The sequence below is a fragment of the Polyodon spathula genome, chromosome 11 (genome assembly GCF_017654505.1).
Source record: "Polyodon spathula isolate WHYD16114869_AA chromosome 11, ASM1765450v1, whole genome shotgun sequence".
NCBI classification, from domain to species: domain Eukaryota; kingdom Metazoa; phylum Chordata; class Actinopteri; order Acipenseriformes; family Polyodontidae; genus Polyodon; species Polyodon spathula.
The window spans coordinates 3,889,083-3,961,171 of record NC_054544.1 but is presented as its reverse complement, the minus strand read 5'-3'; positions in this window follow the sequence as shown (position 1 = coordinate 3,961,171).

Below are 72,089 nucleotides of genomic sequence, written 5' to 3'. Positions count from 1 at the left end.
CCTTTTCTTTTGGTATAAAGACTCCACCTACTCGGTGCCATGCTCTTGGTACAACCTGGTTGACAATCTCTGAGCAATAATGCTGAAAAAAATCTTGCCTTCTACGTTTAATAGGGAAATAGGATGAAACTGACAATTGCTTGTAGAATCCTTTTCTTTTGGTATAAAGACTCTACCTGCTCAGTGCCATGCTCTTGGTACAACCCGTTTTTCCCATGCCACTTTCATCAATTTTCACAGGATTCGTAGAACTCCAGAAGCACTCTTGCACACTCTGTATGGAACTCCATTAGGCCCTGGAGATGATGATGCCCTTGCTTTTTTCACAGCTTGCTCTACTTCTTTCCACTTAGGTGCACAGTCCTCCATTTGGTATTCGGGTGGATTGATATGTGGGATATCTGAAGGAATTGACATGGGCTCCTGCCTTTTTTAATTTGTATGTGTTTCCTCCAAATATCTCTCCAGCTCAAACTTAGATGATTTTAGTGTGCCATTTTTCTCACTGGTGAATATATTCTTTACAAATTTGAATGGATCTTTATAAAAGTTAGTTCTCGCATGCTCTTTCTTTTTGTAGCGTTTCTGTAGGCGCTCAGCTCTGCTCAATGTTGCAAGCTTATCTTTTATGACCCTTTGTAACAGATTGAGTCCCTCCTTCTGACTTTGTTCTGCTTTTCTCCATTGCTTCCTCAACTGCCTCCTTTCTCTAACTAAACGGTCAATCTCCTGCTGCCGTCTAGACTTTCCAGGAATAGTTTGTACTTTTCCTTCCTTTTTTCAATTGATGTCACCAAATTTATCAAGCTTCTTTTCAACTGTTCCATTTAATCTTTCCAATGCTCTCGCAGACTCTAGGGGTATTTTTCTCTTTAATTTCTTAGAAACCTTGGGTGGGTGTCTCCAGCATCCTGTTTACCTTTGAAAACAAGAGCTGGATACTGCCGACCAGGATAGCTAACTCTTGCCAGCCCCAATGGGATCTCTTTCCTCCTGTCAGCTGTCTCTCCATGCTGTCACAAGGTCTTTCCCCTGTTGCCAGCTGCACTAGTCACAGCAGTTTTTTTAAAGCAAACTGAGCAATCATATCTTCGTTTGAGATGGTTCTTATCACAATGCTTAGTATTCATAGATACGGTGTTGTTTAAAACAGCTTGAAGTAAGACTATTAATCTGGATATCCAACATACAGGATTGTGTACTTGCAAATCTTTCCAGTATTGGGCAACATTTAGTGTTTTTTTTTTTCATCAACATCAATAAAAGTAAAACAAACGATGTATTCATATTATTTAAATGTGTAAGCAATTGCATAGGTACAGTATGCATTTATCAGTAAAACACATGAACTTGTTTTCAAATTAATTTAACCTGCAATCCCTGTTAAGGTCCTCGATATCTTAAAATACAGTACATGCATTTGTTCTCAAAACAACATACCCTTGGGGTCTGAAGTGGGTCCAATTAAATGTTAATGTTTTATTGGTTCATTGCTTCTTGCTTGTTCCTGTACCATACCTCTCTTCACAATGCTTTTGGAGGTATTCTGTGCACTTGGTAAGTTCTCGTTCCTGCGTAAGTAATATCTTATGAGACTGATGTTATTGTGAGTGCTAAGCTACAAATAAATCATTGCTCTATTCCCTGAAGAATTTAAAACTTTTCCAGCTCTGAAAACAAAGTTACCTTTAGCTTTGTGAACCAGACAAACCCAAAGCTTCACCTAAAAAATAAATAAAAGGATGTTGAGTATAGAGCTTTTCCAAAAACTCCTCAACTGAACAAAATTATAGCCATTTTGTAATCCATTAAAACCCTCTATCATGGCTGGATATATGAGAAGCTGGAGAGATTATAATTAAGTGTATATAAATCCTGTGATCCATGTTCCTAGGGTGCTATCAAGGTTGGCAATGAAGCTCAGACTATATATTTCCGGACGGGTTGCACTTTGACAAACACAATTATCTCCAAACCATATAAAGAATAGTCATGACAATGATGACACACCCATAACATTTTGGATAATGTGCATTTATTTTATTCTGGAATTTCAGAAAAACTAAACAAAAACTAAACAAAACAACAGCAACAAAACATTGCTTTGGTGGTGAACAGGTCTGACAATCTGCAGCACAAAGGAGCATTCGTGGGCCAGAAAAGCCTCTTTGTATGAGGAGTGCTGGAAGGTGTAAGATACGGTTTTGACCGAAGGGATGCACACTGAATTCTCATAGGAGCTGGTGATGAATGGAGCTGTAGAAAACCATTGTGAGGTTTATGGACTGCTTGGAAGCAGGAGGGACAAAGTCATGATGATTTCTATACATATTATAGATTATAGTCACATTGTCGAAGTTAGTCCTTTAATTAGAATAGGCTGTATCATTCATTATGTGTTACATATTTATAAAATATATCATAACTAAACAGTGTAAAATAAAACTGACTGACAGTGTCCGTCAGCATCGATGAGCGACAATAGAAAACCAAAAAGTTCACAAAATAATATGCACTTTCCATTGAAGTACTGTACCCTGGGTTCTATTTTCCACTGTAATGATATGACTGGTTTAATTTAGTATGGTCAAAAAACAAAGCTATAAATCACACTTTCTGTAATTTAAATCACAGGAAATATTAAATCCAAGCCACTGTCACTAAGTTATTAATAAAAAAAGTTTTAAATCTTTACAACTGGTGTAGGGAGAACAGCTGCAGTTAAACTCAGTAAAGTTGTTAACTTTGACATTACAATCAGATGTCATTCATTACCCAGAATTACTTTTAAAATCAATGAAAGGTGCAAGGGGACCTTCCCAGAGATACCCTCGTATAGCTCACTCAGCTGTGTGTTTGGACAATGGTGCAGTGCAGAGTGTGCACAGGAGGGGGCAACAGTCAATGATAGGGAGACACATTCTTTAAAGGGACTATCGATATCTTCAGCCATTCAATCAATCAACCAATCAACCAATCAATCAATCTCCTATTAACTTAGATAAGACAGTTTTCAATAATAATGGAATGCAGCTATGGAGGTAAATGCTATCTGCTACACAAATAAGTAAAAACTTAATGGTTTTGAAAGTTTTAGTGTCTACTGGTGAGGACCTTACTAAATGTGTAGTCAGGCTATCCAGAATTGAAAAGCCATGCATTATATCTTAGATCTACATCCCAATGAAGCAGTTCTTAGACGGAATGAATAAGACGTCACTCAGCTCATAAAACGTGGTGACCTTACTGCACCAGCAAAGCTAATTTGCACACATGATTTATCCCAGCTATTAGACATTACTGAGAGGATGTGTCGGGTCAATAACCTTGGATTTTCTGGTTGAAATCAGGTTGAGGGTTACAATGTAAGCGAAGACAATTAATAGCCATGGAACCTGTGATACAATTAACAGAATTAGTTATTTAAGAGGTGAAATCAGACAAGGAGTAAATTCTTCTGACAGCATTGAAATCCAATAAATAAACTGCTTGAATCTCCTGGCATTTTGTTAGTTTGTTGATTGTGCTGATGTCATATTTGTGTGTTCATATAGGGGCTTGGATTAAATCAAATCTGTGACAGCACCACCAACTAGTTCAGACCTATTGGCTGTTTATTAACATGGATACTGACCAGTAAACCAGCAATTAGATATCAATTAAATACTTATGTCACAGAAAATACAGCATTATCTCACAAAGTATTAAAATAGCTTACTGTTGAAGTTTTAACATTCTTCAAGCCTAAACTCTGCTGTGATGTGTTTCTTAGTGATTAAAAGTCTGATACATGTTAGCAACATCAATTAAAACTTACGTACTGCTGGAAAATGTGGGAAATGTAGGATTCTGTTTAGTCTGGTCTAAAAATCAGAAGTCATCTCTTGGCAACCAATGCTAGCTCGCTGAATGGGAGTCATACAGAGCTTAATATGTTAAAATATTCTTTATTTCTTTCCATCAGCTAGTAAGCAATACTGATCCCTGACCCCAGACACTGTTTCAGAAAAAAAAAAAAAAAAGTAATTATGGAGCAAGCATGCTCAGGCATGCAAGCTGACAATCAAGCTGGACAAAACTGTTACTGGGAACAATGCCCTCAGCCACGTGTAACAAGGGCAGCAGGCATCTAAGTGGTTCAGTATGGAGAGGAAGTTGTTTCACTGACACTAGCTACTGTCACAGTGTGAGACAGGCGGTATTACAAACTCAGCTGGGTTTGGTACTAACAGATCTCACTGTCTGTTTGTTTGTCTGCTTGTACTTCATTTAGTTTCACATCCCAGTTTATGAATGAATGTTTGAAGTAGATGTTTGGCCAGATGCTCAAAGCTATTTGCTCCAAAATCATTATTTCTGTAAAGTCAAAAACAAATGAAAACCACTTACAAGCCCGAGCTTAAATATCAGAAATGTTTATGTAACTTTATTACTAGAGTTTGCATCTTTTTAAATAATAATAATGAAATAATAGTGACGAGATGCTTATACACACACATACAGTAAAGCCCCTTGAACAGTTTTTACAGGTTCCGGCTGTTGTAATTTAAACACTACGGCTCTGTAAGAGAAAAGCACCTCAGGTGTGTCACACGAGTATGAAACAATCAGCCTTTTATTATTCACAAACCCTTGACGACTGTTTTAAGGAATGTTTTGTTTAGGACTTTTTTTTTTTTTTTTTAAAGCATATTATGATTAATTAGAAATCTCACATCCACCAACCAGTAAGCTGAATGCAGGGGACTGCCACATAGTAGCTGAACACAGAACTTTCAAATAGAACATGTATCTTTAAAAAGAAAAGAAAAGAAAAGAATTGAAAAGGTACATTTAATATATTGAAAATAACAGTAAAAGCTTGCATCACTGTGGTAGTTGACCTTGTCTCTATTAAAGCCCCCCTCGCTTGGGTTCTCAACTTCCCAGACCAGTCAACTCATTACCGAGGGAAGGGTATTCTCATTCTACCCTCACTACTGAGGGAAGGGTATTCTCATTCTACCCTCACTATCGAGGGAAAGGTATTCTCATTCTACCCTCACTACCGAGGGAAGGGTATTCTCATTCTACCCTCACTACCGAGGGAAGGGTATTCTCATTCTACCCTCACTATCGAGGGAAGGGTATTCTCATTCTACCCTCACTATCGAGGGAAGGGTATTCTCATTCTACCCTCACTACTGAGGGGACGTGTATAGTGTCTGTCCAGGGCAGCTCCTTGATATGGATGTCAGAATCAGATGTGCTCTGCTCTACATCAAAGTCAGTAGCGATCCTGCTGGGGCAGCACTATTTGTTTTGCATAGATTAGCTTTAAAAAAAGTATTCACAAAGGTCCTACAGCTCTCTTCAAAGAGCCCCTGGGGATGGGGAAACGGTCTTATGCAATGCCCTATTGAGTAATCGTAGGATTTATGATTACCATAGTATAATCATAATCAAACTGTAAGGATGGTACTAAGACAATAGCAATTATTTGGAATTTAGTGCAGTCTTTTATTGAAAAAAATAATTTTAAAAAATGCAAATTTATAATCTGGGTGGGTGTTGCCACAATTTGTAGGAATCACCACAGTGTTTGCTAATAATAATAATAATAATAATAATAATAATAATAATAATAATAATAATAATAATAATAATAATATCTATTTTTATATCTCACCTTTCATAGTGAACCACCATTATAAAGCGCTTTACAGAAGTAGGCTGTGAACTGTGCATTATATGCAGAGTCAGTTACAATAGGACATTGATTTAACATCTCATCCGCAGGATGGAGCACAAGGAGGTTAAGTGACTTGCTTAGGGTCACACAGTGAGTCAGTGGTAGGGGTGGGATTTGACCTTCTGGTTACAAGCCCTGGACTTAAACCACTGGACCACACTGCCTCTGCCCATGCATCACATGACCCATGTGGGCTGGTCAAAAGTCACAAATAAAACATTTATAAAACAAAATAACTAGTAACTACATATATACACAAGATAGTCAAATACAATGGCACAGTTTTATATTACCAAACATAAATAAAGAATACTGCATTATAAGCCAAAAATATCATAATGTAACAGGGTCAAAAATTCACATTTATTTTACACTTGTATGATATTTTTTTTATAATTGTATTTATTGATTTGATTAGTGCAAGTTTTATGTTTGACACTTTGTAATTGATTTGTATCATGTTATGTTGGCTTCTCCATTCCATTCCATTTGCCTCCCTTATTGGGCATCGACTAATTGAATTATTGATCAATTTACACACCTGAATATAAATAGCCCATGTTTTTACAAACGGGATGGCCATCCTGGGGTTTGTGTTTGTCTGTGCAGGAGTGGGAAAGCATCATTTGGAGCTTGGAGCTTGGAACGACAAGTAAGAGAGAGAGAAATGGACCAGTAAATGGAGCATCCCATCTAAGTATTGGGCTGATTGTGCCGGTGTTGAATAATGAGTGGCTTGAATATTTTTAGTCTATTGGTAACCGACTGGAATTTAGGAAGTGAAACTGAATAGTCTATATGTTGGTGCTGGTCATTGTCTCGCTCTCGTTGTGTTCCCTCCCCTATATGGACAGTGGGTGTGTGTGTATGTGGGTGTGTGGGTGGGTGTGGGTGTGTGTGTGTGTGTTTAGACCACAGTATTTTGTTTTTATTATTACTGTTTTACTGTGTTGTTACATTTGCACTTTACAAAATAAATGAGTCCCATTAATGTGAACCTTGTTTAACCTTTTGAAATCAAGCTAAATTTAAAAATGTAACATTGGATGTGTGCATGTATCAGTTATAACATTATCTGTGTTAATCAAAACATCATAGGGACCAACTTAATTGGTTAACTTGGCTGGTGCACTTTCTAGATAAAATAAAAAATGAAAACATTAAAATGAGAAAATAAAATAGAAATTTTGCCATGGTCCAGGAAGTGACACAGCATATGAATGATACTGTTATCTGTGCTTACTGTTATAAATACTACTTCCGATTAACTTTCTTATTAAATAATATTTAGCAACTACATTTTTTTAATATATCATTCATCTATTTTGTTTTCATTGGTGTGCCTGAGTAAAACAAGTTCTGGTTGAGGCTGAAACTTATTTTGAATGACTTTGCAAGAAATTCATGAAACACATTAAATAATATATTCTATGTGGCCAAATTCTTAATCAAGCACAGCAAAACAAAAATAACTACAGCTCAAGTTTTGATGAGGTCTTACTCGAGTTTGTAACCATTTTTTATTTTTTTTATTGAAGGAAAACAACAGAAGCACTGTAGTGTCTGTCAGTTCAGGGGAGATGAGGCAGGTCACTGCACAGAAAAGCATGTTTTTTACTTTAGGGGAATGTAGTTATGTATGTCACTGAAATCTTGTTGTGACCCAGCTGCACAAATTAGAATTCTGCTAAACTGCTGTGATTCTTTTATGAAGGCACTATTCCAGAGAGGACCAAGAAACCCAAGTACCCACAAGCAAATTGCTGCGTCACATTCATCCACATAAATCATCATCATATCTCAGTAATGTTGAGTTTACAGAGAGTAAAATGCAGTTCCTGGGGTTGCATGAAATTAAATCGCAGTTATTTCTGACCTTGCAGTTTCTGTTTATCACAGCGCAGGGGGTAACACAAATGTACCTGCAGCTTGCACATTGTACAAAAACTGGTTTTGCAATCTGAAAGTGACTTTAAGGTTAGAAATAAGCTTGCAATTTGCAGTCAAATTGTGATTCAAGGGCAAGATTCAGTTTATATTTAGATGCTCCGGAAAACGTGAATGTTTCTGGAGCATAAGGCTATGAACTAATCGACAACCAACAACTCTTGCAGGATTTTGAACACATTTGCAGCAGTATTTGTAAACCATAAGGCAGTTACATATGTAGGTTCTATAGACATTGTCATCACAAATATATTGCAAATGTCATGGACTTTCTTATGTTATGTTCTTATGATATTATATTATCAGGAATCTACATTGAATGAACTTTAATCTAATTTGTCTAGCTTTGCCTAGAGAACGATCAACTTCACACCTTGAATGCACCAGGCACTCAGGAAACAAAAGACTAATCAAACACATCTCCATGATTTAATTAACCCTTCTAGGGAGAGAGAGGTGGTTTAGCATAGGAGTCTAAAAAGAAAGAAAAATAGCTTAAAACATTTAAGACAAATTTCACATCATATTGATTTAATACCACTATGAGTACAAGATGCAAGCGTTTTCATTCTTAAATTTCCTATCAAGTAGGGAATAACCCAGGTAATAAATCCCTAAGAGAATTATACTGTTTGCAATGTTTAACCAAAATCGCAACCAGGCATGTCTGGTGTCTAAAGAAATGTAATTTCTTATGGTAAAAATAACAGGAATTCAGAATAAAATCTGAATTATTTAGCAGAAGTTATGCACGTTTTAAAAAGTTTCCCCTTTCCAGATTATGATAATAAACTAAATCAGACAGAGGAAGGGGGGAGCAATCAATCAAGATTGGAAACCCATTCACTACTAAATAGCCAATCGGAGCATGCAGCGGGAAATTCAATTTATCTCTTAGTTTGAAAAGTATAAAACCCCCTGCTTTAGCCCCAGCTCCTTGCCGCCCCAGACCTGGGATAGCCCCCTCTGCTATCCGCTCAGACTCTAAGAAACTACAAGACTGCACCTGGAGCCCTCAGCTCTCAGTATTTATCCATTAAGGTTGGGAGCCCTGACACTCGGAGAAACACAAGGTAACGGAACACTGAAAGTGACTGCTTTTCAGGCTTATTAACAATACTCTTAAATATCTATTCAGGTATTATCTGACCCCTTGTTGTGTCATTATGCACTAGTATTTCTTTGGTAAATTGTTGTTTTAAATCTTAGTTCTCACCTTAATGCTTTTAATGTGACATTAATTGTGTAACTGTTTTGTGTGATTTTCAAACTTATTTTGGTTGCATGCTTAATAAATACCATCTTTCTAAGAGGAGATTCCCAGTATTGAATCATTTTCTCATGTTGAACAAACACGATTTATGAACTTTGAACAGTCTGGAATGTGGTCTATTTTCGGCTTGTTGTAACGTGTAAATCCGCCATGGTTTTCAGAGAGCGATATTAAAAACGGGTTTGTACATTATAATAGGACACCGCTTTTATTGGAGGTCCCGCTGAGATCTTGACTATCGAAGGTATCTCTTTATCCCCTACAGTTTTTGGAGGTCCTTTAATTTATTGCTCTTAAGAATATATTAACTGCCTACAATAGTACCCACACATATAATCTCATACTGTAGACAAAAACACATTGTGATAGATCCTCAAAACTATTTTGCTCCACATAATTGTTATTGTTTTTTTTTCTGTCTACATTAATTCAGTCGAATTTAATAATCGTATTAAGTATTTTTAAAGTTGTATTGCTTTAGCCTGTTGGTAACTTTCTGTTATTGTTTGTTACAGTCAACCTGAGCTTTGATTGATCAGTCAGATCCTTTGCAGTGTAAACTACAGTGGTTTGGTGAAGAGGTCTGCTACTTCTACAGAGCTGCTGAGAGAGCCCAGATATAATTACATCTGTGTCCCAGCTGCAGGAAATGGAAGATACTTCAAATTGCCTCAACCTGTGTTAGAGTAGAACCTTTTACTTGATATACATTTGATGTAAGAGGTTAGCATTGTAATCAAAACACATATCTACTTTCAACAGCAAAATCCCACAGACTCACTTACATCTATGAGTGCAAATTTATTTCCATTACAAGAAAAAAATATACCCTGCATAGCATACTCAGTGATGATCTACAGCCAAGTAACAGGTCTGAGTTATTGCTATACTGAACACATTCATCTGTAGTTAAATTAGCTACAGTACAAACTAAAGTAATGAAACTTCTTGTTAGAAATGATTACAAAAGAGGCTGATTACATTAATGGCACATGTCATGCAACTGTAATCAGAAGTGTATCAGCACTGATTGCAGGACGATGGTTTGAATAATAACCTTCAGCGCCTGCAATTTCAGCAATTTGCAGACTCCCGCTGCGCTGCCTGTTTTTCTTTGTTAACACAACACAGTGCTGCTTGATAAAGGGGGCCAGGCCTGGTTGGCTGGCCCATCTGCTGAGTACTATTGATTTATTATGAATGCAGAAGTCACCCTGACAGCTTCCAGTGCATTGACAAAGAGCCTCCACTCTCATATTCACCCAATAAATAGCATCAATGACAACAGAGCGATGCACAAAAAAAGGCAGATGCTGCGTCTGGGTCCTGAACTTCTGAGCTTAAAGGACGAATAAATCAGGTTTAAAAAAAAAAATGTCTTACCTCTGTTGCACGGGGAATTAATCTACAGGCTTTAGGATCCCACTTTACTCCAATAGGCAATGTGCTAATCTTTAGAAAAATTGCAACTTATGGTGACAACTTATGTCACTAAAATGAGTGTCCTGAGCAAAGGATACAAATGACATTACTGATGCCAGCATCATGAAAAAGTATATCCACAGCACAAAGAAACATAAATCATACTAACTGCCCAAGCATACCATAGTTTAATCAAGAACAGATAAGTGTCATCCAAGATATGGGCGACAATAGGTCTGCTAATCAGATGTCAGGAACATTAAACAGTGGTGAATTACAGTGAAATGGGCTATGTGAAGAGGGCAGAAATGTTGCGATCCGCCTCTGTTTAGATCATTAAAAATCCCACTGTTCTAATCAAATGATTATCTGAAAATTCAACCAGAAGAGAGTAACAAAGGTTCACAATTTTAAAATGATTCTACGACCAGGTGTTTTATGTTGGTTAGCAGAGCCAACCTCTATTTTTCAAAGTTAAAGGAAAGGTTTTAAGTTCTATCTCACAACAAATGAGAAAAGAAAATGCTGGAGGAAGGACAGAGATGAAACCTGCCCTGAAGTGGTAAGGAGGCCGGTAAGATGATCAGCTTTTAAAAAATACATCAAGTTCTTCTTCGAAAGTTACATCTGAAGGTGAAGCATTTGATTTACTTGAAATAGCTATTGCTATAAAGGAATGACTGTGTAAATTGTTGTAATCCACCTCCTGACCCTGTCTGGAGCTCCTGCCATTACATCTAAACATCTTCTGTTTGGAAATACAGTCCACTCTACAGAATATGAGACTTTATACACACACCATGTCTTTCTTTCATTGCAAAACCAGTTTTGCAGGTGTTTACAGAATTGCAGCCATGAGTGTGTCAAGTTTAATGTTCATATAGGGCACTGAAAAACACACAGTAGCCATGACGAAAAACCTCATTGTTTTATAGACCCTATTTTCTAATCCATGTGTAGCCATTGTGACTTTCCCTGTTCACTCTACCTCTTTAGTGTTGCTAACCATCTCTAAAGCCCACATTTAAAGGCTGGTTATAAGACCTCTTTGATTCTGTAATAGTATAACTCCCCATGACCTTTAAAAGACTCTTCTCTTGCTTCCACATGGTTAGCTACTGTACAATATGCCATGCTCAGTACATTCTTAAAATAACCCTCAAAAGAATACATGGGAATCTAATCTTTCATTAGGTCCCTTACACTTTAAAGGCAACTTTCATGCAACTTCCCCCACCTGCATAAATGTATGTTGCAAAACTATAGAGATACTCTATTATACAGCTCAACAGTCATGCTTTGAAACTAGAAATACAAAACTCAGAACCTGTATTACATTAAGGCTATTATTCTTACCAGCTTCTTTAAAAAAGTACATATTCCATAGAAAAGTTGTACATTGCTAAAACCGAACCTAATCATTCAACCAAAGGGTAATGAGCAGTACAGAAAGAAAAAGTTACTACTGATGTTCTTCAAGGGAATCTACTGTGAAACCCTCACAGTATCCTCCAAAAGGGCATATTGTCTTAAATCTTTAATTAATAGAGCCTATAGATGGCGTTTATCTCCAGACTGGAGGTGATGGTTCCTGATGTGTCTTCTCTGTAAAGATTTGATTAGTACCAATTGCTTTAGTTTCATGCAATGCATTCACAAGAATGACAGTGTGTTACTTTGACTCTCAGTCACTTAGAATACCTGTGCATTAATCAATGGGTTACACAAGACAAAAAAAAAAAAAAAAAAAAAAACTAAGACTGTTCTTCTAGCCATAGCTGTAAATCATACTTTTTCATTTTCCCCAATGGGCTATTGTGTGTATCAAGCTGACAAGCGACACAGAAGAAATGTACCTAACACAAATGCATGGTAAAAACAAAGCACAGACTGCTTTATCAATACAGTCTACAGAATATATTAAGTCTTGGTGAGCCATTGGTCATCCTTCTATTATTGTTAGATATAATTTGAATAGAATGACTGTTGCAATGGGAATCAGAATTTGCCAGAAACAGAATTGCTGAGCTGTAAATTCATGAAGTATGTTTTTTTTTCCTGATTTATTACCTTTTAATCTGTTAATTAATATCAAGTTAATATACATTTTGAATAACAAACGTTATTTTATGAGGTTTAATGTTGCATTTTTTGAGAAATATCTGGTTAAGACAGGGCTTTGCATTTTGGTTTTAGTATTTTGTAACCTTTAATTTTGAGACGTGTAGCACCTAAAGAACACAGTTTTATAGGAATATATTTGTATTATTAATATACAAATCCAGGTATATTTGTTTTCCACATTATCAAACTTGTATTTAGTCAATTAAACAGAGGGAAAATGTTGATGAAGCAAATACCATTATAATCTTTTGGCAAGATATAACCCCATCCCAATCCCTATCCCTAACCCTAACACTCTAACCCTAACCCTAACCCCTAACCATTTTCTGATACAATTGTGTACTTACATATATCGTGCAAAAAGGTTGACACATTAAGTACATTGTAACAATGTATAATAGCATTCCAATTATTACTATGTAAATAGACAGTAATTAGAGACACAATGTAAAGCGTTTTTCCAGATTTCTTAGTTTACAGCTCCACCATGCACTGCATTCTTTTTGTGACATATTGCACATCAAGAGCTGCGTTTAAATTGAACCTGTTTCTTGAGAAAGCGAATGCGATTGAACAGTGCCTGGTGATTAATTATCTGGGTAACACTTTATATTAAGGTGCTGCTTATTTATGTTTCATAAATGTTTTATAAATATATAATATATGCTTAATAACTATGTTATAGAGTGTTAATAGAGTATTGTAGAGGGTTTATAGCCATGCAAATGCCATAGACAGAATTATGTTTTTATAAAGGGGGCAGTTTTTAGCCACCTATTCTACTTGGGGATGTTTAATCGTAATTCCGTCTCTGGCTATTGCATTGTTATAAACCAAATGTAATACTTTATTAACACTCTGTAATATAATTATTAAGCATCTATTATGTTGTGTTTAAATAAAAGAGTCAGGTTGCTTTCCACATAATCAGCAGCTTTTGTCTGAGTTTAATCTGTGTTGAGTAAAAGGTTGGTTTGTATTCCACTCCTTTCCAGAGTCTTTTCATATTTATGTGGAGGTGTTTTGCCAGCAGGATAACACGGCCTTGATTTTTATTTACATTTATTGGGCCTGCACTTTCCTTTGCAATGTATTTAATCTATCATTGACTGTTGCTATTATTTATATTTTTATCTAGTGTTGGTTTAGGATCCTCAGACTGCAGTGCTGTGCCAATAACATGTGCAGGTTTCTGTTGTTGGAGGTGTTGAATTAATGACTTTTATTCCTGTACAGCTTCTTTCATTCCGCCTGGCTGTGGAGATCCCTTGGGGTAGCCAACATAAACCCACAATCTTCTGGTCACCAAGCAAGAACTTAATCATGCAAACTAAAGGAATCAGTGATGTCACAATCGATCGTGTACCAATGATATTCTCTTCATCAACCTTTTCCCACTGTTGAGCTGACGAAATAAAGGTTGATAATGATGAGAATACAAATGTAGCTGGATTTGTAACTTGTATATTAATAATCAACCTGTATATGTTATGTTACATTTTTATTTAGGAAAGCTATATTGATCTGCGATTATAAATAATTTATATTATTATAAATTTATAGGACTGTGACTGGGTTATATCTACAGTCACATTCCCATAAACAGACCTAGGCTTTCAGCCTCAATCTAGTCACTTTTACTTATGCTGATATTATCCACATTCCCCATCCTTTAACCCAATAGTAATAGCATTCTTGACTGTGAAATGCTCTGTGTTAAATCAAAAAGCATCAGGATCAACTAGTATGCATTTGTGGCATCAGAGCGTCTAACCTATAACCAGTCACCCCCATGTATTAAGCAGTGCATGCAAAAGGAACTGTCAAATCATATTAGGCCTTGCATTTTTATAACCCATCTCATAATTGGTATACATACTTCAATTACTTAAAGAAATTGGTTTTATAATGAGGGCATGTGCTTTAAAAAACCTAATATTGACCTAATTGTGGTAATTGTCAGCACATTAATGCTTATTGCAGATGCAGGTAATTGCTACAGAGGACGATTAGAGAGTGCATGGTAGTGCTGCTCAGTTGAATCTTGCACTTTTCAAACTTTTCAGGGGGATTCCTCCTTCTTGCAATCCACCACCCTCTAAATCTACCGGAATAATGAAGCAAGTTGGTCACATTAAAATGGATTGGAGCGGTAATTGACTGAATATGAAGATGATATGTGGAAGAAGATAACATTTTTGCACAGCAACTGGACACTGCATTTATTCCTGCATTGGAGGAAAGGGAAGATTTTGTTGAACAGATCACAGGCTGCATTACAAAAGCTCCTAGTCTACCTGTTATTTCTTTTTCTAATCTGTAGAGCTGAGAACGTAACTTCAGGTTTAGGAAAAAGCTAAACAAACAAAAAAAAAAACACTTAATATCTTTATTTTTAAATTATTGGTATGAAGGATGCTGCTGATTTGTTCTACTGGGATTCTTCTGGCATTTGGCTGACTTTCAACGAAGCCAATTCCATTATAATATACTGGGATCTTTCGAATTTTGCTATTGCTACACACAAGTGTAGTACGACAAATTTGGCTGCACCAAAGCGCATTAACTACATTGTAATTATGCTGCCCTTCTTTGTAATTATATTGGAATTAGATTTCTCTGTAACATGCTTCTCATATAAGGTCTCCACATTTTAGTGACCAGAGTTTAAACTCAATATCCCAAAATGGCATCAAGAAAACTTACCAATGGAGATATTGATAAAGCGTTTCGATATAGAAACGAACTTTGTTATAGTGAAGAAAATGTTATGTGCAAAGACTTGAAAAAACAGTCACTCACATACAGAGGGTTGCATAAAAATCACCTTAGAGGCTACAACATATATAAAAGGGTTATCAGATTGCTGCACAATTCAGACAGATGGACAAAGAAAAAACATTGAAAAACCTCTTGGGTGGAAATATTGTTTTTGCCACTTCTGCAGGAACATTCCAGGTGGTCGGCATCTCTTCCTTTCTTTTCTAAACGAGTGAAATGTGTTACTATAGGAAACCAACAATGGCAAGGGACTGATAGTGGTGGTGAGGGAAATAAAACTTTTTCTGAGCTGATGAATTGAGCTGGACATAAAGGAAAGACCACTGTGATTACAACCAGGCAGAGCAGTATGACGAGCAGACAATGCAGCGTAATTGATTATTTTCACCTGTCATCTGGCTCAAGTGGAGTTCTTATAACACAAAATGAATTTGTGCAGGGTTGTATTATTTGAGAGAGAGTAGAAGAGAGAAAGATGGAGAGGAGACAAAGACAGTTCAAGGATTCTCTGTTGGGGAAGTGAGAAGCACCAGACGATTTGAGCAGCGACAGCAGAAAAATGTAAAAAGAAACAATTATTTTTTTAATAAGAGAATTTTTACTGTAGGCTTGTTATTGTTTAACTTCAATAACACACTGTCACCACTGTAAATTGATCCTGTGTTGTTGTTTCCAACAGACAACCAGTAATAAAATGTAATATAAAGGGTCAGTAGTTCAGGACATCTCCCCAAACTTAAAATGGAATCAGAAATGAGTGTATTGGACTTACTTACAAATACCTTTTTGGTAACACTTTATAGATGTGATCAGCATAATTTGTAAGTACATTTTTAAGTAACTACTATGTAGACACCTGATGCAAAGTGTTTTTTGCCTGCTTATATATGGTATATTTGAGTTTGAAAATAGTTGAAAATAGCAGTATAGTGAACTTTGCTGTGGCTTTGACTCTGAAAACCAACAGGGCTGGCTGCTGTGTACTGTTCAGATAATTAACAAGAACATCTTTATACATGTTTTCAATGAGGTGATAGCTGCCACTTACACTTAGAAAGTTTCCACTACCTATTGTGTGCCACTGGCAGAACGCTGGGAGTGGAAACAAGAGCTCAGCTTTGTGCAAGAACAAAGACTGCTAAAGGAAAACAGTCAAGGCTCTCCATGAGAGGAGCGCTTTTGTTTTGCCATTTAACTGACTATCCCTTTTGGATATGAAACTGCTTACTGTAACTGCCTTTTATTCAATTTAATAGGAAAAAATTCTGAAGTTTATTAAAGAGAAGCTGCTTGAACACTTTTCACACACTCAGCCATGTGGTGTGTTTGTGTGCTTGTGTAAGGAACAGGTTCAATTAATATCTCCTGCAGGGAAAGAAATCTCCAGAGATGCGGGTGTAGTAGAGGCAGTCATGCTGGTGTATTTTTCCATATATCTGGAAAACTGTTTATCCAATCGTGATGAAGCTTGTTTTTAACGCTATTTATTATTCCTGGCAATTCCCGGCTAGTTTGATTTATTTTTTATTCCCTGCAGATAATTAGCCTTTGCCCTTACTCTTGTTTGTAAATAGGACTGTGTGTGTAAAGTGGAATATTTTACAGCACAGCAATGCTGTTTCTTTGCTTTAAAGTTGCCCTTAGGCTTTTTTTCTGACAATGTAAAAAAGGGAGTTATGTTTGTGAGAAGAAACCTAGATGAATCTCCTAAGGAATGCCATAGCATATTGAACCAGAACTTCATGAGAAATAAAAAAAATTAATAAATGAGTTAGGGCTACAAAGACCTCATCAATTCAAGAGGTGCGTTCGTGATCTCTCGCTATTCTCCAGATCCATCACTTTTCAATGCTCTCCTGGCTTCTCCACTCAGAAACCTGAAAAGGAGATGGATATGTTTGTGATAAGTCTGCATGTAGCCCCTGAAAAAGTCTGGATGAGCACCTGGCAATTGAGAGGAATCTATCTGTTACTGAAGCGAGTCAGGCAGACAGGAAAAGAAAACAGGCAGGCAGTTAATCAAGGGCAGATTTGTCCTGATTATGACACACATTTAAGTTTAAGAAAAAGGTCACACTTTACATTGGGTCTCTGATTACTGTGTATGTACATAGTAATTGCTTAGTAAATATGTGTGTACTTACACATAACTACACTGTTATTATGCATAGTTACAATGTACTAAATGTGTAAATATTTTTGCACAATATATGTAATTATAAAATTGTATCTCAAAATGGTTAGGGTAACAATTAGGAGGGTTAGAGTTAGAGATCTCCAATAACCTGCAAACTGCTACCAGATGCATATTCTGCTTCTGATCACTGGTGTCCTAAACTGAAAACTGACCATCTAACTATAGGTGACAAACTTTATGTCCTTGTCAATACGCATCGGTAGCACCCAGAAAATGTACAGTTGTTTATTTCTAATACTTTTATTTCTGTGTTAGAAAACCACTGACACTCATCTGTACATCTGTTCCCTTGTGTTCGCGGTGCAGTCTTGTTGTTTTTTCGAGAAATGTTAGCCAAATGGTACCCGGATCATTGCCAGATTCAAGACCCTGAAATGTTGTTTCAGGTGCAAGACAAGCCACAAGAGGAAGGGAAGCCAGCTGCTAGAGCGTTCAGGCAAACAGTTTTTTTTTTTTTTTAAGTAAAGTCATGTAATTTATTGCCGTTTAAGTTTTCCTTGACCTTCTTGTGGCATTATTGAAAAACTCCTTGAATTTCCTACTGATAAGATTGAAGAAGATTGTAATGTTTCTTCAGGCCTGGGGAGACGGAACAAACTTTTTTTTTCTGAATTGCAATGTCTGTGATAAAAGACAAAAAAATCTCCTGAACGGTTCAGTCACTCTGCTGTTATATCGTATTCATTTTTTCTTTCTTAAAAGATGTAACAGAAACAGAAGGGATGGTGTTGCTTGGTTCCCTATACCCTACACATACAATATAACCTTTTTTTCTGTGGGTCTTAGATTTGATCACATACTTCCTTAATAAATACACTCTATAAATTAATTGGTAAATCCTTCATAAAACAAATAAATAATGCATGTACTATTTCATAATGTATATACCTTAAAGTGTATAATTTAATTAGCTTACCGTATACCTTTGAAATTAAGACGCCCTCGAATTTAAGACGCAATCCAAATTTATCACCTTCAATTTGAGGAAAAAAAAACATCAAATAAATATGCATTTACAAAGATACAACCTCAATTACGCTATTGCATTGTTCAAAACTAACAGGAAACAGTGTTGTAGATTAACCCCAGAAATGGTTTATTGTGCTGCACACTGTATAGTACTTAAGATGGCATCTCTTTCATACACACACCACCACTCACTTACAGCATCTCGCATCCTGTCAACAGCAAGCATTACTCACCACTCCACGACATCAGGCAACATGTAACCCAGCAACCACAACAGCACTGAATATTGCTAGGCACGTCGAAAAATATAGGGGTCTGATCAGCATTTTCGATCTGTCCAAGCTGGTACTGTTTTTTACAAATGCTGGAATTGTAAATGTTTCTCTTGGTATTCCTCAGGAAGCTTGGTTTGTTTTTTGTCAGCAGTGTCACATTGCTGCTTGTGTATTATGGTAGATGCCTTTGTTGTCTTTTCTTGGCAGTCAGTCACGTTGCTGTTTGTGTACAAGGTTAGTCACGTCTGTTATTGGCGATTTTAATACATGCATCACTATACTGTACTTTAATTTAAGATGCAGGATATATATATTCCCCTTTGCTGTGGGCAAAGAGAGAGAGAGAGAGAGAGAGAGAGAGAGAGAGAGAGAGAGAGAGAGAGAGAGAGAGAGAGAAGATTGAGAGACTCCCAGGACCCAAGACCCAGGATAGCTGGATTCAGGAAAGCTGACATAACGCCTGTGCTTCAGTTGCCTTGGGCTCTTGTCATGTGATTAAGGCTAGACCTGAACAGCAATCAAATTGAGGATGTTGTTGCAATTAATAGCAGTTATAGGCTCCTGTGTTTTTATTTTTTGCAGTTTTTACATTAATGAGAGAAACAATCCATTGCTGCCTGAGTAAGAACACAAATTACCATGCTGCTGCAGCTCAGATTCATTGTTGTGTCTGGTAGAAGAGTCTGATTCAAGGTTTAATCACCCTTTGGCCTTTTAGAAGCTCAAGAGAACTATTTACACCAAATTAATGTCAATTTACAGAAGAGTTTGGGATTTAACTGAGAGCATACAGTCTAGTTCATCCTGGACAGCAATCCAGATGGGACCTCCACATTATTGGGATTAGATTTCAACAGAACTTAGCACTCAGTCTTTACTGATTCACCAAAATGATTTAGAGTAGGGGTCTGTTTCTACCCCCTAGAATTGCAGTAAGCCACTAATAGAAATAATAAGATATTAGTAATCATTTTAACTATAGTCTAATGCAAGTGACATTATACTGATAACATGTCAGTAGTTTTAAATATATCTAAGACGATCCCACTAATATTTAGTCAGTATACAACAAATTCATTTGTGGTGTTTACATTGCATTCTATAAACTTTTTAATTCTGTTTCAGTCCATTCAAGTTGTTTGGTAATGTTATATATGCGACTATTAAACAAAAACCGAAGGAACTAACAATGGTCTACCCCTTTTCATTTCTATATTGCACTTTAAGAACTACTTTCAAAGCCTGGCCGACAAGGTTCCAATCGTTTCTCAACACTGCTAGTCATTTAGAGAAGCCCCTTCCGTCAATGTCTTCAAGTCTAGACTGAAAACCTGTTTCTATAGCCTGGCATTTTCATCCAGATGAGATGATATCCTCTTGCCCCCATATTGTTCCCACTGTTTTTATTTATTTATTTATTTATTTATTTATCTAGATTAAAATCATATTTTTATAATTCATCTTATATTGTCAGTTTTGTTTTTATTCTGTGATTTTTTTAAATACTTTCTGTTGTTCAGTAATATGGATTGTTTTTGTCTTTGTAAAGCACTTTGTGGTGACCTGTAGCAAAAGGCGGTATATATAAAAATAAAATAAAATGAATTGAATTGAATTTTTAAGCATCTCATCATAAAAGCCTCAAATCAAAGCAGCTGAAACGAAAAAAGTGACAATCTACTGCGACAGACAGAATGCCCACCATTAGAGTGGAACCATTGGAATGGCTTGTGAAGTCTCCTCAAGGCTCTTTGCAAAAGACAGCTAACAACAAGAAGTCTGGCTTTAATATTAATTGTAAATGGATTAGCTTCCTAAGTCTATCATAGGTACACAACCCACACATAATAAAATGACACTTTATACCTTTAATGAGGTATATAACGCTATACAAACCTCATCTTATCTACACAGTCCCATGGTGATTATGAATCTCTGAGGTTGCAGTAAACTTAATGACTGCATATTGGGGACAGTTATGAAAATAGTTTCCCCTAGTAATTGTCAACACTGTGCAATAAGCTTTTAGCTTGAAGCTTTGTCAGCTACTGCAAGACATGCTGACGTAGATTTAATACTCCATTGTGCAGTACTAATACTCCATTGTGCATCATTCGCAGTGTGTGTGGCTCGGCCACGTTGTTTACTTTTTATCTTTACAAGTGTGTATCTTTATTCTGGATGGTCCAGTTACATACACACCGCCTGTATTACTGGACAACACTGTACTCTCTAAACCCTGGGGTTTCTCTTGAATTTCTGTTTTTATTTAGTGTAAACTTGTTGGTAACACTTTACATTAAGTGTCTCTAATTATTGTGTATTTACATAAGAGTTACTTAGTAAATACATGTGTACTTACACATAATTACAATGTCATTATATATAGTTACAATGTACTTAACATGTCTTTCTTTTTGCACTATGTAAACCTAACCCAAATCCTAACCCTTTTCTAATACAATTGTGTACTTACATTTATCATGCAAAAAAGATGTACACATTAAGTACATTGTAACTATGCATATTAACATTGTAATTATGTGTAACTACAATATTTAAGTACACCGTAATTAGAGATATTTAATGTAAAGTGTTACCGACTTTTTTTCTCTGCTTTACAGAAGAAAAGTAGTATGGCATCAAAACGTAGATCTGAGTCTAGGGAATTAAAGATAAGCATTAATGACTTTGGTGTCTGTCCCTAACATGCAGATCATGAACTCCAAAAGCAAGTTTTAGGTGACAGTATTGTCACTGTGTTTGCTTAACAGTGAGCATCTGTTCATTAACACTGGAGTTATCCATGACAAAAGTTTTGACCCCCCCCCCCCCCCCCCCCCCCCCAAAAAAAAAGGACTGTACGATTAGTGCCCCTACTTCCGTTAAATGTGCAGCAAGCAATTAAGTGTGTTTGTTTTTTGCACATAAGTAAAGCCACAATATGGAACACAGCGTTATAATTAAAAATAAATCCCAGACACTGTGTGATTAGAGTAACATAATGAAATACATTAGCAGTCAAGGAATATAACCCACTTCGGTGTTGAGCATCCATTGATCAAACATATATACATCTGTCATTAAAGGTGTTGATGGTTATTAAACAGCATGCCATGGAATAAAGTCATTATACCATTTGTTATACATTCTTCTGCAAATACAATTATTCTGATTTTTTAAATTATGATTATTATTATTTTAATTTATAACACTCTTCATGACATATTTATAGATGCATTATTGATTGTGTGTGTAGAACTGGAATAGCAGGAGTATGTTTTTGTCCAAACAGTTGAGGATCCATCCTCCTTTGTGGATTTATATCCTTGCCAATGCATTTTCATCTGCAGAACAATGAACAAACCAAGCGGTCACACCTGCCAAATGTATGCAAATGGATTTATTCTCTCGAAATGTTAATGAAGACACCATATTACACCCTGTTTATTCTCCCTAATTTGCAAAGATTGCTTTTCGATAGCATGCTTACTGCATGAAAGTATAATGAATTAAGAAAACTGACGGATGTGCCTGCACTCAAAGATTGTATAATCATGCAGGTAGCACCATACCAGCATACATGTGAATTACATTCCAAATAAATAAAGAAATAACACTTTAAAAAAGATTAGTATCTTTTATAGCTTGATTAGCTTTAGCTAAAGTCTTTTTAGTTGTGCTGCATTCAATAAAATATTTGCCCTTTATATTGAAAAAACAGAAATAAATAATAAGGGAATTATGTATAACTTCATACCGTTTTAATGTTTTGTTTTTTATGGTTAGGTCTAGCTTTAGGGTTAATACATTAACATAATTATAATGAACTTCCCAGAAAGGGTGAAGGGGGGCATATCAATCTTGCAGAATAGATCAATATATATATATATATATATATATATATATATATATATATATATATATATATATATATATATATATTTTTTTTTTAAGTGTCAGTTTCTTAATCTGAATCTGGGTTCCTCTGCATGGCCCATTTTGTTTTCAATATTTGATCAATGTCGAGCCCAGGAATGCAGAACACAAATGCCTGATCATCAAAAAGCCTTGCCAAGATGACTTACATAATTTAATAGATGTTACATTTTCTTGGAACAAGCCTATTGCAACAATGCAGAACACATTATGCACTCCCACACATACACATCTAGTGTCAAGTACCCAGGATGTGACTTGGATGAATAGAAACATCCTTTTTAAACAGCCCTCATTAAAGTGATATGAATGGGGATGACCCCCCTTCCATTGCAAAGATATTTACTTTGCCAGGTGAGCTGTCTGTCTGGGAGATGGATCAGTGGCCCTTGTGATGGATTAGTGTAAGGGTTCAAGCTTGCACTCTAATTTTGTATTTTCAGAGACAAATTGAGAAAGGAAGACTGTGTTGTGGATTTATTTTTTTTAAAGCAGTCCCTTGTTTTCCAATGTTTCCCTGTGAAGGCAGACCATTAATCCACATTATTGGAATTGTTTTGAACTTATAAACAAAACAACAACTACAGCAATATATTGTACATGACTGAACAAAAAACCCAGCAACAGTAAAATAAAATAAAAATACAAACTCAATAGTTTTGCTGCAGACATTTCTGTTTTTTAAAATATCGCCTGATGATTTCACATAGTCTCACAGTATCTATAAATCAAAATACAAATCAAGAGGATGGTACCTTTAGCAGATATTTTAATTTATGACAGATGAAGCATTATTAGAACAAATGTGCTTTTAAGGCTTTGTATTATTCAACTTACCCTGAGATCCAGACATTACAAACACTGGCGTTGTTCTATTAATCATCAGCATAACAAAAATAAAACATTACGTTTTTATTTTGTACAAACTATCCAGTTATCCTATAAGACTGCCTCCAACATGGATAGCACCCAAGTTTCTTTATTATATTATCAGTGCGTTGTAAAGCGCTTTTCTCACAAAGTATTATTCACAAAGATTGGCTATATTTGAAGTTTTTCTAAATATTGTTTTTACCCATAATGTATGGTGTACCTTTTTATGATTTTTACTGTGGAGAACAAGAAATGGGGATTCCCAATATATACACAGAAACGTCCTTCCCCTCTCATATCTCATTTGCTAATGTTAGATAACAATATAAACTACTATGAGATTCCTTTACCATTTTCAATACATATTTATTTATTAAACTGTAACCTGCCGTAATACTAAATAGCTAATATGAACCAGAAAAGTTACACCTGGTGTTACTATAGGACAGTGGTATTCAGCTCTGGCCCTTGAGATCATTCCAGACCTGGTCTTTATTCCAAGCAGGTCCTAAATTAGTTAATTGTCTCTTAAGCAGCTTCAATTAACTACATTAGAATATGCTTGGAGTAAAAACCTGGACTGAACTAGATCTCAAGGGCCAGAGTTGAGTACCACTGTTATAGGGTGTTATGCTCAGATTGTGATGTCACAATGTTTGAGTTGGGTTAAGTGCAATTCTGAGTCGTGCCTGAGGTATGCTCAGATTGTGATGTCACAATGTTTGAGTTGGGTTAAGTGCAATTCTGAGTCGTGCCTGAGGTATGCTCAGATTGTGATGTCACAATGTTTGAGTTGGGTTAGGTGCAATTCTGAGTCGTGCCTGAGGTATGCTCAGATTGTGATGTCACAATGTTTGAGTTGGGTTAGGTGCAATTCTGAGTCGTGCCTGAGGTATGCTCAGATTGTGATGTCACAATGTTTGAGTTGGGTTAGGTGCAGTTCTGAGTCGTGCCTGAGGTATGATTCTTCAAGCAGATGATACCAACCATACTGATACTGAATATAACGTACAGTATAGTCCACCACGTAGTCCACCTCATGAAAGGGCTTGTATATGATTGGGCATGCCCTTCAACAATCATAACTGGTGCTTTTATTGGATGAAGGCTTATTGTTAAGTTATAAAATAAATTTTATGGCATCCCAAAATTTGTAGCCACAAACAACAATTAAAGTCATTGAAGGAAAGGGGGAGGATTTGGGATTCCTAACAAAAACAGAAACAGGGGGGCGGGGGGTGGGGGGTGGATTGTAATTATAAAGATATATCTGGTCTTAATTACTTTTGACAACACTGTTTCAGTGATTAATGGGCTGTACTTGGTTATAACGCCACTTTTTGCACAGGCACAGCAAAAGGCATTTCTCAAGCTGCCGCCTGTTCATTATTAGAAAAATGTCAACTTTAAAACAGTGGCCCAGATCGAAAACTGCTTGACAACCCTAACCTGCTCTTCAATTTACATTTCCTTAATCTTCTAATTGACCTCGGGATATTTGCAAGGAATTGTTCCACAAATTGCTGATTTAGTCTGCTGCTTTATAACACACAGAGTTGATTGACAAACACTAGTAGAATTCATACTAAACCAGACTAATCTTTGATTAATTTATTCATCAAATAACTGCAAAATAATCAAGGTATGGTTTAAAGTGTGTGCTACGATATGACAGAATGCTAAGAAATAGACTCACAGGACACAGAGTAGCATTTTGGATAACACCAGCTTAGGCGTCTACAGGTTAATACGAGAATATTAGGAGGTCAGTTGAAGCACACTTTAACTATATATAACTTAAATATATATATATATATATATATATATATATATATATATATATATATATATATATATATATATATATATATATATAACACATATTAAGGTACATATGTGGTAAGGACTGTGCAAAAGGCTGTAGCCTGGAGATCGGGAACATGCCTGCCAATGAGCTGCAACGCCTTATTGAGTTTCTCTTCTTGAATGACTTTAAATTAACTCATAAAAACATGTTTGAAAAAACTGCAAAAAAAAAAAAAAAAAACACACACACACACAGCCAGGTGTATTAAAAATGTATACTGAATTAACAGAACCAAACCCCCTTTTTAAACCCTGTGTAAAATGAGAAAAGTGTAAGGCGCTGGTATAAGGAAATGAAAGTGTCATATTTATGCTTTAACATTGTAACATTGAAGGTTGTGGATCACTGGGCCCCCGCTAGGTTTCCATCCGTCAAGATGGCTCAGTGGTTTCTGCCTCCCTAGGCCTCCGTATTTGCCTTTCCCTGTAATCTAAACATTCTCTCCTCACCTGCCTGATTGGCACAATTGTGTCTCCGATGGCCTGTGAAGCTGGTGAGGCCAGGTGACAATCTGAGCTCACCATGCTGACTGAGCCGCCATCTGTCGCTCCCCGATCCCCTGCGCCGCCGAGACTGTGCTGCAGATCAGCCCTCCAGGCTTCAAAACTATGGTTGCACAGCAATATGCTCTTCTTTTGTCCTTCTCATAGGGTCTTATGAAGAATGCCAAATCCTGCATTTTTATATAATAGTCACTTAGATTTTTGTAAAACAAATCATTCAAGAATATGTAAAAGATTATATATAAATATATTTCTTAGCAATCATTGTATATCAGTTTAAATGGTTCACAAAGCCTTTAAAGTTATTTCATATTTTAATTACATCTTTATGGTGTTCATGTACAGTCCTGTAATCAGCAATATAACATCCATGAAATGCCACAACATATTTTGGTAAATACTGTAGTGCATGTCTTAAGTGATTAACTAATCAGAAAACAAACACAGGATAATTTTATCACACCGTTTAAGCAGTCAAGACTATATAAACATTGTTTTAAAAAGGTGCTGAACATACTGTGTGGATGAATGTATACTGGTCACTGTCCATGGTGCTGAACATGCTGTCTTGATCAATGTCTACTGGTCGCTGACACAGAATTGTAATATGAAATGTTTGACAGGACATCAGTGTTTTTTGAAATGTGTAAAATTGGGTTCATATATATATATGGCTAAGCTCCTCAGGTCATTTATTAGTTCTATTAGTTTTATTTTTAATGGTACCCTGTGCACTTTTGTGTACAGAATTGTGGGATGCAGCATGCAGCTAATATCATGAAATCTAGAAAAAAGCACTGGTATTCCTGTGGAAGAGAAAATAGACCATTATAGATTGCCATAACAATTGCACAGTAACTTAAATAACTGAATACCCCCCTCCTCCCACCCACCCACCTACCATATGTGAAGGAGATATTAATTCAACTTTAAAGTTACAGAGGTAGAGATTTGTGTAAGTGTTTATAAATAAGGTCCTGTGTAAATCACAGGCTGCATGGAAACCATGAAATTAGCCCAATACAGTGATTTTTACAATATTCTTAAGAAAATTTGTTTTATTATTTCATAATTATTATTTGTATTTCATACAAAAAAAATCACATTAACGAAACTGTACAGCTCTGCTGTGTGCCTGCCTGCATGTACTATTCACCGTGCACACAGTGCTGTACAGTGATTATGTCATGAGACTATATGCAATCTGGAGGGAAATCAAAATACTACACACTGTAAACAAGAAAATAGATGTCTCTAAAAAGGCAAAAAATGTATCTGCAGCAGATAACATAAAGCAGCATCCAGCAGGAGTTTACACAGCAATGAAGGTAAGCTCTTTTGTATGTCCTGCAATGTTACTGTTTTAGATCACTACTGAGAATCAGCTGTTGACAGGCATTTACATTCAAGTATTCACCGAAAGAGAAAAGTAGAAATCAAGAGCAGAACTGCCCCTGCTTTACCTGCAAAGAAACAAAAAACGATGACTTCCATGTTCCAAACATCCGCTGAACACTGTGAAGCACGAAACTCATTACATTTTGACTTGACAGAGATGTTTGTTTGCACAAATATCCCTGATAAAAAGTTGGACAACCAAAAGCAAATGGTGGAGTGATTCCTTCATCAGCCCAGCTGAGACGTCAATACTTATCTAAAGTTGCAGAGCATCACAAGCAGGAGATTTTGGAATTGGTAAAACGATCTGGTTGCTAGTCAGTGGTCACTGATGAATTGACTGATGCCCAAGATCAGTATGGGTTACACTTTGTGAATTGTGCATCTGACGTACACTTTACCTACAGGCTGTTAATTGCAAAACTGTTTCACAAGCTATTGTAAAGTTCTTGAATAACTTTGATAATGAGTTTGATGATATCAGTGCATTTATCTCCATATTTTATGTTTTTAAAAATAATTTATAAAATTTATAAAATTATTTTATAATAATTTTTCTGCACATTCCACAAAATACGATACTTTACCCATGACTGCTGTGAATTAAAAAAAAAAATGTCTGTGATTTTCACAGGGCTTTATTTATAAACAAAGTGAAACCATGTTGTGCTTGAGGCTACTGTTGTAGTGTACTGTCTGTGTACAGTAGAGCCTTTTACTAGCTACACATCTCTATGATCCCTATGGCTATCCTGACAGGTCTTTGATGGAGACTTCTGACTGATCTCCCCTGCCTGTTGTGTTATAGTCACCAAGTTTAATCACTGAGTGTTAATTTGAGGTCTGCCGTTTATATACTGCCACCCAGCAACTAATGACATCAACAAAAAGGACCTTAACTGACTTCTAAGGTATTAACACATGACTTGTATCTGCCTGGACTTGATCGTATTTTACAGCTCATACTGCTGATTAAAAGCTGTTTTATTTATACATCTTACCATTGGTGCTGTTTGTGCTGTAGTGATTTATGAGCAGCTTGGCCTCAGGCTACAAGCACCTCTACTGACCTGAGATCCCTTGTAGATTGGTGAGCTGCAGATGTGAAAGCTTCTGGCTACTACCAGAGCCACTGTGTTTGCAAGATTGCACTGGTCTGTAGAAGACCTTCCAATACAGGTTTTTTTGTTGATGTATACAAAAGGTTTAAATGATTAAACAAAATTAGTTCAGAAGGTTTTGGACAAAATCCCTTCTTTAGCTATGTATAAAGAAACCTCAACACAGTGCAGTAAACTTGTTGTTTTTAAAGAATTCTTGATAGATAGATAGACAAGCAAGAAGCCTGTTTGCATTTCATTTACAGGTAGACAGAGAAAGGGAGGGAGAGAGGAGAAAAGGAAGGATGAAAGTTTCTCAGTAGATACACATGAATGGGTTTTGATTAAGAACTTGGCCGAGGATGGATTTTTGATGTCATATAAACAGACCTACTATCAATGCTTGTCGATACAAGTAAATCAGCTTGGAGATGCATCTCTGCCATGTGGGCTGTCAAAAGACGTGCAAGCTGTCCTGCCAGCCAAGCAGGAGCAGACATATCCCTCTTTTGTCAGAGTTACTGCAGCAGCTTAGGCATGAGGGAAGCGTGAGTAAATTCAGCTCCCCCTGGCTCTCACCCATTTACAAATCACACTGTATTAATTAGAGGCTGGAAGTTTTCTGAGGGTCCACACGTTTGCTTTCAGACATTAACACTTCTACTGCTGTCGAAAGCTTCAGAATGATTTGCTTACTCTCATTTATTCAAAAAGGATATTGTGTGTTTTAGCAACTGGTAAATTTGGCAGTTTCAAACACATACAATAAGTGATTCAAATATTTTCACCTAATGTTGCTATGATAGTAGAAAGTTGCTACATATCTGCCCATATCAGCTCTATATGTTGCTAGGTTCAACTGGCAATCAGTCATCCACTGTACCCTTTTAAAGTCCCCTCCATTCAAACAGACACATTGTCATGTGTTTGGTTAACCTGTCCAATTGGAGAGGAAGTGCAGGTATGGGTTTTCCACCCCACCCTTGGCAAAACCCAACAATATATACAATCACCAATGTGCAGAACTGTTACTTTGTGTAATAGCAGATCCCTTCCACCTTCATTCACCTCTTGACTGAGCTGTAGAAAAAAGGCGGCAAACATCTTCAACTGAGATATGTCTTGGTTTTATCTGTTTGTTTCAAACCAAAAAAAGCTCTAATTCTCTCAGTTTTGGTTTCTATTTGAGAGGAACCAGCATTTTGTAATAGTATAATAAGCATATAAGTGCAAAACAAAGAGATAATTGTCATTTGCAAACTTCTTTGCTGTCATTTTTGGTGCACCCTAATTGGACATTTTTCTCCCAGTGAGAGAAGGCATTTTCTAATATGATGATGAACATCCATGTGACATCGAGGAAGATAATTGGTATTTTAAAAATTTAGCGCTTGAAATGCATTGCATCATAAGGGAGGCACATAAAAATGATTAATAAATGGGGTACATGAAAAGCTTAACTTGTAAAACTGTGGCCTGGTTAGCAAGACTCGGACATCTAATTTGCTTGAGTATTGGAAGTGTGAGTTACTAATGGCATACATAAAGGATTCTGTTTAACACAATAGAATGCACAGGAACATATTCGTTAAAGATTTGCTAAATGTTTCAATGTACTTTAAGGAAACTTTCTGTGGTTGTTTAATTGTAAATTGCACTTTGAGAGGATTACGTTACAAAGCTGCATAACGAGAAGACAATCTTATAGCATAAGAGACAGGGTAAACTATCCATATAGACATATTATAAATCATGTTTTAATTTGTTTTAATGTTTACAAAGCATTTTTGATACTTGGCAATTCTTTGTTTCTTTGTTTATCACAGCCGCAACCTCGTAGCTCATAACTTGAACACCCCATTCTTGCTGTGTCCGATTGATTTATGAGGCATTCACGCCATCTGTAAAGTGGTGCAGATATCTTTCCTGGCTTTTCATTTTATAAAAAGAGCACCTGGAAACCTATCATTTTTATGACAAGGTGAAAATTAAGCTACAACTTAACCCAGTCTAAAATTGCTGTAATTTTGATGTTAGCTGTCAGCAAGCTTACAAGGTGACAAAGGGACTTGAAGTTATTTGTCACCTTGTAGGTTTTTGAGTGCTCACTGTAGATTTGCAAAGATGTGCACTCTGTAGACACTGGAAAGAGGGGGAGGGAGGGGGGGGTCGTTGTGGACTGGAAAGGGACAAGTGCAAATCCGTAACAGAATGCTCCAGGCAGACCTTCAGAGGACAATGCAGTGGTTAGGAATCTATGAGGGTGTCTTGATTATGTGTACAAAGGACAATGCAGAAACTATATGTATGCAGTTAAAAATGTTGATCAAGCAGGATGATTGCTTGCTGAGACCAGGGATTTGCTTTAAAAATATTTAATCAAGAATTCATATTCACTTTAGAATTCACTTTAACATTTAGTTTAATACTTAAAGACCTTCAGACTCTCCTAAATGCATTATTGAAAATAAACAATGACTGTCTATTCTCCATTCAGGGTGAGTGTTTTTAATCTCTGATTCTTATTTATAACTAACAAACAGCAAAATCAGTTAATTAATATAAAATTAGCATGCCACAGAATATTTACAAGATGGAATACTGCATATGGTGGGCGTGTTCAGTAGAACTGGATGAGGAGTGAAAGAATCAATTAAATAAAAGAAAATGCTTCTTTAAATATGTGGAAGCCAGGATCAAGCTGTCAGCTTGCATCTGAGGTATCAGGGTAAGCAACAACAACAAAAACAGCATTCAGAGAACAATTATTGATTTGGACTGAGAAGTGGGTGCTGGGTCCTATCCTGGGAAAATGTACCCATTCAAATTAATGGATAGAAATTGTTGCCATCATTGAAAAAGTGACTGTGGATGTCACCAATCTCTGCTTATAACCCCAGTGAGTGGAAATATTTATAGGTATATGTAAAAAAATTAATCAATAACAGCAGGTAAACAAATGTTACAACCAATTATCTTCAGCAGTGTCCTGGTTTAAAATGTCTATATGTTATTTTGTACACTGGGGGGGGGGGAGTGTGTGACAAGGTTCCCCCACCTGAATTGTAAATGTGAGTGGATGTTTCTTTTGTTGTGGGTTATGGATTGTTTCTGCTGCCAGCTTGTCAAGCAATAACAAAGGTACACTAGAACTGGAACTTAAACCAAATGGACTCCCGGTGGAAAAGTAGGATGGAGACCTCTTGAAGGAAATGGCATCTCTAAATAAGTCATTTTCTACTCTCACGGAGCTATTGCCTGGTTTGAAAGACAGCTACCATACATCAAAATGCAGCTGGGAGTCTCAAGAGTCTCACGAGTGAGTGCTAATTCTTTGGGGGCAGCTAGGTACAGTGTTTCATCTTTCCAGTTTTCATCTTGGTCAAGACAGTTTCTTAAACACATGATCTATACCAGCTACAAAATTGGTTCTAGGGTGGAGGCTGGGCACCAGAGTCTTAACCATTACACAACAGTCAGGCTTCTCTGTAGGAGTAGTTATGGAGCTATAACATGATCTCACCGACAGGGGTCCCAGTACGCACCATTGCCTGTTACACGACATTGTCTTTAGGAGGACATAAACATACAGCTATCACCTACAATGTTGGGATTAAGGCATTATTTAAAAAAAATAATTATATGAATATAATTTCGATAGTTTATGCAATGAAGAGACTATAAAATTATATTGCAGAAGTCTACCGGAAGCCATAGAGGTAATACAGTATTATTATTATGCATAGTTACAATATACTTAACCCTAATATAACCCTAACCCAAATCATAACTCTAAACCTTTTCTGATACAGTTGTGTACTTACATATAGCATGCAAAAAGATTTACACATTAAGTACATTGCACCTATGCATAATAACATTGTGATTATGTGTAAGTGCACATGTATTTACTATAACCCTTAACTTTAACCTCATTCCTATCACTATATCCACTAAATCCTAAAACTACCAATATTCAAACTCCAGCTCTTTGTAATTGAGCTGTAGGTCTAATGGCGTGTGTGACGCACACAAACTGGTTGAGATCCAAGGTAATGTTAAATGGAATCATTACTAAATGAGCAACACAGGAATCCAACATGAGCCTATAAAAACATTGATCTGTACAGAAATGCTAGCTGTGGTCTAGTGAGAGTTTATCTGTCTGGTAAGTCTTCTGTTGCTATCTGCTAAGTTGCATTTCTGTAAGATGCATATTATTTCCCACTGCATATCTATGAAGTGGTCATAATAATAGCTAGCATATACTTTTTGTTTCATGTCATGGGAACATAGCTAGCTGTCTAAAGCAAATTCTTAAGAAGACCTACATGTGATGTACACTAGATAGAGAGACTCTCAAATTTTGTGAAGTGAATACATTGGGATCTGCCAGCACTGTCATGCAGAAATAGTATAAATGTGTGTGTGTTTAAAAAAAACGCAACGCTTATGCTACGAGCTTTGAGCAAAGGGACAAGTAAGAGCCATAGTCACCACTAAACATGCACCTATAATAAATGCTTTCAATGGTTCACAGACACCTTTTTTTAATCCTGCAATGCTTCAGTCACTCTCTACGGCTGGCAAGGGTAATTGATTCTTTAACTCCAGGTTATTCTTAGAACTGAGGTGAGGCAGCTGATAGCTTTGTTCTTACACTGTGTGTGCCTTCTAGGTACCTAATCCAGCCAACAGTGTACTATAACTAACACAGTCAGACCAGCCTATAACAAGCCCCCTTAGAGACTTTATTAAACCTGCCTTTAAACACGAAATAAATGACCTTTGTGTGTTTGTATTTTTGGATTTTTATAGCCCTCAAAGGTGAACATTACCAGCGAGTTTATTTCTGTCCTGCAAGACAGAGGGCGCAAACAACAGAAGAAGGATAACTAAAATGAGAGATTATAGAGCACAAGCCACACTGCCAATTCAAATGTACTGGGAACTGACAATATTGGTAGATTTTAAGCAGTGCCCTTTGTTTTCATTGTTTATAGCTATTGTACTTTGGAGGATTTGGTTCTGACTTTTATTGAAAATATAATTCATAGCGCACTCTCTTCCTAAGCATGTATATCTTTCTCACTTGCACATTCTGTAAAGGGGAAGATAACGTTTTTACACATATGGGGGAAACCTCTGAGCCACTGAACTATCTGTGTAGTAAATTTCTTCTGATACTCTTCCCAACCCCTGCCCCCCCAACCTCCCCCTATGATTTCAGCCAATGACATAAGACTAAATGCGGATTACAACCAAATTCAGTAGGTTTTGGGGTTCAGACTGTGCATGCATCGTGCAAAACCACAGAGAAATCAACCACTGTTGTGGGCTTAGTGTTTGCTCATTCCACATTTTGTTTTTAACACATTTTTATTGGGCCAGTTTAGCAGCTGCGTATAAGCAGGTATACCCATCAAAATGAAGCTTGCAGACTTGTGTACTTATTGAAGAAGAAGACATCTATAGATGTGTTTAGACGTATTGCTATTATATGTATTAGATTACATGTTTATGTACAGATTGGTGAGCAAAACCACAGTAAATCAGGATACTTACAGTTGATTGCATCAAGAGTAGACTGGTGCACACCATTTGGAAACATGCTACTGCATAAAATGGTAAAGCTACAATCGCTTGCAGGTGCCAATGACCTGATTTACAGACTTTTTAAAGGTGGTAACTTCTTTAAAATTCCTCATCACTGGCTCTAATTTTTCCACCTTAAGTATGCTACCTTCATGTGCAAGTTTAAACCGCCTTCACGGAAAGTTTGAATTTAATCCGCCTTTCACATTTAACCCTGGATTCAAATTACTGGTGCAATGGGATTAAATTTTAATCTTGCATTAAATCATGTTTAAACTTGGAATAATTTTAAACAAAGATTCAATATAAAACCTGTTTTAAATTTGTGTGCAGCATGATTCAAATATAATCATTGATTTACTATGATTTAGAGGGTAATCCATATTGGTGCAATTGGCCCTTAGACAATGAGAGATTGGATGACTGATTGTTCTTATTGCTTGTTATTCTAGCTGCTTGTTTAAATTTTTGCTGCTTTTGTATGCTTCCACACCCCCATATTCTCACCTCGGAAGTCAAGCCAGTTTTACTTTAAAATAAACTGTACAAGGGGTTTGCTGTTTAGACACAACAGCTGCAATTCTACCAAGTAGCTCTTTTGCTCCAGGCTGTGCTTCCAAATGTAAGATATACGTTTGTTTGCGATAAGGAGATTTAGCTACATTACTAAAACATGTCACTGATGTTTTAGGCCTGCTCCCAGCATCAGAGTGAGTGTTAATAATGTTGTTCACACCAAGTCACAGCACGCTTCGGGCATATTTCACATGGGCTATTTGAAAATAAATGCACAGCTCAGCCTCTGAGGGAAATGCTGGCTCGTCGTGTGTGTGCTCTGTGGAAACCAACACCACGCATACATTAACACTTCACATTGTTCATTACCGCTAAATTTCCTAAAAATTTAAAAAACATAGGCCCCACAGCTTTGAACAAAAATGCAATCAGAAACTTTACCTTATTCACCAAAGCATTTTCAATAACAGCCGTTTTATTTACAATGAGGCTTGTGTTTGAATCCCGCTAAGGTCACAGAAAAATGGGTTCCTCTTGGCATTGGGTACCTTTTTCAGGCCATAGAGATGGGTCTCCAGAGGCTCGTCCATTAAAGCCACGTCTGTGTGGAGTGCAGGGTGGGTAATACCGACTGGAGCTCTCTCATTTGAATCCTGGTAGTGCTGAGTTGCTGTTCTTGGGCCAAACAGTGAGCTCTGCATTGACCTTTGCATTTCTGTGGGCTCTCAAATATGTCCTAGGCTTTGTGCTTGCCTCAAGGGTTTGGTAGCTGTTGAAAACAGACACTTGACTTGTCAGCAGGATCAGAGATTTCTTTGATAATCAGTAAATGGCTTGTTGCATTGAGGTGGCTTTCAAATTGGTCAGTTTAAAGTGGGCAATAAATTGGAGTTAAATTGATTTAAAAAAAAATAGAAATATAAGATGAAAATGCCCCCTTCATCCAGGGTGATCAGTCCTGGTCAATGTGGGGATGCTGATGTTTCCACAGGTTGCAGTGCTGTGAGTGTGTGTGCTCTTTGTTTGTCATAGTCCTCATTCCCCATTAAGAAGTACCTTTAATCTTCAATCAGAGCTGCCCAACAGCACCACTTGCAGGGTTTGGAGAAAATGCAGTCACCCTGCAGCCAGTGTCTGCCAGTACAGTACTTGTTAATGTGAAAAGCAAAAACAACAGCAAAAGTGCAATAAAATATACATACATAAAAAAAAAAAATACTGCCATGATAAAACTGTAGTAAAGGATAGTAAAACATGGGAAAGAGCTGAACAAACTATACATAATTAAGAATTATAAAAATGGTTGACTGGTGTAAAGTTAACAATGGTAAATTTACATGGGAGCTGTATACTGCAGTCAATTGCTCTGATACAAAAGCACATTGTAACTGGAAATGCAGGTGGATCTGCTTTTGCTTGTGCACTCTACTGCATGTTCACTGCTGATATTTTTAGGAAAGCTACGAGCATGGGAATATGACTGCTAGTGTCTCGCCTGCTGTGTGATTCTGTGATAGCGTACCCGTGCACAGGAAAGAGACTTTAAACAATGTGAAGGTGAACATTAGGAGAGATATCTGTTCAAAGATTAAGGCCACAGCTCTGTATGAGACAATCGGTTCCTGAGATCACCTCAGCAGTCAGGAGTCACCCCACGTTGGGTGAGTAGAATCACCGACCCCTGAAGGTGAGATAGTATTCAGCTGCAGGATCACACCAGAGCGGGATGGGGTTAAGAGTCTGTCCCTTCTGTAATGGGCTCTTCACCTGTTCTGTTACAACTCAAAAACATTGCACATTTAGCTCTGCACATGAAGAGGGTTTTTTGTGTGGAAGTATATTGCAAATAGTGTGTGTTTGTTGTAATTAATGAATGAAATACCTGAAGCTCCTGGGAAAGCCTGCCTGTTGTGTGTGATTGCCAGCTGTGGATCAGCATTAAGTGTGTTCCAGCGGGGGGGCGTCAGGTATAAAGTGGTTACATTTATTCACCTCAGGGCTGTTGCAATGCCAAAAACAACTGTTTGAATACACCATGTAACAATTTTTTTTTTTTTTGGTTCCTGGGTAGTAGGTGTTATTTCCTAATTGCTTATACCTCAAAAGTATAGAAAATGGCTATTATTCCCCACAAACTTTGCTTTTGTGACCAGGACAGTGATATTTTGAAATTTACCTATTTTCCAGAACATTCCAGATAGATTCAGTGCTGAGTAAACTTGGAGTAACTTCTAGAACTTTCTAGAACTGGAAAGTTTCTAGAACTTTCCAGTAATATAAATAGTAATAATATAAATAGTAGCTGCCTAAGTGGATACATATCTGCATTCTTCTGAGATGGCATCAAGAGGCTGCAATGGTGGCATTCCTGATGGGTCTCCAAGGCGGTTTTACCAAGTTTCCCTGCTATCTTAGCCTTTGGGACAGCAGGGACACCAAGGCGCACTACCACAGGCGGGACTGGCCACAGCGGACCGAGTTCTCTGTGGGGAGGAACAACGTCAAGTGGGATCCACTGGTGGACCCCCGGAAGGTGCTGATGCCACCTCATGCACATCAAATTGGGCCTTATGAAACAATATCAGAGCTCTAGATAAGGAGTCGGCAGCCTTCATGTACCTTCAAGACTTCTTCCCTAAGCTGTCTGAGCTAAAGGTCAAAGCCGGTGTCTTCGTCGGACCACAGATAAAGAAGATCCTGGAGTGCAATGAATTCCCCAAGAAGCTCACTAGTAAGGAGAAAGCGGCTTGGAACAGCTTTGTCGCAGTGGTTTGGGGCTTCCTGGGCAATCACAAGGCCGAAAACTGTATGGAGCTGGTTGAGGCTCTGGTGAAGAACTACGGCACAATGGGCTGTAGGATGTCCCTCAAAGTCCATATCCTTGATGCTCATCTTGATAAATTCATGGAGAACATGGGAGTGTACTCGGAGGAGCAAGGCGAGCGCTTCCACCAGGATATACTGGACTTTGAACGTCGCTACCAAGGACATTATAATGAGAACATGATGGGAGACTACATTTGGGGGCTGATTCGTGAAAGTGATTTACAGTATAATCGTAAATCCCGAAAAACTACTCACTTCTAAATCTTTTGTAGTCATTTTTGTATTACTTTAGTATAAATACATGTTAATTTGGATTCATATGTTGTTTTTTTCTGACTTTATGTGAATGAAAAGACCGTTTTCTCCTTGGAAATAGGTAAATTTCAAAATATCACTGTCCTGGTCACAAAAGCAAAGTTTGTGGGGAATAATAGCCATTTTCTATACTTTTGAGGCATAGCAATTAGGAAATAACACTTACTACCCAGAAACAAAAATTGTGTTTCATAGTGATATCGTCTACGCTACCCAGACATGGAGACCTGGCTGTGTAATCCTGATCATTGTGAGAGTGACCCGGGATCAGAAGATAAAGAAAGCGAAACCGCCAACGGTCCTGCTTGTACTAGTCGGAGTCGGGGTATGTTTATAAATGAACAGAGAAGATTAGTTCAAGAATCCTAGATCCCACTAATGTATAATGAGTGAGGTGTATAAAGTGGGGCCTCCATGCCTTAGGGAGTAATGCACACCGTTTTCACTGCACCTTTATTTTTTTGTGAGCTGTTCTCACTGTGTTCACACATGTAAATAAACCTGCGCACTGTGGGGCATGTCAACTTCAACCTCTGTCTCGATCTCCTCCTCAGCAGCGAATGCATGCACCCACAAGCCAACAGCCTGTTACACTGTCCATGTCCAGAATTAGAATCCTTTTTTACTAATGCTATGCTAACTGTTATTGCCATAAAATGATTATTATCATCATTGTTGGCATACAGTAAGGGAATACATTGCATACACTACCATAAATAACATATATTTGAAATGTTTTGCCAGCATCAAAGCATCTAACCTACAAACTGTTACTGACTCCATGGACTTGTTTTATTTTCTTATTGATTACATTTTTTTCCAGGAATTTTTCACAAGTTATTTTTAGTCATAAAAAAAGATCTATATTTGTTATTGCATAACTTTTCGATAAATACATAAAGATTCCAGATATAACATATTATTATTATTATTATTATTATTATTATTATTATTATTATTATTATTATTATTCCATGATGAGATTATGAACTGCAATCTTTAAAGCATTTGTTATTTGAACTTACGTTGGTCTGTACCTGGCACCCTGATGTTGATGTTAGGGGGGCGAGAGTTGGTGGTAAAAACCACGACAGAGTAAAACAAGAATGAGCAAGTCAAAAGATGGTCTTGGTTTCTTATTGGTTGACACATTCCCCCCTGCTGACTGGCCTGGGAGACTCAGACACGGTTGATCTCGTGGTCCTCCAATGGGCTGACAGAGATATGCTCCAGCAGCTTCTGCCCCGGGCAACAGCCTCACTGTGAGAGCTGAGAGATTGTCTTTCAAGACTGTTCCCAGTGGGATGGAAATAGAGCTGTAGTCAAGCATCAAGAACAGGCTTTATTCCATACCCAGAACAACAAAAAAGATTTATTTCACTGACACATTGCAATAAGCATTTGTAATTAAAATGTAATTAAGTGTTATCCTATCCATGAGGATGTTACAAATCAAATATATTTTTGTGAAAACAAAAAAAAATGTAAAAAGAATATGCTGAAGTTTTATAAAACAAAGTGGTAACACTTTCTATAAAGTGTCTCTTATGACTGTGATTGACATAGTAGTTACTTAGTAAATACATGTGTACTTACACATAATAACTCTAAACCTAACCCTAACTCGAAACCTAAACCTAACTCTAACCCTTTTCTTATACTGTGTACACATGTATTTACTAAGAGTCTACAATGTAAATACACAGTAATTAGAGACACAATGTAAAGTGTTACCAAAAAACTAGAGTATGTACTAAATCCCTAAGAGCACTGACATTAAAGATGTACATCGAGGACTTCCCCATTAAGAAAGATCCTGACTGAGGGTACATTTGTTCCTCCTTTAGGGTCAAGACACCCGAATGGCTTCCTAGGAGAGTAAGCTTTGCCCCTCTTCAAATTTCAAGAGTTCTTTTAAATATGTTCATACATTAGGTGAGCATGTGAACTGATTGACAGCACTGTGTTTCTCAAAAGTCTCAAAAGGTGGTTCAGACCTGGAAAAATTACAAGAAACTAAGTCAAGTAAAAATGTTTGCATATTTCACTTGGGGTTACAAGTAATCGTTATTTGTGTCAATGTATGTGGGTGCTGTGGATTACAGTAGCTTCTGTATCTCTTAATAATAATAATAATAATAATAATAATAATAATAATAATAATAATAATAATAATAATAATAATAATAATACATTTTATTTATAAAGAGCCTTTCCAATCCCAAAGCGTTTAACACAGTTGATAGAAGACAAGATAACAAACGACGGAGCAAAATAAAATACAGTATTACAAAACAATAAAAATACATTCAGCAAAGTAAAAGACAGCATTAACAGAGATCCTTAAAAGCTAGTTTATAAAGATGTGTTTTGAGGCAGATTTTAAAAATCTCACCAGTCTCTGAGTCTCTTATAGAGCTGGGTAGTGCATTCCAGAGGTAAGGAGCTACATTACAGAATGCTCTATCTCACATGGACCATAGCTTGGTAATAGGTAGTCGAAGATAACCGGAGCTGGAAGACTGGAGAGTGCTGACAGGAGAGTAGACATGAAGCAGGTCTTGCAGGTATCCTGCACTAGTGCCATGGAGAGACTTCTACGTGAGGCGCATGATCTTAAAGTCAACCCTGAATTGTACTGGGAGCCAATGTAGTTTAAAAAGCACAGGTGTAACATGTTCCTGAGATGCAGTGTGGGTTAAAACACGAGCAGCAGAATTCTACACATACTGCAACTGGTTTAAAATGCTCCTGTAGACTCCAGATAGACTCCAAATTAAAATTACCAACTCTATGAACAAGAGACTGGGAACCGATTAAAATAATTTCTGTTTTGTTGCAGTTTAGCTTAAGAAAGCATCCAAATATTTATATCACAAAGGCAGCTGAGTACAGAGGTAGCAGCTCTTGTATCAGGTTTCATGCAATCATATACAGTAATTGTGTATCATCAGCATAAAAATTATACCTGAAGCCAAAGCATCTAATAAGCTGGCCAAGTGGTAACATGTAAATACAAAAGAGCAAGGGACCCAGAACAGATCCCTGTGGGACGCCCTGAGGAACTGGAGAAATATATGGTTTGAAGTTCTTAAAAGTTACAAAGTGTTGTCTGTCAGACAGATAGGACTTAAACCAGCAGAGAACAGTATCAATAAGGCCAGACTTTCCATGTGTTCAATCAATATATAATGATTGACTGTGTCAAAGGCTGCACTGAGGTCTAATAGAAGAAGGATATTAAGGGCTCCTGAATCTGCAGTCACAAGGAAATTGTTGGCCACTCTGACCAAGGTTGTTTCAGTGATATGTCTAGCTCTGAAACTGAGTTGAAAAAGTTTGAGTAATTCATTAGTCAGCAGATAATTTTGAAGTTGAGACGAGACTACTATCTCAACGATCTTAGATAAGTAGATTGGAAATAAGCTGGTAGTTATTTAGAATGTCAGGGTCAAGACAAGGTTTTTTAAAACTGACGTGATAGGAGCAATCTTTAATACTGGTGGAACAATACTAGATACCAAGGAGACATTGATTAATGTGGTAAGAAAAGGACCTAAGGCTGAAAAGTAGGCCTTCACTAGAATTCTAGGCGTAGGATCCAGGAGGCAAGTAGTGTGTCTCATTTTACTGACAAGTTTAGAAACATAGGCAACATCAACAGTAGAGAATTGAGATAACCTAAAACCAGTGAAACACGACTTGACACAACAGCATAGTCATGACAGGGAGAAGAGAGTAGCTGATTCTTGATATTATAACTGTAAATATATATTGCATTGGTCAGTAGATGTTGAGGAAGAAGTATTATAGAGAGGTTGTAACCGTTTATTAAAGGTGGTAAAAAGAGCTTTGGGGTTTCCTCTCCCTCTCTCAATAATAGAGGAATAGTACAACGATGTGGTGGTATTAAAAGCAGCTCTATAGACAACCTGGTGTTGTTCATAAATCAAACCAAATTTCTTCCACTGTCATTCTAAATAACAACTGGAGGCCTTCAAGGAGCATTGTTCTTTAGTGTACCAAGGGCAAGTGTAAGTAAAAGAGACCATACAGGTTTGAAGAGGGGCTAGATCTTCAAGAATAGAAGTTAATGAATTATTATAGTGAGCAAAAAATTCCTCAATTGAATAGAACTGTGGTTGGTAAAGAGGCCAAACTATGGATGCCTCAGACATACTATCATGGTCAACTGACTTAATGTTACAAAAGTGATTGCTAGGAGGGGGCAGAAGAGAAATAGTTATAATGAAGAAGATACCCTTGTCATCAGAAAGTCCCAAATCAATCTGGATTGTGTTTAGGTGGGCGGTAAATAAGAATAACCAACGCAGGTTGAGAAACTAAAATTTTAAAAATCAGACATTCAAATGAAGTGACCTTTTGTACAGGGACCATTTTTACATGGAAGTCAATGCGATGAATAACTGCTAAGCTGCCTCCACAGCCAGAGGCATGGGATTTCTCAAAATAGGCATAGCCAGGAGGTGTAGCCTGGTTAAGTAAAATGTATTCATTAGGCAGATGCCAGGTTTCAGTTGAGCATAGGCTGTCCAATTTCCTTTCCAAAATAAAGTCATTCAAAGATAAAGCTTTATTATTCAGGGACTGAGTATTAAGAACTACCTTATGGATGTGAACCCCTGTGTTGCAGCACCCTTGTTTTGCAGTGTCCCTTCCTGAACTGCCTAGAGAGTTCATCATAATTTGTGTCAATAGCAAGCAAGAGATAAACACCATTGTCTGTGTTTTGTGTTGATGGTTAATGAGCCATGATTTGTGCATCCCTGCCAGCTGGCATTTAAGTTACAAAACATAGTCATCACCCATCAAGGACTGGTAAATGGGTTAATCTCATTCCCCTGCTGTATAATCTTGTACTAAGGGATGCAAGGTGCCAGCCTGCCCAGCATGCCCTCCTGATTAAAAATTCAGCTTCATCATTCAATATCTGTACTTGAACACATTTACGCATTTAATGTATAATACTTGTAAGAGTCAATCCAACAACAATATTCCAATATGTTTTATTTGACAAACTGGTTTTAGAATCAGAATTACTGAAAAGAGATTCAATTCTTGCGTGCCTGTAAAATCAAATCAGGTGCTGCAGAAAGGCTGTCATTCTGGAGCAGTCCCAATGGGATCGCGAGAGATATCTGCAGTCAAGCATCGTACAGCTACTGTAGTACAGTTTCTTTTGTATCCAGGAAATCGCTCTTTCTTTCACAACCACGTTAGAAAAAATAAATGTTGGCAATTAAAATGTTATTATGTAAAATGCTACGCCAGTGGGTGTTCCATAGATAATTACAGCATCTGCCCATGAGATGAAAATCACATTCCAAACAATTTCACCATTTTCAACTTTTAAGTTAAATTGAAATCTTACAGCATGGCTCGGTCTTTAAAATAAAGGTGTTGATTTTCAAGCAGGATAATAAGTACAATGCTTGAGTATGGGTAACACAAAGTCTAGAGAAGCCACGCCTGAGGACTTTGTCCCTTAGTGGTCATTTCTTCCCTTTTTCATTGTGGGTTGTTGTGTGTGTGTTACCCACTTTGGACTATAACATATACTCTATTTAACTCATACAATTTACAAACTGTAAGTAAGCCACTGTATTCATATTAAAAACACATATTTCTTGCTTTGCCCAGTCTTTATTTTCAGCTTTTGGTAAGATGCCCTGTGCGTGTGTATGTGTTTGGACAGCAGACACATTCCATTAATAGTATCACATCGCGCCCCATCAAATCCACAGTCACCTCCAATTAGACAGATGAACCTTGTCTCCCTGTAACTGCTCTGTGCCTTCAGTGGGAGTGATAATAATGAGCTCGCCAGCTGGTGTCTCACGAAGATCTGTGATAATGAGGACAAGGAATGCAATTCCCCCTCTGCAGACCAGTGGCCTGAGTCAAGCTGGCAATACCGATCAAAATGTTTTCTAAAGCTCCTTCATGTCCAGTCCTAGAAGTGATCAATACTAATTCAAGTCGAAAGGTCACAGAAAAAGCATGGCAATGAAAAACAGTGAAAGTGGAGGACAGCAGCCTGTTTTACAGATTTATCATCTTAGAGTTTAAAGTCATTAGCTGCACCCCTGGTCCCCAGGCAGCTGGGGTGAGTAGAAACAAGCTGAAAGTGCTGCTTTGGTTCATGAAGCACCCAAGGCAATGATCTAATTGCTACCCCCACAACTCTGCTGGACGGTTGGACAGAAAAAAAACTAGACAGGTCCCTCGTTGTCATTGGTGTGCCAGAGAGAGCCCTGACAGCAGTCAGATTGTGTGTGATGGCTTTAATAAGGGAATGAAAGCCAGGACGGAAAAAGCATGTGGTAACTAAACAATGGGAATCTAGCCTTCCATACTGTAGCACCACCAGTAAAGCACAATTTAAAAATAGCATATTAGAGCTGCTAAATAAGTGTTTACATTTGTAACAAGGCATTGTAGAACATGTTAGAGACTGTAGCAAAAGCATTTACATAGGATTTATACTAGTTGAAAAGATTTGTGCTGTGTATCTATTCACATATCCCAGCAGCATGCAGGCATTCGATCCCACACATATAGATACAGTCATGCTGCATCCAAATTTAGATGTGTAGGCAACATTCCTTCCCATGTCCTTCCCCAACCAGACAACTTAAAATTGTTACCACTGCTGGCACTTTTTTTTTTTTTACATTTGTTTTATTTCCTTAATAGAAGTTGACAAGTTGAGGGATTTGATTAAATTCTCAAGGGTAGGGTGGAGTTTTGCAGGAATACATTCAGGACAAGGTTAATGTAACTCTTCTGCTCTAATTTGAAAGAAACCCATGTTGTCGTTTCCACAGAGTAGATTTGCCTTTGGTTCCAGTTCTCATGTGTGCCCACAGGGAGGAGTGACCTTCTCACCAGTTGGAAGCAGGTTATTTAAGTCCTGATGTTGAAACACTAACACTGTTCAATGTGTCTGCAAGCTGCTCAGAGGCCTTGATAATACCTTTATTACTGCAGGGGAATGTTACGATTTACAGCATAAAGAAAAAATGCAGGTGGTAATTTAACCACACATCTGTGTTTTAGTGTCAGGTTACAAGCTGATATTCTACAGCACGTTTCCAGACCCTAAAATGGAACCGGATATTAAACAAATATAAAACATTATTTTTACCACCAGATTATTTCTACAAAACCAAATAATTGTGCCAGGAAATGAAAAACATACTTTATTCTGTCAAGTCCAGAAATTTGCATTAAATTACAAAGACATATAGACATGTGATGAATGCCTTGGACACTGAACACAAAGATTAGCTTATTTATTTAAAAATATTGATCAAAACAACCTTGGAAAACAAGACAAGATAGAGACGGACAGACCATTAGTTTGTGTGTTCCTAGTGCCCTAGTGTTTGCTATTGAAGGTTCCCAGAGTCAGTGTGCTGCACTTTGTTTAGGTTGCATTTATTTACACAAATAGATTGTTTTCAAGGCCTGCGATTCATCAGTGGCCAAATAAAGACAAATGCTACAGCAAAACTCGGTTTGTTTGGCTTGATTACAGATTCATATAGAGCACTGATTTCAAAACATACATCTGAATAAATAGGTTTGAATTTGTGTTTAAACCTTGATAGATGCTACATTTTACATCTGTAAGATACTGTACATCATTACTAATAACACAATAAATAAATAATACTTAAATAGAAGGATCATTTTTACCATGTCAAAATCATTGTATAATCATTTCAATTTGTGTTAAAATAAGCTCATTAATAATGCATTAGTAAGATATAATTCTCGCGTACACATTGGTAATTGACTTAGGGTGAGGAGTGCAGAAGAATTAATGAGAAGGGAAGACTTTCTGATTAGCAGCTATTAGCATTTCACAAAACTACAATACTTACCCCCAAATAATCATTACCCCTGTTTTCTTCCTTAAATAATGAAACAAAATTAAATTAAAAAACAACTTAAAAAATAATAATACTTACACTTGCTCGCTCCTAAATAAAATGTGAGAGTTTGTTTGTTTCTGGTTTGGTAACTTTTTTGGGTGTGTTTCTCCTTTCTGAAACAATAATTCTGAATCTTGCCTCGTCTGATAATCTTTATGTAGCAAGTACCTCTTTAAAAACAGTCTGTACATATTTCAATCTAAACCTTTTTTCATTAGGGGGATTATTTGCTAATATTTAGAATAGGTTGTGCATCTACATAGTATACCTTAGAATACTGAATTCCTCTGACTGTCAACTGTCTTTTAAAGTTGACTGCTTGCGGTCACTCTGTCTATTTATAGCAGTTAAATAAGTCCAGTATGTGTTACTTAACAAGATATCTGTAAACACCTCTTGCATTTAACATAATTCAATCTGTAATTCAAAACTGTAGTGTACTGTGTTACAATACATTAACAAATACTTATTCTTCCAGAACTAGGATGCTATAATTTGTTCTATTAAAATATTGTGTCCATGGCAACCGAATGTCCATGCCAGCCAGTACTGTATATAAGGAATGTGTTCTATTCGCATTGTGCTAATATTACAGAATTCTACAGAATTGTTATATAAACAACAGCAAGCACTTAATTTAAATGGCACACAATCCCTTAATATTTAACGCCAGAGGGTTTCCAGCAGCACTGAGGCCCAAATGGCACATTGTGGGGCAGCAACAATTGTTTGAACTTTGTCCTGTAATAGTCTCAGAAGGCCATGTGGAGACGGACGGATCTGAAGCTGTGATTACGTTGAATGGCCTTACAGCAAGAGGGACATAACTTACAGGAGATCCAGCAGAAATGGTCTATTTTCTAATGAGATTGGGGGGGGGGGGGTACCCTCTGGAATAGAAAGCCTCCAGATCATTTTGGACCTGCAGGCAAATTTTAAACTCTTACAAAAACAGTCTATAGAGACTAAATCATCTAACTGGCATACAAGTAATGCTGAGTCACAGTTATAAATCAAACACAGAGATCACATATTTTAGTTGAGATAAAAAGTAACCTGAAGGGGTGTAACTTAGCCAAAAAACTCAAATTACAGCGTCATATTTTTTTCAACTCTGATCCCTTTCAACTAAAATTCATGAATATGGTACAGCATAAGCAGGAGGCTTTGTAGATTTATAATGCTGCGTTGTTAATGTTAGTGTCTAGACTCACCACTTTGTCTAAAGAAAATAATGGTCGAGGTTAAGGGATTAAAGATGATCAAGTAAATTACAACCCAGAGTTGGAGCTGTTGTTAATAATTGAGATTACTTTGATCTGTGCTTCATTTTATTTTATATTATTGCATGTCTTTTAGAATGCAATGCTGTCTGCCAAGGGGTATATTCTGTGATAAAGAATGCATTTTGCACAAATGCAATCTGTCTCATAATAAAAATAATAAATAATAATAATACATGGCAATAATGATGCAAGCCAGGTGAAACCAAGCCAATGAAATAGGCACTGTGCCATTTGGAACTATGTTTGATGACAAAATAAATGCTTCAACCTTTAGAATTGCAGATTGTTACGTTGGCTGATTCTTACCTATACGTGCACTGATCAGCAAATGACAAATCATTTGAGATGCTACTTCACTGCACTCAAAAACTCCTCTTTACCATTTGGAAATGCATTGTCTTTTTCATATACGTTTAGTGTATTCAGAGACTCTATAGTAGCCTACACTTGATCTGTTTTACATTTCTGCCTCTTTATCCTAGATACTCAGTGGTTCAGTCTAGACAGCTAACAGCTGTGTAACTCTTTAGAAAATCAATTAAACCTGCTCCTATTAATACAAAAAACTACAGCCAGAGTTGGCTCAATAGCAATTTTCCATTTGTTTGTGCAAATGATGTGTTTAATGTCTGTAGGTTAACAGTTGATTGTGATCTCCAGTGTTTGCCTCCTCTGAGATATAATTTTCATTTGTTTTCATTGTGTTATACCGGATTGACAGACAGAATGCAGAGATAATGTAAGGTTTATCTCTAACAGCAGAACCACATACCGGTAATACATATGTGAAGAAAATATGAAGAGAAACACACACACACACACACACACACACACACACACACACACACACACACACACACACACACACACACACACCAAAAAGTCCTCTGAATTGGTCTAAACATTCAGATCCTATTCTTTCTAGTGGCATGGTTGAATAGGATTCAAGGGGTAAAAAGACAACACTGAGATGCTTTACACTCCCCCAGTGAAATGTTCTGATCTCATATTTCTCAGTCATGTGTCATTACCTGTGCCCTGCTATTACTAATCTCTTTCTTGTGATCTCTGGAGACGTGCTGATGAGATGACACACAGCAGCACAGGAATGGCTGGGATTCACAGGCTAATTCGAGAGTTAGTGCAATTACAAGCTAGCTCTTCATTTTCGACTGACAGCTGCCAGTGTATGTCATAAACATTACATAAGCAAATTACCTGGATCTCCAGTTTGTCAACAAATATAATCAGCACCTTTTCCAACGTAATCATATGTGTGCTGCCCAGAAACACAACGCACTGCATTTTCTCATGTAACAAAAGCAGGACTTATTAAGCCTAATTTTAATTTAGAGTGAAAAATTGCAGCCAACATGGACCCGTATCAGTGCATCAGTATCACTGGTGCTCACCAGTGTTCCAGGAGCGCTGTGATGTAATACACAGAATAGAAACACTTCACCTCTGAACCAACCCATATAAAATAATTACCTGATAAATGTGCACAGTAATTTTTACATGCATGGTTATACTATGCCTTTACCATAGTTTACCAATTTCTCATGTTTTTTTTATGCTTCACCATACTTATCTGTGCTTTACAGTGCTTAACAATGCATCACCATGCTTTCACTACGGTTTATTGCACTTTTCTATGCTTTTAATATGGAAAAGTTTTATAAGGGAAATTACAGTAACAACAAAGTATATTGAAAATCACAAAAACAAACAAACAAACAAAAAAAAATCATACAAACTCGCACAGGTACAAAATAAAAAAAAAAAAAACACTAACAGGTGTTTTTGCTCTTTAAAATGGTTTTCAGCTGCAGCTTGAGCACAAGCTTGAGGATGATTGACATTTCCACGGCAGTGACAAAGCAACTGCCTGTGACGTATCTGAGTTCCACGTAAACCTAAGGCTTGTTCTTAAATGCTTTTATTCCAGCACTAAATCCATGCATTGTCTTTTTCATATACGTTTAGTGTATTCAGAGACTCTATAGTAGCCTACACTTGATCTGTTTTACATTTCTGCCTCTTTATCCTAGATACTCAGTGGTTCAGTCTAGACAGCTAACAGCTGTGTAACTCTTTAGAAAATCACAAAAACAAACAAACAAACAAAAAAAAAACATACAAACTCGCACAGGTACAAAATAAAAAAAAAAAAAACACTAACAGGTGTTTTTGCTCTTTAAAATGGTTTTCAGCTGCAGCTTGAGCACAAGCTTGAGGATGATTGACATTTCCACGGCAGTGACAAAGCAACTGCCTGTGACGTATCTGAGTTCCACGTAAACCTAAGGCTTGTTCTTAAATGCTTTTATTCCAGCACTAAATCCATGCAGAACATTTTCTCCACAAAAAGTAGAGAGAAAAAAAAAAACTGCATTTACGGTAATAGCCGCACTTGACCCCCTTTCACTTTTTGCAAGCTGTAGTGTATTTATTAGATTCAGCTACCCTGAGTAACTTTCCATTTTTAAGCAGTGTCTTGAGTCCAGTGGCAAGCAGAGAAAGAAAATAAACAACCAGCGATTGATTGAGTCTGTTTACACAGCACTGGCAAATGTCCATAAACGACACCCATCTCAGACTTTTGCAATCTAGTTCCTCATCTGCCAAGCATTGTATTGATGGTATTGTATTTATTTATGTATTGTTATTGGTTTGATATGCATCATAGGCTTGTGATGTCTTGTACACATTTATTATGAAATATCATCTATCTATCTATCTATCTCTCTCTCTCTCTATCTATCTATCTATCTATCTATATATATGTGTGTGTGTGTGTGTGTGTGTGTCTTTCTTTATTGCAGTTTACTTTGGGTATGATTGATTGGGAGAGAGAAATGGCCCTCGATGTTAACAGATGGTGGAAGTGAATATCGAGGGGACTGAACACATGAAAGAGCCGAAAGCCACACAATGATATTTTGAAGGATTGTGCCGTTTATTGATCTGGACAATGTTTCGAGGTTCTCATGCACTCCTGTATCAGCCCGTCCCATGGTATTTTACATTGTGATTCCATGGGAGAAGCTTTGTTAACACTTTACTACTGTGTCTCTAATCATTGTGTATTTACATAGTAGTTACTTTTTAGATACATGTGTACTTGTGCATAATTACAATGTTGTTATGCACAGTTACAACTCATCCTGGCTTGAAAACCCTGCTGCCCCTGATCCTGCATTTCCATGTTCATTTAGCGGACCAGCATTTGAAATCTAACATGAAATACTGTACTATTATTATAGCTTTTGTAGACTTTTGCGATATCATGTTGTAGTTTCTTTGATTTAATGATGTTAAATAAAAGATCTAATTCATGTTAATATATATACAGTATATATTTATACCAATAAGACCCAACACAGAGGACCGTTTGGGTAAGGGGCCCCGAAATGAAGTCTAGGCACTATTACAACCAAAAGGTAGTATAATGCCTGGTAATGCCCCATGTGGAGGGTCTTATTGCTTATATACTTCAATGTTACAGCACAATTCACTATAATTTTTATTGATTTCCTTTTTTTTCACATACCCTGCCACATAAGCACCTAAAATGAATGTTCTATAAGTTCTATAGGTTATTAAAAATGCTTCCGTGAAAATAAACTGAGGACAAAGATCGAGGAAAAAAAAGTGTAATTGTAATAATAATAATAATCTCCTTGCTCCAATATAAACAGCAGAAAAAATTATCTACTTGAGGCCATTTGGCCCAACACACTGATCGCCCGGTTTTGGACAGAATCTGGTTCACTCAACTTGATCTCAAAACCAATGTTATCTGTATGCATGAGACCCTTACGGTCCACAATCTGTCGATGCATCCAGCCAAGCAAATGTACACAAAGGCACAGCACTCTCCTTCACTCCTCTGATAGCAAGACACTAATAAATTGCTTAACCCTGTAACATTATAAAAATTAGCTCAGCCCATTGAATAACCCTAATGAGCTGTAAACCATATGCTCATAATACAATACAAGTTTAACCTTTGCCATTGTATCCTCCATATAGTTTTGTTCTGTACAGAGCTGTGCAATGTGACACCACCACATTACCACATCAAAGGAAGAAACAGAGTTCTGCAGCCACACAACCATCTCCATGACAGGTTAGTCAGTGTATTGTTTCACCCTCCCTCCCAAATGTCTTTAAAACGGTACCATAACTAGAAATAGGATAAATTGAAGTTACCGTTGACAGTGTAACTGTCGCAAAAACACTGATTTAAACGTCCAGGAAGATAAGGGTTAATGTAGTGCTTGTTTTTATTTTATTTTAAACAAAATGCATTCATGCAGCTTGCTCAGCCATTCAGTCTCCTTTGGCTTGAAAAAGAAAAACCTGTGCTTTGTTTAAAAATAAAATGCTCCTTGTAAAACTGCCCGTACTTGCTTTGAAATCTGCCTCACCTTTGTCTGGATACATGTGTTGTTGCAGTAATTTTGATAGGCACTTATAAGAGTGCCTATCTGGTTGCATTGCACAGATAGCTGAGTGATTGTACCTTTCTGGTTGAAAGTGGGGTATTCAGTAGACCGGTCAGTTCATAAGTTTGGTGTTCATAACTATGAGGTTCTACTATATAAGCACATTGATACCTCTGCTGAAATGCATTTATTGGATTTGCAAACTTGTGAGTATCATACATAATCAAGTGCATTTTCACTGTATAGGCCTAAAGTCAGAGACAGAAGTTTCTTGAAAACATATATATATAAGTGAAGTTGCTCTAACAGTACATTGTGAGAAGGTTTATATTGTAATTGCATAGGAGGAAACAATGTATGCTTTAGTAGTATTAGTTTGTTATACACTTACAGTATAGCAGAAGAAGAACAGTTCTGATTAAACCCACATTCCTAGTGAAAGAAAAAATTATGTTCCCAGTATCACAAGTTACTATGACATCTCTAATTATCAGTAACGTCTTATTTCAAGTGTGAAGACACCGTACTACACATAGGAAAGGGCATGTCATGTTGCCCTGATATATGTATTGCTTTGGAGGGTTAATCACTCTTCGCTTTCATTGCCAAATGTAACAAGTGTTCAAGTGTTCTACTGTTGTTGTACAAGCTGTCATTATAGTAGTGCTAGAAAGCAGTTGTTAAAAATAGCTCTGGAATCGGAATAGCCTCAGTCTGCAGTGGGCTTCAATGGCAACTTCTTGAAATCCTTCATTTCCACTGAAGCTGAATGAAAGTAATGGGATTCTGTGCAGCAGATCTTAGAAAAGCAGTTTCCAGAGTTATTAGGCCCTCCTGTCTGTGTAAAACACAAGCAAACTATCACTAGCTGTACAGGGTTGCTCCGTCAGCTGGTACTTAGTCTTGCTTTTGTAGATTTCTCAAGGAAAGAAAGGTATAATGAAAGGAATGCTGGAGGGAACCCTGTTTCCGCAGGTGTTGCCAGGCATGACGGTATTGAGGCAAAACGCTCAAAAACCACATGACAGATGGGCAGATTTTGTTCCTTGAGTCAGGAGCATAGTTTGATCAACCTGCTAGGTATCTGAGTATGCCAGCTACCCCTGGTGAGCATTAGTGATCTGGCTCGTGAAACATTGTTCTGGCAGATGTCAATATTCTTTTGTTTTTAGTGTCTTCAGTGCAAAACTGGGTGGAGGAAAGTTCACCAGTATTTTGTCCTTTGTATTGAAATATACTGTATAGTTCTGTTAGAAATCAATCAATGCTATATAGTAAGCATGTCCTTGATCTATGGTTGTTTTATTCATGATGATGAATGATTATTGATCACAATGTGTGGTTTTATGTAACTGTTTAGATCTTAAGTGTACTAAATCTTAAAGCACTATAATATGAACAAAAACATCTTCATAAGGGGGCTCAGACAAACATTTCAATGTCATAGTATCTCATATGTTGTGAGCCCCAAAATCATTAAAAAAAATCATACAGCAGCTACATAAAAACACATACTTTATAGTGAATATCCTGCTTTTACTAACACATATTCCCTTTGGAATTCCACAGGTTTAAATTAATTTAATTTCAACAAAAGCCAAATTTGAGGAAAGTTGATGTATAAGGTGTGCTCCATGTTGTAAATTGTATTGTTTGCTTGATTAAACAGGGAGTGGAAAGGTTTGCAGGAATCAACATTTAACACAACATATGAGGCCAGTGTAAGTTTAGGATTTCAGATACTTTCTTCAAGATTCCCCTGGAGCACCAATTAAACTTAAAATGACATTTAAAACCCTAAGCAAGACCGGTTATAACTTAAACAGATAGTTACTTTTACAGATTACTAACCACTAACCCACTCACTTGTTAGAGGCTATGGCATGCATAGCCAAACTGACAGATCAGTTGAAGAAAAAAGTAAAGCAAGGGAAAGCACTGATGTATTTCACAGTATGGTACTCTGTCAAACAGGAATGTTTTGCACCGTGACCTTGTGCAAGAAGGGGACCTGACCTTCTGCAGCAAGAAGTGTAAGAGAGAAAGAGAAATTGACCCTTCGCTAAACACACATGGGTGGAAAAGCGGGTTTCTGCTGTCTTCAATCACTCCCATTAATGTATGGTAATTATTGTTTTTGAGGTCAGCTCAAAAAGGGATTTGGGAATACAGTGCTGCCTGTCTGATTTGTCTCAGTAGCTCACAGCTGTTATACAGTTGTTGTTCCGTGGAGAAGGTGCATCTGTTATCTCCCGGAGTCCACAAAGAGCGGAGGCTGAGTATAAGGGTGGGTCCAGGAGGTGATCCAGCCTGTCTCACCTTTGCAAAGATAACTTATGCAGACCTTCCTGTGCATAAAATAGATGCCCTCTGATAAATCAATTTACCTGGCTCACCGACACACTGTAATCAGTCTACACCGTGTGTTAACCTTTTCTGTTCTGTATCAGCATTTGAATGCTTTTAATAGCCGAGTTATTTAATCTAACTTATATTTCTTATTTGTTTATTTATTTATTTATTTTTGCTGTTAGAGTAAGTTGACATAGGTCAGAATTGTTATACCATGTATGCATGCATTACTAATGTAATATATTATATCATTCTTTATTGTGGTTACTATTTATTGTGTTGGCATATATACTTATAGTATATAGGTGAAATGTTCCAACTTTTTGACTGAAAGAGACATATTCTTAAAACATTCTAAAATCTAAAACTGCTTAACCAGACTGCACGGTGCTTCAGTATTTCCTAGGTTACCTGTTAGACGCTGAAACACTTACATAATATCATTTTGACGATCTTCAACCGGAATCCAGCCTGCAGCTCTGCATCAAAAGAGACACATTGTAGATGTCAAGGAGTATTATATGGCACACAAGACACTGTTGGACAGCCCTGGTTCACAGTAACTCTGGTAGCAGCTTGTGGACAGCCCTGGTTCACAGTAACTCTGGTAGCAGCTTGTGTCCCACTGCAGAAGTAGCACATTATCATTTTATGGGGCTAATTAGAAGAATATAAAAACAAATGTGTGCAATTTGGAAGCGCTCTGCAATAAAATATGAATGGCATAAATAATTAAGATGTTATCAAGCAATGCTGAAATGACCTCAGGATTACAGTAACGAGCCTCTAATTACACTGTAGTTTACAAACAATAACTCAGAAGGACTTGTAATAGCATGCCTTGAAACTGCAAGAGTGGGAAAAGAGTCTTCTTGCAATTTTCATTTCAACAGCCATGTGTCGATACAAAGCATGTTAAAATAATCAGCTGCAAACATTTTAAACCAAACTCTTCACGTCTGCAGATTGGCAAAGTGAGGCTATCGGTAGGTATCCATATATATATATATATAATATATACACACACACACACACACACACACACACACACACACACACACACACACACACACACACACACACACACACACACACACACAGATGGTCAAAAGTTACAATGTATAATACTTATAGTTATGTTGTCGTTTGTCGTAATCCTGTTACGTTGTTCTTTTACGTATTTAATTATCCCCAAAACTCCCCAAAAATAATAATAAAGTAATTAGATCATGCAAGGCAGGCGCTAGTAGCTTCCAAGAAGGGCAGATGCAGAAAGAGAATATTGCACTAAAGCACTGGAGGTGTAGTGACCACCGGCAGTCATGTGTTTGTGTTTATGGTTTTTGTTGTTTATATTTCAGGGTCACAGTGAGTCAATGGCCGAGCTGGGATTCAAACCCCCAAGATAAGTAATAAGCCAGTGAGTTAATGACAGGCTACAGCGGTAAGTGCTGGGAGGCTGACTGGGACTTTATCATGACTCTAGCCAGTCCTTTTCTGGTCAGTGGGGGACAAACACATTGCATATTAATGCTTCCTAGTCTCACTAATAGTGTAATAGTCTCACTTATCCCAGAGCTCTCTTTGCAAATTAATTTATATATAAATAAAACCATTTACAATGTCTATCATATATATATATATATATATATATATATATATATATATATATATATATATATATATATATACACACACACACACTACCGGTCAAAAGTTTTAGAACACCCCCATTTTTCCAGTTTTTATTGAAATTTAAGCAGTTCAAGTCCAGTGAATAACCTGAAATGGTACAAAGGTAAGCGGTAAACTGCCAGAGGTTAAAAAAAAAGTTTAGGTTACCAAAAGCTGAAAAATAATGTACATTTCAGAGTTATACAAAAAGGCCTTTTTCAGGGAACAAGTAATGGGTTAACAACTTACAGCTGTTCTGCAGCAATGGAAGTAAATTAAGCCTTGAAAGTTGATGCTAACAATTCCTACAGGTGTCCCAACTTTTGTTGATTACTTAGAAACCCTCTGTCTGTATAAAAGCAGTATTGGAACAGACTGCATTACTTCACCCTCTTAAGCATTATTTGGACAGTACTGTACTGCAGGAAGTAGTATATTGCTATCATAATGGCAAGAAAAAGGCAATTAACAAAGACAGACAGACCATTATAACCCTTAAAAGTGTAGGTCTTTCCTTTAGAGAATTTGTAAAGAAAGCCAAGGTGTCAGTGAGTACAGTTTCCTACACCATCAAAAGGCACTTGGAAACTGGAGGAAACTCTGACAGGAAGAGGTCTGGCAGGCCCAAAGCCACAACAGAATCAGAAGACAAGTTTCTGAGAGTCAACAGCTTGCGTGATAGGCGGCTCACAGGACAACAGCTTCAAGCACAGCTTAACACTGGTCGAAGTAAGCAAGTCTCAGTTTCAACTGTGAAGAGAAAACTGCGAGCTGCAGGTTTGACAGGTCGAGTGGCAGTAAGAAAGCATTGCTAAAATGGCAAAATAAGAAAAAGAGGCTTGCCTGGGCCATGAAGCACCACCAGTGGACTACTGAAGACTGGAGAAGGTCTGATGGACCGAAGAATCAAAATTTGAAATCTTCGGTTCATCATATCAGGTTTTTGTACGCCTTTGAGTAGGCGAAAGGATGGTTCCTCGGTGTGTGACACCAACCGTCAAACTTGGAGGAGGAAGGGTGATGGTCTGGGGCTCTTTCGCTGGATCCAGAGTCGGCGACTTTCACAGAGTGAGTGGCATCCTGAACCAAAACGGCTACCACAGCATTTTGCAGCGCCATGCAATACCCTCTGGTATACACTTAGTTGGTCAGGGGTTCATCCTACAGCAAGATAATGACCCAAAACATACCTCCAGGCTATGTCAGAACTACCTTAGAAGAAAAGAACAAGACGGTAGGCTTCAAATCATGAAATGGCCAGCACAGTCTCCAGACTTAAACCCCATTGAGCTGGTTTGGGATGAACTGGACAGAAGGGTGAAAGCAAAGCAACCTACAAGTGCAACACATTTGTGGGAACTTCTGCAACAGTGTTGGGAAGAACTTTCCGAACAATATTTGATTTCCATTGTAGAAAGAATGCCACGAGTGTGTTCGGCTGTTGTATTTGCAAAAGGTGGCTACTTTGATGAGTCAAAAATGTAGATTAAATTTTGTTAAACAAAACGACTCCATGATTTATTTTTTTATCTCCAATTGTTTATTTGTTCTATGCTTTAATTTCAGAGTACATTGAGACATTAAACTGTGTACATTTTTTTATCTGTGTAAAAAAGACATTAACTGTGTCAATAAAAACTGGAAAAATTGAGGTGTTCTAAACCTTTTGACCGGTAGTGTGTGTGTGTGTGTGTGTGTGTGTGTGTGTGTGTGTGTGTGTGTGTGTGTGTATATATATATATATATATATATATATATATATATATATATATATATATATATATATATATATATAAAATAAAATACGTCAGCAGTGTAGATACAATAAAGGAACACAATAACACAATATCAATGAGATAGCTCGACGGGGACGTTCATCTCTGAAGAATTAAGTACATTGTTAGAGATGGACCCCAATTTTAATTCATGTTAACAATTCATGTTTCTAGTGGTCTGTCATGTGTAGAGACACATGGAGATTCTGTCTTCTTTAGCAGGTTATGCCCGTACCGTAGTTTGGTTGTAGTACCTCCCCTGTAATTACAGCTCCTTGGATTGTAACCTGTTATTTTAATGCAACTCAAATGGCACTGAATCTGTGTGTGAACTTGGGAGGTTGGCAATGAACAATCCTTGTTGACAGGGAGATGACTTCATAGAGGACACAACTGAGAATTATGCCTGTTTTCTTTTTGTTTATTGATAAAGCCTATTTTCTCGACTGAGGTTCAGACAATCGTCTACTGAGTAATGAAACAAAAATCAGACTTGATCAGACTTGTGCTGAAAATAAATGGCTTTGCAAGGTGTTACATGTACTGCAAGATGAATGAAGTTCACATTTCAAAGAAACTGCATTTGCCTGGCACTTAGTCTGTAGTACAATGGTTAAGACTGGAAAGTGCAAGACACTGAATTAGTGTCCAGTGGGTTGACTGCCCTAACTGTAGCTCTTATTTAAAAAAAAAAAAAAAAAATTAAAAATGCACATTTACAAGAGTGCTCCTCCAAATTCTCTGCATTATCATTTTTTGTTTGTTTGTTTCTAATTTTATTCCTAAAAGACAATATGAAAAAGTACAGCTGCATTTAAAAGAGGCTCTTTTTATTTACTTTTATAGAATCTTTACCTGAGATAATGAGAAACCGTGGACTCTCTGGATTGTATTAAATGTGTGATAAACTATTAAAAAATTATTTAAAAACATGTATGTATTTATTGCTTCCACCTCCTTGACTGTAGCAATGGAAGAATGCATTATTAAAGCTCTATCAGTAAGCGGCACCATTATCTCCTCATTACCCTGATGAGACTGACAAAGTGAGACTTTCTAATGCAGGAAGATCATCTGAAAGAAATGGTGTTTAATTAATTTCTACAATGAATGCACTCACCATGTGTTCAAGGTCTTTTAAAAACATAAGTGAGACACATATATTATTGTGTGATAATAATAAATAATGATGCTGCTTTATATATTCTATGTTTATGAAAGCATACAAAAGAGAATACAAAATAAAACATGTCCATAGTTATTGTTTGTCAGTTTTTTTATATATTCAAAGTGTAAAAAGTTTCCTGTAATCCACATCCAGTATATCTGTGCAGGAAACTAAAGGACAGGTTTGACAGGACTGGGCAGCTTTGCCATGCGTGGATCACAAAGCTTTAATATGTATGATATTGCTGACAAAACCTATATTGTTCTTTTAAAAAGGCCTCCTTAAATTGTTCTATTATTGGTCTGAACCTCATTGTTTCCGACTTCTCGTCATTGTCCACTTGAATGTCCATGTCATCAATCCAGATCAATTCAGACATCTTCCAGACTTGTCAAGTCGCACCCGTGCTTTCCTGGCTGCTTTTGGGTCCCATGCACCCTTGGCATTCCGGTGTCATGGTGTTGACTGTCTTTGTTTCAACGTCAGTAAAGTTTAACCAATGTAGTCATGGGTTTGGTGAAATTCGCTAAAAGAATCCACATGAAGATGGCGTTGTAGAGCAATGTGCACAGATACAGGTCCTGAACCATAAAACATACCGAAACCAAGGACAATTGCTGGCAGTATAGCAATAAGGGAACAAAACAAGCTGCTGTAGTCTTCAGGAAAAAGTTTTCAGAGACTTTAAATTGTTATTTTAAAAGCACAAGGGGGAAGTCAGCTCTGATAGGTGATATTAAAAGTCATGTGTGACTTCTAGCAGATGTTGTGAGTCGATAACACCAAACTTGGCCCCAGAGCTGTAATTGGCACGTCATTATTTTTCAACAGGAATCCGCTTCAATATCACCTCACCCTGTTTGCTAGTATATGCCAGGATGTGAAATCTGAGAGAGAAGAGGGCTATTGCTTTTCATCGTACTAGTATGCCCGTTATCTCATTCTGAAACGATTTTTAATTAGCACACAAAACGAAATGCGGTCCAACCTATTAGTTTAGTTCAATATAAAAAAAAAAAATCATAAAATCATAAAAAAAATTAAAAAAATAAAAATAAAAATGAAATGTTCTGTTCTCTAGTGCACTGAGCATCGTTCAACAGATTTAACAACAACTGCCTACTGTGTAGCCCCAGGCCTACACTTGTAATAGCAATAAGTCTCCAAAATGCAGAAACTATTATTAAGGCAGACCAGACAGCCACTAGAAGTGACAATTTAGCTTCAGGAGCCGATGCGTGTTGTCTTGTCCTACGGAAGTATTCCACTTCGCATACCCTTCTGCTATTTGAAGAACTGTCTTTGAGTTAAAGACAAAGGGCAATCCCATGACATGCAACCCTCTGCTGTAGTGGACTTTCTGAATGTAAGTCATTTCTGTGATGAGCATGCATGTTAATCCAGAGTGACACGCAACTCAGACAATTCAGCAGTGAAGCTGCAGTAACATCTGCTTTGTTGTGGATTGATTTAATTAGGTAGTAATAGTTTTAATTACTAGTAGTTTTAAAGGGGATATTTAAAAAAAAGTTATTTCTGAGATGTGTATTCAACACTGTACACCAGGGGTGGCCAACCCTGGTCCTGGAGAGCCATAGGTATTCTGTTTATATATATATATATTATATATATATATATATATATATATATATATATATATATATATATATATATATTATTATATATAATATATAAGTTATATGAAATTATGGCAGAAAACTTCTCCTTTAGACTTTTTCAGTGGTTAGTTGTTCCGGAAGAGTTTACACATCCTTTTCTCAAATATTTTTTGTGTTCAGCTTCACTCCACTGAAATGAAAATGTCTATCGCTGTTTCTATGACAACTCTCTCCTTATGGTATTTTGACATTAATGTCCAGAGTAGGACTGGTTTTCTCCTGCATTTCATACGTTGTATACACTCAACTTAGTACTGGAATTATAATTACAATGTCATTATGCATAGTTACAGTATACTTCATGTGTACATCTTTATGCACAACATAACCCTAACCATTTTTTTGTATAAGTGTGTACTTACAAATATTTACACATTAAGCACATTGTAGCTATGCACAGTAACATTGTAATTATGTGTAAGTCCATGTGTATTTACAAAGTTTCTACTATTTGGCAATAACTGGTCTGTGATCTCTGATAACATCTGATATGGAACGTATTACTGCTTGAATGTGTTATTCATTCATTTAGAGAATTATTGTTTTTATATTAGTTCTATATTTGGTTTTCTCTAACAATCTCAAAACAAGATAAGATTTACTTTTTTTTTTTGTCTGTGAATAAACAATTGCAGATGCAGGAGATTGTAGCTGACAATCTCTTAAACTCTACTTTTTTTTTTTTTTTTTTTGCACTAATCAGATGTAGTGCTACCCACACATCTATTGAAATGTGTCAGAGAGGTCTTGTTAGGCAGAATCTGCAAGAAGAATCCTGTTAGGCATGGCAGCTAAGGAAACTAATTGGCTCCTTCACTATGGGAGCCCTAAATATCCCTGCCCCCCTTTAACCTCCTATCCCCCCTCCCCACACACACACGCACTTCCCTAGGCAACTGCTTGTTTGGGATGCAAGGAGCTGGATTAAATGCCGTACCTTCCAATTTATTGGAGAAAAATAGGATTTAAACTCCATGTGGAAAATGACACATGAAAAGAGGACTGTTTGTCTGAATACCTTGGAATCCAAATCACGTGTCTGCTTGTTTTTGGCAGTTTAGCTCCAGAGTTCTCCAGCAGAGTTTTGTATGCCTGTGTCTATGTGGGCTAATTTTGCTGGTTGCATTCATGTCCTGTCTAGTACTTAAATCACTGATAACGCAAAGCTAGGATGCCGCTATTTCTGACGTGATCACCAGAGGTTGTTTGATGTATTGTTTCTGCCTGGTTAACATACCTCCATAGCTGTCTTCTAGTCATGAAAAACAAAGATTGCCGTGGCTGATATTTCTGATTTAGTGGAGGGCGCTACGATGAGTGCAAACGTAAAAAAAAAAAATAGAAAAACGATATTGGAAACGATAGATTGCGGATGCAACCCCGGTTCCCTGAAAGAGAAAATAACCATCAAGGGTGGGATATCGCCCCCAGGTGGTAGGATTTAGCTGAGCTTATGTCAAAGCTGCCGATAGGCTGGTGCAGGCACTGACGTCTAACCCTGTACCCTTGTCAGCTTAGAATACCCAGTGCACGCAGCATCACGTTCTCCTTTGCTTCAGGCCGCGAAGGCTCCCGAACCAACCTTGCGACTTGATGGTTATTTTCTCTTTCAGGGAACCGGGGTTCAATCTGCAACCTATCGTTTGTGAGGGAGAAAGCGCAGCAGCAGAACAGTCTTACGTCTTAATGCAACTGCATAGGTGTCCATCTTCGCATATGCGGAGAAGGGCCTCGGCATGTATGCTTGAAATGACACGTCCGAAGGTAGAATTGTCACCACCAAAAATATTAGTCTCTCTATGTGTCCATATTGTGCGGCATGAGAGAGTCTAACACAGATGCTCTGAATGATGGAGCAGAGGAACCCAGCACATTCAATCTGTAGAACCTTGTAAATGTATGCGGTGTAGCCCAATTAGCTGCAGCGCAAATCTCAGACACGGGCACACCTCTGAAGAGGGTCCAGGAAGTCACTATTCCCCTAGTGGAATGCACCTTCAACTGCCCTGGTGGCAGAAGCTCTGCAGATGCATATGCTAACTTAATAGCATCCACTATCCAATGGGAAAGATGTTGCTTTCATAACGCCTGCCCCAAGGTCTTAGAACCATGACACACAAATAACTGCTGGGTCTGCCTCACTCCTCATGTGCGATCAATATAATGCCGTAATGCCCGCACTGGGCAGAGCGTGTGTAACCGTTCTTCCTCTAAGGAAGAGAAAGGGGGAGGATGGAATGCCATCACCTCCACTGACTAGTTGACATGGGCCGAGGATATAACCTTCGGCAAGAAAGCCAGATTAGAACGCATGGAGGCCCTAGACCCCTCTCCTGCGAAGCGAGTACAAGAAGGATGCACTGATAGTGCGTGTAACTCACTCACCCTCATAGCTGAAACCACAGCTAGTAAAAACACAGTTTTTACAGATAGGAGCTTCAACTAGACATTGTGGAGAGGCTCAAATGGGGTCTTGATAAGGGCTTCCAGCACCACATCAATGCTCCACGACGGTAAGCTGGTCCATTTTGGAGGTTGCAAACGCCTTGCGCCTCTTAGGAACTGAGATGCCAAAAATGGCATTCTGGTGGCAACCTGTCAATATGTATATGGCAAGCCGATATATCGGCTAAATACACTTTCAGTGTAGAGGGAGATTTCCCTTCATCTATAATATTACTGCCAACGGGCACGATACTGGGTCATAGCCCCCCGCCAGACACCAATCTTCAGTCTTCAGACACCAATCTTGAAACAACTGACACTTGTACGTATACTGGGACCTAGTAAAGGGTGGTCTCGCACTCTGAATGGTTGAAATAACAGCTGTCGACAGTCCTAAGGCAGACAGACGTTCCCGTTCAGGGGCCAAACCCATAGTTGCATCAGCTCAGGGCTCGGATTCCACAGCCTCCCCTGGGCATGGGATAAGAGGTCCACTCGCAGAGGGACTTCCCTGGGGCAACCATGCAAGAGCTGCACCAGGTTCAAAAAACATATTCTCCGAGGCCACCGAGGGGCGACAAGAATCACTGTCGCTTGCTCTACTCTGACCTTCTCCAAGCTGGCAGGGTGCATCGGTATTGGGGGAAAGGCATACAGGAGCCCTGGCTGCCACTTGTGCGCCAGTGTGTCGACTCCTAGAGGTCCTTCATCGAGAACCACAGCGGGCAGTGCATGGATGCTAGCAACGCAAAGAGATCCACCTGCATTCTGCCAAACCATTCCCAAATGCACGCTACCACTTGAGAGTGAATGCGCCATTCACCTGCAAGGGGACCTCCTCTGGATAGGAGATCCACTGCATGATTGGCTTAGCCCAGCAAATAGACTGCCCAGAGGGAGGTTAGACGAGGTTGTGCCCACAGCAATAACTGTGCTACCATCTGATGAAGCCCCTGGGACTGCAACCCGCCCTGGCGGTTGATATACACCACAACGGTGGTGTTGTCTGACTGCATTAACACGTTCTTCCCTCAAAGCACCGGCAAGAAATGCAAGAAAAGGTCCCTCTCCCATTCCAGACCGATCCCTAACCTTCGTTGGAGGCGTCTGTGGTGATCACTTCCCTGTGGAAGATGGGACCCAAGCACAAGCTCTGGCAAATATTGGATGGAACCTTCCACCAACGCAGGGCTCTCCAGCACATTTGGGAAACCTCTAACTGAAAGTGTATATCTCACTGCAGATGCAGCTGGAAGGCATTGAACCAGGCCTGAAGAGGGCTCTGGTGTAGTAAGCCCAATGGGAGGGCTTGAGAGGCGGCAGCCATCAACCCTAGCATGTGCTGACATAACATCATACTCACTGTTCTTCTCAACCTGAAAAGGGAGAGACACTGCTCTATTGAGGCAACTCTTGTGATGATAAGGTCACTTCCATGGACAATGAGTCCAGATGCAGACCCAGAAACTCGGTCTGTTGGCTCAGCACGAGACGACTCTTGTCTGAGTTCACCTTCAGTCCCAGTCGCTGGATGTGGTCTATGACCCACACTGTGTGCTCCACCAACTGCTCCCTTGACTGCGCACAGACGAGCCAGTCATCCAGATAGTTCAGCAGTCGGATGCCCTACACCCGCAAAGGGGCCAAAATGGCGTCCATACACTTCAGAAAGGTCCTAGGAGCGAGTGACAGGCCAAATGGAAGGACACAAACCTTGTATGCCTTGCCCTGAAAGGCAAAACGCAGGTACTTCCTGTGACTGGGACAAATGGGGACATAAAAGTATGCATCCTTGATAGGCAAACCAGTCACCGTACCGGACATACTGGATGATGTGTCGGTGTGTGAGCATTCCTGAACTTGTTCAGTAGCCTCAGATCCAAGATAGGGCGGAACCCGCCGTCCTTCATGGGCACCAGGAAGTACTTTGAGTAAAACCCTTGCTCGATCGAAGCAGGGTCTACTGGCTGGATAGCGTGCTTGCTCAGCAAGGCTTGAATTTCCATACCCAGGGCTGAAGACTGGTTGAAGTCTTTCACTGCGGTCACCACCACTGCCTGAAAGGGGGGGGGGGGGGGGGGGGGGGGGGGTTTAACTGGAACTGAAGGCTATAACCAATAGCTATGGTTTTGTGTACCCAGATGTCATAGGTACATAGTTGCCAGAATTGGAGCTGTGAAGGGGTGTAGGGGTGGGTTGGAGGCTGCCTGGCTGTCTCAAGGCTTTTTTACCTGTGGCCGGTCCTGAGAGGTCTGCACGGGGCGACCAGGAAGTGGTCTACCGCCTCCTCTAGAAAGCCAACTTCCCCGCTGCGGTCTGGTGAAAACAGGCTGACTGTGCATTGCAGTATTATTAGGTCAGGGCTTTCTACCTCTTGGGCAAGCAGGCTGGTGTGGTGGTGTCCTACGCCACTGCTGCTGTTGTTGTGGACGTTTTGGCTGAAAACCCCGATGCGGCCACATTTGCGCCATCTGCTTAGAAGCCTCTCGGGCCTTAGCAGATCATTGGAGCATGTCATCCACCGCTGGGCACGGTGTAATAGGGGCATCTAACAGGGGAACCTTGTCAGGCTCTTGAACTCTTGCTTGCAAAAGCCAGAGCTGCCTTCTAGCCAACACCAACGAAGCTATGCTCCGTCCCTGCACCCTAGCATTCAACTGGGCCAGTTTGACCAATAATTGGGCAACTAAATCCAACTCAGTATGAAGTAATGCAGAGGGTCTTTCCGGGACGTCCTTAATAATTGCCGCCTGATACACAGTTAACAGGTTGGCCTGACTGCCTCTGTTGCCGCCAAATAGCCCTTTTTGAGGTGCACCTCTGTAGTCCTGCATTGCCTGTTAGGGCATGCAGGATCCTTTGTCATCCCTGTTGATGTCGTGGCCTTCACCAGAGCGGCAAAAGCAACGTCTACCATCCCAACTGCATCCGCCCCCTGCATTGCCGAAAAAGCAGAAGCTTTCGCGATGTGACAGGAGAATAGGCCGGAGCACTCCAGGTGGACTGCACCTCCTTAATAAAATCCGGGAATGCTGGAAGCATCCTGGTATGATGTAACTGTGCAGATGGTGATTCAAAAAGCGACCGTCTAGGTTCTTGCACGGTGGGCTACTCAACTCCCAGGTGATGAGCTGCTCGCTCGACTACCGACCACAAAGGATCATCTGTCTCCAACACCTCCAATACAGAGTGCTGCGAGGCCAACTCTGTGTCCAACTCCTCTTCATACAGGAGGGGTTCCACGTCTGATGCATCCCTAGAGATCGCATCCAGATCTCAAGATGCTAAGGGTGGATCTTGCTGTTGTGCAGGTGGAGCCGACAGAGTCTGTGGAGGAACCGCCGGTTGGGCGACAAGTGGCGCAACTGGTTTAACACTGGGTTGAGGTGCGATATTTGGCACCAAGGACATGAGCAGAGACTTCTGGCCCATCATGACTTCCATGAATTTAGACATCTTGGACGAGAGCTCCGACACGCCCGACCTGTCCCTATGGCGCCTGTCCCTACGAGAAGATTGAGATCAATCCCTTCGATGAGGTGACCCGGAGTGAGATCTAGGGTGATTCGCTTCGCTAGGGGGTGAATGATAGTGTGGGTGTTCCCTGCTAGAGGGAGAGTAGCCCCATGGCTGCGAAGATGGGCTGGGGAAACATTCCTGAGCACACCTGGTGTCTGGAGATCTAGCGCGGCTAGTGTTTAGCTGGGAAGACGGACTGTGTGACAGCTGCAGTTTAAGAGGAGGCATTGCCAACCCCAAAGACAGGGCGGACTCGGAGTGAGACGTCTGTGACGAGGGAGAATGACCCCAACTGCCTTCTTCGTCCTGTGGCGGAGAGTGGGTGATTGAAATTTAGCACACAGCTGGCAGTGTGTTTTGTCTGCCAAGGCAGACGCAGCACACTCTGGCCACAGGCAAGCCACACAGTCCTCATGTGAGTACGATGCGGGCAACTTAGAGTTCCAAGTCAGGCATCTAAGGAAGCCAGACATTATGCAATGTGAGCACTGGGTTTGTTGCAACACCAATATACCTGTACCGAGGGTTGAAACGTGTGGACCGGCACTGAGCATCAAAGCGCCGAGCACGTGCACTGAATGTAAAGCACCACCAAACTAAGGCACGTGCGTTTAGGTGCATGCACCGAGCATCAAGCGTGTGCACTAGGCACCGAGGCGTGTGCCCCGAGCGTTGAGCGCTGAAGCGCCGAGCGTGTGCAACAAATGTCGATGCAGCACATCGAGCGTCAAGCGTGTGCACCGAGCACCAAGGCGCGTGCACCGAACATTGAGCATTGAAGCGACAAGCACATGCACCGAGCGTCAAAGCGGCAAACGCTGATGCGCATGCACCAGGTGTCATGCACCGAGCACTGAGGCGCGTGCACTGAGCGTCGAGCGTCGACGCACCAATCGTGTGAACCAAGGGTCAAAGCATCGCGCCGATGCGCGTGAGCCGAGCATCAAGGCGTCGCGCCGATGCGCGTGAGCCGAGCATCAAGCACCGAGCATGTGCAGCGATCACCGGGGCGCATGCACCAAGCGCCGAGCCCCAAGGCGTGTGCACCGAGCATTGAGCATCGAAGCGCCACATGCGTGCACCGAGCATCGAGTGCATGCACCGAGCACCAAGTACCTGGGCGCCAGAACGCAAGCACCAAGGCCTGAAGCAACAAGTGCCGAAGAGCAGAGCACTAGTATGCAGAGCTTAGAGTGCCGAATCGCTGTTCACCAAGAGCATAGGAACGCTTTGCACAAGGACGCCTGAGCGTCAGCTGACCCGTCAAACAGATCGTTGGGTGCTGGTGATGTGCTAAGGAATGTAAACACTCACAATGGTGTAGGTACTGAAACACAAGGCAGGTCTGAAGGATGCTGGTACTATACTGTACTTACCTACAGTGCTCTGAAAACACAGGCCAAAGGCCTAAGGTGCTACAGACCCATCTGTATAATTTTTATTGCAAATACAATAAAGTATACACAGCAAAAAATATGGTTGTTGTGGTTGTCTTCTTTTTTCTTTTTTTTTTTTTTAATGCAGGGGTACTAGCAGGGGTTTAATACAGGGGTATAGCCAATGCACAACGCGTAGGTAAGCTAATAGCGACTACGCTGCGAGTTAGAATAAGCCGTGGGTGATATTACCACGCTGGCTGACAAGCGAGCTCCAACCTTGGACTGCTTGAAACTTAAAACTGAGGCTGCAATGCATGGCCTCGTTGGCAGGACTCGCAGAGTACCCCTGCTAAGAGATATTCTTTTTTTTTCAAACATATCAAAAAATATGACAACAACCAAAATATATACAATATTAATAAAATATTAATATGTCAAAAAGACGGCCGGCCGAATGCCAACAGTTCGAATAGAAACGCTAGAAAGTGCAAGCGTTGAAAAGTGAAAATAATATAGTTTTAATCACTTAGCAAGCTAACACTGAATCAGTTCAGAGAAGGGGCAGTAGCCAGCTTCCCAAGCTTAAAGCTAAAACAAGTACAACAGTGTAATACAAGGGTGTAAGTGATTCTCAGAGAGAAAAATACTTACGTGCTTATACCTACTTGGCTGAAAGCAAAGGAGAACGTGATGCTGCGTGCATTGGGTATTCTAAGCCGACAAGGGGGCGGGCTTAGACGTCAGTGCATGCACCAGCCTATCAGCAGCTTTGACAAAAGCTCAGCTAAATCCTACTGCCTGGGGGCGATATCCCATCCTTGATGGTTATTTTCGAATTGAAAGGGAACTGTACGCAGTCACGGAACACTACATTGTATTTTCACTTAGCATTTACTCCATTCAAAGGTGCCTTTGTACCATTATCTTTCTTAAAAATCTGATGATTTTTCTTTTTTTTCACACATTATGTATGAAAATAACAAATCCATTCATATGAACATTAATACAATGCAAACATCTGTCCTTCAGTTTATATTGCACATAGCAGAAATTACCTAAAACAAAACAAGATTTGGAGGTCTTGGGGCATGGATCAAAGTATTGGTTGATTATTGGTTGAACTTCTATTTTTAGCAATGCCCTTAATAACATACTAGGTGAGGAATAATAGATACTTATACAAAAGTGTGACCTAGATCAGCCACTGTGGAGACCCATCACAAGTTTACATTCATAAATTTGAATGTATGAGGCAGGTATGAATGGCCATTAGCGAGTCCATCCACATCGATCAGTTTTGCGATGTTTCATGTGAAACCAGCTGGAATGCTAATGCACTTTTGTAATTTCTGGGAAAGGTACACAGTACTGCTGTGCCATTTGTTTGCTATTCCATCTCCATATAATTTGAATACATCTGCATACTGAGTAACACATGCGTGGCAATTACTCCTCAGGACTGTCTGAGCCTGCCCTGTGGAACAGTCACATGTCTAAAACTCACACTGACATTCACTTCAGCTAAAATTGCAGTTTAAGAATAGAAGGTACAGACTTTGTAAATAACTTTTCTGTCACACAGGGAATTTGTTTTCAGCATGTGAGGCGTGTGAGTAAAAATAGATTTTCCAGACAGTGATTTACGTGTAAAAATTTAAATTTTATTTAATATTACACGGGGAAAAAAAAGAAAAATAATAAAGAAGGATGTGAGGGAGGGAGTGCTGGAGTAATCAAAAATAAAGGAACGGAAGCCTCTTAGTCCTCTTCGCGCTCTGCTTAAATCCAAAAATAAAACAAAAAGGAATAAAAACAGAAAAGAGCCAAGTTAGTAAGGCCTCCGTTCGTGACACATGTCCAAAAACTCCCACGTACTTCCCTCCAGCCTTTTTTTCCCCCACATACTTGTACTTCCGCCCCTCACCAAGGTGCCGCCCCTCAAAAAGATGACTTTTGTCATGGTCACAAGACCTTGGTAAGGGAAGTCCCGAGTTGGTTTGATGCCTTCTACTGTTGGGAGGCTGAATTGCAGACTGAAACCCCTTTGACTCATCACACAGCACTTGTTCTTTTTTGCCTCCAGTGCTTATAGTGAATCTGTGCTGTCCCTCTCCTTAGCCTAGTCTATAGTAGCAACAGCGTTTTTCTAATTTGCTGTCTCATTGCTAGATTGAAAATGAAGGCTATCGCAGTTACCAGTATCACATATTACATGTTTGTCTGTGTTCATGTAAAAAAAGTAATACAAAAATAGCCTAACTCTGTATGCCTAAAAAAAGTTTCTTCATTGTAATTATAACATCTTTTCATTAATTGAAATATGACAGGATACAAACTGATAACACTATTGTGCGAAGCTTTAATTTGTCTTGCACTTATGGAGGAGAGTGCCTGCAATAATTTAAAAAAATGTTACACTAACAGAATGCTATTGTCTTTCTCCTGCCTAATGGCTGTGTTTGCAAAGCACAGTGTGATTGTTTTTATTTTCACTGACGGGACAAGTTGCATGCTGGCTCTGCAGGATTCTTTAATAAGTGTTTATTGCTGCGTACCATGGTAAAAGCAATGTGAAAATACAATACAACAGAGGTGTCTCAGGAAGATAAAGCTGAGAAGCTGCACTGGAAAATCAAGCAGAAGACGGGGGGGGGGGGGGGTACTGACATACATCACAACAGCCGTCATCCACAATTAGCACAAATGGAGAGGTCCAGTTTTACATTGATTTGCATGTGGCAGAATGAGCTTCAGTATTAAGTCATCTAATAAGACACAGTCCAGAAGACATCACATGACTGTGTCTGGAACACCCTGTTGGGCCCTATGGTTTATACATTTGCAAGAAGGACAACACCTTACAGCCAAATAAAAAGGGTAACACTTTACATCCAGTGTCTCTAATTGCTGTGTATTTACCAAGTCGTTACAGTGTAATGTTATTATGCATAGTTCCATTGTACTTAATGTGTAAATCTTTTTTGCACAACATAACCCTAACCCTTTTCTGACAGAATAATGTACTTACATAAATTGTGCAAAAAGGTTTACACATTAAGTACATTGTAGCTATGCATAATAACAGTGTCGTTATGTGTAAGTGCACATGTATTTACTAAGTAACTGTTATGCAAATACACAGTAAATTAGAGACACGATGTAAAGTGTTACCATCTTTTTTATTGAGAATATGGGCAATTGAAGACTTAACAGGGTTGAGGTCATAATTATAAGTGTGTTTGCCAGGGCAAACACAGGGTAAACATACATACATTCAATACCAATGTAGTGCCAAAGGATCTTTAAGTGCCTGCAGAGTACTAGAAACCTGCCCCTCTGGCAGTGCCCCCTAACACCGTACTGGGACCCTCACTGAGTCCCCAGCATCACTTCATATACCAGTACTGACCAGAGCCAAATCTACTTAGCTTCTGGGATGCAATGGGACCACAATACTAGTCATTGCCTCCTCAAGACACACCTCTTCAGACAACACCTGTAAACTCAATTCTTCCCTTCTGGATGATACAGCACTCTGCCTTTAATGCACTTTAACTTGCACTGATCTGCTCCCTGTTTTACTGTATTTACTCCGGCACTGAACCCAATCTGTAGTATTTTGTATTTCACCTGCACTCGTATCTAACCCTGATGTAACTATCAACACTGTTATCTGCTCTTGAACTGCCCCGATATCAAATCGTATTGTGTTTTGTATCTGCTCTTATTAGGACTGAAGTCATTGTATTTTGTATCTTGCTCTTAATTGTACTGTAATTCTTGATATGTATTTTTTGTATACAACTGTAAATTGCCCTGGGTAATTATATATATATTCATCGTTTTAAACTTTCATTTTGTTACGTCCTTTGCTGGTATCTACATGTACAATGTTGCTTCCTCTGGTGTTTTTCTTTCTAAAAGCAATATCTTAGTGATAAAAGTGGTTCAGCCACTGATTCAATAACTCGCCAGCTCTCAGAAGGCACAACGTCTGTTAAAATGTTATCATTATAGTTGTCTTTCTTCTTATATTTGGGAAGAAATCCAACTAAAAGGGTTAGTAAAGTCTCCTGCTGATTACAGCTTTATATTTCTTTACACAGAGATCACTTGATTAATTAAAGGTCACTAAGCAAGGTGAGGTAAGCTACACAAGGTTGTAATGAATCTTTTTCAAGTGGCACAAGCTGTATTTTAATAAGTTCAAGGGATACTTGGAAGGTCCCTGTGGTGCTGAGTGGACATATCACTTACACTGGGATTCCAGTCCCTTTGCTCAGAGTTCTTTGTTAAAATGTTAAACTGTAGATGACGGTATAACGCATTTAAAAAAAGAGACATTAACAGAATGGGTGGTATTGCTATTCCCACATCGGTTACTACTAATCTAGGTAACACTTTACACGAAGTGCTCTGATTACTTTGTATTTACATAGTAGTTACTTAGTAATTAAATGCGTACTTACACATAATTGCAAAGTTTATTATGCATAGTTACAATGTACATATTGTGTCATTTTGTTTGCATGCAATATCCCTAACCCTACCCCTACCCCTACCCCTAACCCAAACTCTAAACCTAACCCTAACCCTAACCCTTTTCTGATACAATTGTGTGCTGGCATACATTGTGCAAAAAGATGTGCACGTTAAGCACATTGTAACTATGCATAATGACATTGAAATTATGGGTAAGTAAACATGTACTTACTAAGTAACTACTATGTAAATATACAGTAATTAGAG